At 40.6% G+C, this 72089-nt stretch overlaps 2 protein-coding genes across 6 annotated transcripts in view; both read right to left on the reverse strand.

Annotated features, from left to right (window-relative positions):
- The window catches only part of LOC114039775 (myelin-oligodendrocyte glycoprotein-like), a 12583-nt gene extending 9550 nt beyond the window's left edge, over positions 1 to 3033 (reverse strand). Inside the window, exons 1-3 of the mRNA XM_027857616.1 lie at positions 2975 to 3033; positions 2370 to 2456; positions 1693 to 2034 (exon numbers count right to left, since the gene is read on the reverse strand). Coding sequence (XP_027713417.1) covers positions 1693 to 2034; positions 2370 to 2454 — 427 coding nt within the window. The 5' untranslated portion in view covers positions 2455 to 2456; positions 2975 to 3033. The remainder of the gene's footprint in view (positions 1 to 1692; positions 2035 to 2369; positions 2457 to 2974) is intronic.
- Positions 3034 to 32748: 29715 nt separating this feature from the next.
- Positions 32749 to 50601, reverse strand: LOC114039905 (myelin-oligodendrocyte glycoprotein-like). Of its 5 annotated transcripts, none has more exons than XM_027857828.1 (7): positions 50472 to 50601; positions 41634 to 41720; positions 40881 to 41222; positions 38712 to 38825; positions 34950 to 35066; positions 34431 to 34455; positions 32814 to 33012 (listed from the first exon to the last, which is right to left on the reverse strand). In XM_027857828.1, the coding sequence occupies exons 1-7, from the start codon at positions 50521 to 50523 to the stop codon at positions 32907 to 32909; spliced, it is 843 nt and encodes a 280-aa protein (XP_027713629.1). In that variant the 5' UTR covers positions 50524 to 50601; the 3' UTR covers positions 32814 to 32906. The 5 variants fall into 5 exon arrangements, with proteins under 5 accessions (XP_027713628.1, XP_027713629.1, XP_027713624.1 ...); XM_027857823.1 differs by having other exon boundaries at positions 34431 to 34569; positions 50472 to 50600; XM_027857825.1 differs by lacking the exon at positions 50472 to 50601 and adding an exon at positions 49820 to 50207 and having other exon boundaries at positions 34431 to 34569.
- Positions 50602 to 72089: the final 21488 nt, after the last annotated feature.

The following is a 72089-nucleotide window of genomic DNA, read 5'->3' on the forward strand; positions in this document are numbered from 1 at the left end:
GGAGATTCTTTAAGATTTATCTATGAAGTTTTCGATGGGTTATACCATTTACATGGGTAGCTAGGTGGTGCAGTGGATAGAAAGCTGAGCCTGGAATCAGGAGGATCCAGGTTCGAATCCAGTCTCAGACACTGATTAGTTGTGAGAACCTGGGCAGGTCACTCAACGCTGTTTGCCTCAGTTTTCTCTTTTATAGAATGAGCTTGAGAAAGAAATGGTAAACCACTACAGTATCTTTGCCAAGAAAACTCCAAATGGGGAGTGAAGAGTCAGACACAAGTGAAAATGACTGAACAACAACATTCCCACTTTACAGTTGAGAAACCTTATGAAAGCAGAGGTTAAATGACTTTCCCAGCTTAGCACAGCTACTCAGTATCTGACAGCAGATTTGAATTCCAGTCTTTCTGACTAGAAGACTAGTGCTTTATCTACTACCCCACGAGCTGCTTCTGTGGTGAGGAAATTAATGGGTATGCTATATGGAAATCTGTTGAAGGAAAAAAAAAGAGATCTGGGTTGATGGGGAGACTTAATTCTTGCCAGGATAATGGGGAATGGAAGAAGGTAACACAGATTAGAAAGGGAAGGAAAAAGACAGTTGTACAATGACTGCTCAAATACAGATTTGAGGTTCTTCTCAGAACACACACACACACACACACACACACACACACACACACACACACACATCCAAGACAGAAGAGAACTTCCCTCAACTTATCAAAATGGATGGCAACTGTTCATTTCTTGTGACTTGTGAATTGAGCACAAATAACCCAACCATAAGGAACCTAAAAAGTACTGCCAACAATTATCATCTTGGACAACAAACTGAAGGCTTAAAAGTCATGGATTATGTTTCCCTTATAGCTGTCTATTAAAGGAAAGAGGGACAGGAGTGAAGTAAGGTGATGGTAAGAGACCACCTAGTACATTCAAGTCACTTGGCCCAAATGAACTACATCCTCATGTCCTGAAAGAATAGGCAGATGCAATTCATAAAAATTAATATCCAGTGACATTTGAAAGATCACAGGAAAAGTAAGAATGCACCACAAGATTAGAGATGGACAAGTGTTTGATTTTCAAAAAGGGGAAGAGTCTGAAAATAAAAGGCTAATGAACTTGATTTTGTTGAGAAAATTAAAAAAAATGAAAGAGATGGTTGGTGAGTATTTAGAAAAGGAAGAAATGATTACAAAGAGCTTCATTGAGAACATGACTTCATTGAGAACAAATAATGCCAACCTAACCTCATTTCCTTTGTTGATAGGATTACTAAACTAGTAGATGAGGGAAATGTGGTGGATATAGTTTACCTAAAATATTAGCAAAGCTTGTGACCAAGTATCTCATACCAGTATTGTGGAGAAGATGGAAAGGTAAGGGTTCTTCCTCTACATCCTCCTTCCCTGCTTTCTCTCTTTTGCCACCAATGTCCCCTCTCTCCTTCTCTTTCATTTTCCCCTGCTCATTTCCTTTCTCCTTTTTCTTTATCTCTGGCAACCAGTCTTGCAAGGCTGTTTTCAATTTCCTACCATGGTATCTGTGTTTCAGACTCCAAGTAGGGACTCCACTGCCTCCTCTGGCCACCAGCCCCAAGTTGTCATAACTCAGATGAGAAAAACACTCTCCCAATCCTTCATATAGGTGCTCCAAATTTCCAGAACTACACTCCTAGCTCCTCACCTGAGACACATAACTTCACATCAGCTTCTTCTTGATGAGAACCATTGTCAAAATGACATTTATACCATCCTTCATCTAGGGCTCTAATGTTCCATATCCTCAGGGTAACATTTCCACTAGTGATGCCATTTCTCACCAGCTCTGTCCTCCCTCGGTAATCAGGACTTTGATCTTTAAACTTATCCTCCCCATCTTCATAGTGATGCACGATTTGTAGTGATCGAGACCAGATCACTTTCATGTGCTGAGCACTCTCCTGGGGAGAAAGGTGACATGGTAGGGCTGCTTCTCCCCCTACCTGGGCCTGGATGGGTTCTGTAGGTCCAATCACTGAGAACTGCTCTGTTGAAGAAGAAAGGAAGAAGAGAGATGTGTTCAGAGAGGACAAATGCAGCAAGTGGGAGGAAGAGTGGGGAACCTATAATGGGAGAGAGGAAAGCATCTGGAGACGTGAAGGGACAAAGCCCATGGAGGGAATCAAGGAAGAAGGGACAGGATGATGATGATATTGAGAAGACTTCAGGAAGGAGGGAAGAGAAACTGGAAGGGTTGGTGGTTAATGAGGGAATGACTTGGAAAGTAGTGGGGGTGAGATGGGAGGGCAAAATCTCTCTAGGTTTATCCTTCAGAACCAACCTGATAAATCTATAGAGCCAGACAGAAGTAAATACCTCTACCTGATGCCAATGTGTAAGTCTCAAGGAAGAGGAAGATGAGCAAGCTGGAGAGAAAGGAGCCTGAAGGATTGACAGTCTCCATCATACCTAAGGGAAAAAATACAACAGAGACAGGGTATTTATGTCAGGGAGGGAGTATGTCAGTGCATCAGAGTCCTAAGATGTCCTAGCCAGGCAGGCCCATGATAATGGGAGAAGGACTTAGAAAGTAAAGCCTCTGATTCATCTACCTTCCATTCCACCCAGGCTAGTCCTCCCATCCTCTTCTTCTGGGTTCATTTCCACCCACTTTTGTACCCCTGCTCCTACTCTTTCCTCAGCCTTAAATGCCCTGGACTCACCCTTTCCATCCTTTCAGCTCTTTCTCTCTCTCCAAGCCTTGGCTCTCCATGAAGCGTGTTCTGTCTCCCTTAGCCCAAAGGAATCTCTCAACTAAGCATGAATACTGCACAGAGATTCACCACTTGTTTTTTATGTGGGGACCAGAGAGGCTTAGGTATCTGGGACTAAGGGGACATTGATTTCTCCGAAGAAGGAGAGAGCCTGGCTGGACTCAGGGCAAAATAAGGAGTACCAGGAGAGCTAAGAAGAGAAGCTAGACTTACCTCATAGGTTGCAATGAGCTGTGCTGTGTAACTGCTGTATCTCTATAACTTGTCTTGTGCAGAGCTATGCACTGTGTCCTCACACTTCAGGAAATCCACTCCTATCTTGGGACTGGTGGCAGAAAGTGGCTCTGGGGGTACCACTGGGCCTAGAAGTTGGTTCTACAGCCACAGTTATAGTTTCTGTTCTCCTCTGGAGCTTGTATCCCCACCCCTGAAACCCCACCCCTCTTCCTGGGGCTGTGTTCTTCTGATAAGCTTAACCCAATGGTATGAGCAGAGAGACATAATCCAGAGACCAGTAGCAAGAATGACTTTGATATTGAATTAACCTCTTCTGTGGAAAGCCACTCTCTATGCTGCCAGTCAGACCAAGAGCTGAAGTTTAGGACTGAGTCCACTGGATCAGGATGATGGCATAGCTTATGGGAGGTGTGTAGTGAGGGACTTGGGAGTGAGAATGTGCATGTTATGGGTTAAGGAGATGGTGTTGGGGATGGACAAAGATACATATAAAAGACAATGGGAGGACAGAATGGACAGAATATTCTCTGAGAACTTTAGAACATTCCCATGTTGAAAGGCACCCCAGAGATCTCCTGAGCCAACCAATCCATACCTGAAGAGGAATTCTTCTGCCACATTCCTGACCAGTCATCACTGAGATACCACTTGAAGATCCTCAGTGATGGGAAACATTCCATTTTGGACAGCTCCAATTATGAGGAAATTCTTCCCAATATTGAGCCAAAATCTACCTCTTGGCAACTTTCATTCCTTGTTCCTAGTCCTGCTCTTCAGGGACAAGCAGAAGCCTAATCCCTCTCCCACATGACAACTCTATCCCATGTCCCCATAAGTCTTCTCTGGGCTAAAGATTTCCTAGTTACTTCAACTGATCTTTGTATGGCATGCTCTTGAGAACCCTCAACAACCTGGTCATGCTTGTTGAGTTAATGTCCTTCCTAAAAAGAAGGTCAGCATTTAACACTATGTTTCAGAAGTGATCAGACAGAGTAGAAACAGAGGAAATGGAATTTCTCTCATTCTACACCCTGGGTTTCTATTAATACAGTCTTAAGAGTTAACTTTTTTGGTTGTCTCATCACATTGCTGACTGCTGTTGAGTTTGCAGTCACTATAACAACCTTCTTTTCTCTGCTAATGAGCCCACCTTGACTCCTCCCTTTCCTTCATCTCTTATAGCCAATGTCACCAAGTAATGACAAAGAATTCAATCTGGTCTAATCCAATCCAATCTAATTAAATTTGTTTAGATTTGATAAGTAGAAGCACATACTATGTGCCAGGCATTGTGCTAAGTTCTGGGTATATGAAGGCAAAAATGACATAGTTCCTGTCCTTAAGTCCCTTAGGTCTATGTACAGAAATTATGAATATAAAACATGTACAAACAAATACAAAGTACTTTCCAGGTGGTGGTGGTGTGGAGAGTGTTAACAACTGGAAATACGGGGGCATCATGAAAGGCTTCCTTAAAGAGGTGTTCAAATCTATGCAAAGATCCAGAGGTGGAACATGGAATATTATATGCAAGGGAATAGCAAGGGGGCCACTTTGGTTGGAATGTCAATTGTACGAGAAATAGTAATGTGAAGTCAGCCTAGAAAGATAGGTTGGAGCCAGAATGTCAATCAAGATAAACTGCTTCAATCAAATCCCAGAAATGGGTACCAGGGTCTTGTTGGCCAACACAGTATATAGACACTAGCTATTTTCCAGGCAACCTTCCCTTGAAGAAATTATGGGATAGTTTGCATGCCTGGGAAAAGGAACAAAAGTTAAGAGTAGCTTTTGTGCTGCTTATGAGGTTATGAGGGAGTAAGAGGAGAGTTTTGAGGAGAGGATTTGGAAGGACTATGTCATGGTGGGAAGGAGAGAGAGATTATAAATGATCTTACCAGATCTCTCTTCAGGGAGGTAAATTGCCTAGTGCTGTGTGTCCACCTTCCTTCAGCCAATTTGGATCCATAAAGCTTTATGAGAAGCACAATTAAATGTCTTTGTCTTACTCTGTGAGCTCAATCCTGTCCAGGAAGTAATAGATGGAGGCTGTGATAGAGGAAACCTGGGTTCTGGGATTAACATCTTGGCACAGCTAGGATTGGACCAGGCCAGACCAGAGTAAATGCACAGGCCCTAAATTTTCCAGGAATGGATCCCAATCAATGCTTTTGTTTCAGACTACAAGGCGGATAATTTTATTAAAAATTGGGCATGGATGGGGGATGGCAACTTGGAAGGAACTGAAATACTTTTGGGATTATTTAATGGTTTAGATAGGCTACATTTGTGATATGAAGTCCAAAGACTCAGATTCATGAGGAGGCAACAGTTTCTCCCCAGACTTGACTGGTATACCAGCATGGCCAACACAGAGGAAGGCTCAACTGAATCAAGGCCCTATCCTTGCTAAATATCCTTTCCTTACTATTGCTTAATCAGGCTCCTTTTGTCAATCATTAGGAGGTCTATGAGTTTCTCATTTTTTTCCCAGCCTGAATCATGCGTAGCCTACAATACGACACTTCCACCTTACATGATCTAATGTAAGAGGAAACCCTGTGAGCTTAAGCTTTGGGTTAAAACATGCCGTATAGTTTTAAAAATGTACACATGAGAACAAAGATTGTTTGGAGGGAGACACAGACAAGCTGACAACTTTGAAACCACCAGGTTGAATTTATTATGTAAAGAATAGACAGGTCCCAATTAATGCTGTGCCTTCTGACTCAGCCTTAATCATCCAATCCCTAAAAAAAAAAAAATCCCAGGGACAGAAAAAAGCAGAAAAAATTAAACCTAGCCTCAATGTGGTTCATACGTTGCTGAAGAAATGAGGCACCAATCTATGGCAAGAGACCCAAAAACCATTAAAGAGACCCTTGGGACTGCTCAGTTTATGGATTACAACATCAATGACAGACATCCTCATGGTTTCATTGATAATATCAATAGTTGTGCTATGGAATGCCCAGCTAGTTAAGAACTACAAAGTAGATTATTTTAATAAATAAACCTTTAATAACAACCAAAAAAACTTTAGATGAGCTGGCCCAGTAGCTTCACATTTCAGTATTGACCATGGTCAGCAGGTCTTATTCAAATTCTCCCGTAATTTGTTAAATGCTTGTTAAGTAAATGAATGTGAAGTCCACTAAGGGACAGAGCAGACTGCATGTCAGGTCTTTTGCTCTGATTGTGGGCATAGGTCTGCTGCAGCCACTTTGTGGAGGTAACCCAAGATTTGTAAAAGATAGGTTTCAAACATTTATAAGGTTATGCATAATAAAAGTTAATAATTATATAGTGCCTTAACAAGCAGAAAACATTTTATGCAATTGATCCCATTTGATCCTTGCAATGAGTATGCAAGGTAAGTACTAGAAGTATTTTAATCTCCATTCTATAGATAAGGAAACTGAAGCTCAGAGAGGTTAAGTAAGTTGTCCATGGTCACCCAACTAGTAAGTTGCAGAAGTAGGATTTGAAGCCAGGCTTTTCTGATTTCTAGTCCAACACTATCCACTACACCTGCTCATCTCATACTTTAATGAGAAAATGGAGACCATTCACCAGGTTCTCTCTCTCCTTTCTTTCTCTGCATCTCAAAACTCATTGACATCCCCGCCATCTTTTCTGTTCTCTTTTCCTTTATTCCAGCCTCTGATGAATAGGTTACTCTTTTCATCAAGGTAACCTTTCTACACACACCTTGATCTAATCTCCTCCCATCTTCTCCAATAGATCACTCTTGCAGTTATCCTTATCACTAATCTTTAGTCTCTTCCACTCTATGAGTTACTTCCCTGCTATTTAAAAAGAACAAAGCAACATTATACACAGTTCAGCAATGAGCTGAATCAATCTGGCTGAATGTGTGATTACTTTTCCTGTAATATTACAATTTAGCCTAGTTATAGATTTTTTGGCTAATTTTTTGTGACCCACTGATCTTTCTACGTCTGAATATAAACTTTCTCATATCGCTAGTTATTATTATTATTTACATGTTATTGTCAGTATAGGACATCAGTATTTCTAAATTTTATGGCTTTTATCTTTTCCCTAGAGTTTGCTATAAATGAAATTTTAGGCAGAAATGGTGCAACCTCTGGGCTCATCCCTTTCTTTTTGTCTAAACCGATGTTCTCAGTCCTTGGTAAAGTTATTTGGATTCTTTATACAGTGCCTATTTTAATCAAATCACATGCCTTCCAGGACATCTCAACATTGAGAAACAAGTTTGCTTTACCATTCTCCAGAGGCTGTTTCAATGTATCAGTTTTCTTTTGAACATTTTTTAACAGTTCTTTTGTATCAAGGTTAGGGTAGTTTTCATTTCTAGTTGTTTCTGTACATTTATAATATGAACATCTTGATTTCTTGGGTGTACCTTTGTTTTACCTCACTAGTCAATTTCCTTTTCTGTTGAGATCTCTCAATTTAAATGTTTCTATCTACTTCTCAAGGGTTCTTGGTTTCTGTTTCAAATCTCTTTAATTTTCTCTGAACACTAATGTTTTCCAGCTAACCTCCGTCCTTTCCTTATATTTTTTGATTTAAAAAGCTCAAACCTTTCTAAAGCTAGTTCCTTGGGCATCAGCTTCCTGCAAACCAAGAGACACTTCTCTGCTTGAGTGTACTAGTTGTGTTCATGACTATCTAGCTCACATTTGTAGTAGAAAAAAGTTCTGCTCATGTGATTTGATGGTTGTATTTTTGCATCAAATCATGATTTAATTGAAGATGACATCAATCTTACTGTTTGGGGGGGGGAGTCTAGAATGACCTCTGCCTCTGCGCCATCTTCATTGCCTGATGCTAATTCCTTTGAATTTATCCTCACACACACGGACTCTACCTTCTCCTTTTGGATATTTTCATTACTCAAGCATCCTCAAGGCCACAGCTATTACAGAAGATAATTCCCACTTCTTTTCTGGGGCAGTTGCTCATATTAGTCTTGCATCAGATGCTTATGATCTCTGTCTTTCTGGTCTTTATTTTCCCAACTAGGACAATTTTTTTCCACAGTTCCATTGTTCAACAGATTTTCCATGAACTTTTGATTTCTTTAAGGACTTGAATCAATGCAATGATCAGTCTTGACTTGAATCCTGGGTTGTCATGAAGATCAAACTAGATATTTGTAAAAAGCATCTAGCACAGTGGCTGGCACATAGTAGGTCCTTCTTTCCTTCCTTCCTTCCTTCCTTCCTTCCTTCCTTCCTTCCTTCCTTCCTTCCTTCCTTCCTTCCTTCCTTCCTTCCTTCCTTCCTTCTTTTCTGCATTTATTAAGCACCTACAATGTACCAGGCAATTTACAATGATGAGCCCAATGAGGAAGTCTGACACCAGAGCCTTCCAAACCTCAACCTCCTCACCTGAAATGCAGAGCTGCAGCACCTTCTAGGATCCTCTGATGCATACAGCCCACTCTGACCCAGATGTAGGCCTTGGTGGAAATTACTGGGGCTGAGTGGTGATATCCCTGCTGACACAAGCCCTGCTCTGAGAGGGTTTAGGAAGCTCCTTGAAGGGAGGAACTATTTGGGGTTTTGTCTTTGTATTTCTAGTACCTCACAAAGTGCTTGGCACACAGAGGGAACTTAATAAGTCAATTCAAGTCAACAAGCATTTGTTAAATGCCTACCATGTTCCAGGCATGGTGCTAAGTGCTGTTGATTGCATTGGATTAACCTAAGAGGAAGACAAAACCAGGGCCAAAGCTGGTGATTATATCTGCACAACTTACTTCATAGGCTTTGTATGAGGAAAGCAATTGGCAAACCTTAAGCTTCCAAGGAAATAGAAGTGGGGATTTGTTACATCTTGCAGTATCAACCTCAGAATGGCCTAGCACTGCGTCTTACACATAGCAGGTACTCAGTAATGAGTGATCAGTCAGTCAGTGCCCCAAAACCATTTATTGAATGCTTACTATGTACCAGACACTGTGCTAGGGATACAAAAAAATAAAGGCAAAAATAGACCCCACCCCCAAGGAACTTGCATTCTACTGGAGGAAACAACATGCAAATACCAGGAACTTATGAGATAGATCCAGAGTGTATGGAAAGTAATTTCAGAGGGGAAGGCATTAGCAGCAGGGGGAAAGGAGACAAGGAAAGGCCTCCTAGAGAAAGTGGGAGTTGAGCTGAGTCTTAAAGGAAGCTGGGGAAAGTAAGAGGTAGCAGTGAGGGATAGAGCTTTCCAGGTTTGGGGGACAGCCTATGCAGAGGCAAGAATGAGAGATGGAGGGTCATGTTCAAGGAAATGCAAGTAAGCCAGTGTGACTGGATCATAAAGTGAATAGATAAGAGTAAAGTACAAGAGGCCTGGAAAGGTAACAAAGGTGCCAGGTTATGATCTTTAAATGCCAAGAAGAGGAATTTGTAGTTGATCCTGGAGGTAAAGGCAATGTGGTGACACAGTCAGACTTAAGCTTTTTAAAATATCACATTGGCAGGCAAGTGGAGGGCCAGAGTTGCTGGAGGGAAAGGAGGGGGTGGAATCAGAAATAGTAATATTATTGCTGAGATGGAACCAGAATGTGAAGGGCTTTAAATGCCAAACAGTGGAACCTGGCTTTCATCCAAGCATGGAACATTTTATGTGCTGCTGTGTATGCAGGAAACATATCTCTGGCTTGGTGGAGAGAATGCTGAATGTGACATAACCTCAGAAAGAAAGCTATGGAAACTAGAGACCTCCCAAACCTTCCCCTCTTCTAAGCTCTCTATTCCTGTTGAGGGCACCACCATCTTCCCAGTCACAAAGTTCAGCACTCAGGTGTCATCCTTGACTCTCATTCCCATTCCCCATATCAAATCAGTGGTGAATTTCTATTGATTCTACCTTCTCTTGTACATACTCCCTTCTATCCTCTGACACGGGCCCTCCAATCTTGGACTATTCCAACATTCTGCTGCTTGGTCTCCCTGCTCCAAATCTCTTCTCTCTCCTGTCCATTCTTCACTCATCTATCAAATTGATCCTCCTAAATGCAGGAATCCACTATTCCTTAAACTACTGTAGTTGCCTATTACCTTCAGGATCAAATAAAAGATCCTCTCTTGGGGGCAGCTAGATGGAGCAGTGGATACTGCGGATACTCCTCTGGCTCTGGAGTCAGGAGTACCTGAGTTCAAATCCAGCCTCAGACACATAACACTCACTAGCTGTGTGACTCTGGGCAAGTCACTTAACCCCAATTGCCTCAGCAAAAAAAAAAAATCCTCTTTTAAAGTCCTCCACAACCTGGTTTGACCTGATCTTTCCAGTCTTCTTACACCTTACACCCCTACCATGGGAGCTCCAATGATGCCCCCTTGCTATTCCTTAATCATAACACACCATCTCCCAATCCCAACTGACTGTCCCTCTTGCCTGGAATGTTTTCCCTCCCTATCTGTTCTTCCTGGCTTTCCTCAAGGCTTAGCTAACATCCCATCTTCAGCCTCCTTAGTCTTAGTGCCTTTCCTTTGAGACTGCCTCAAATTTATCCTGTGCACATCTGATTTGTCCATAGTTTTTTGCATGTTGTTTCCCCTATTAGCCTAAGAGAGCAGGGACTGTTTTTTTTTTTGTTTACTTGTTTTGTTTGTTTTTCTTTCTATCCCTAGTCCTTAGCACAGTGCCTGGTACATAGTAGGAGCTTAATAAATGTTCATTCACATGACTAATTGCCTTGCTGAAGTCAGGAAGAAATTAAGGCCCCATAAAGGGGAGAAGAGGAAATGAGGAGAAACCTAGGAAAGGGATGAGAGAAGTACATAGGTCACTGGGAGATGGAGGAAATTTCCATAGGCTCATTCTTCAGTTTTTAGGATGTGCCCATGACTTTCTGAGAGCCAGATGAAAAAGCAAAACATTCATACCCAAGGCCAAAGTAGGCTTTGGAAAGAGGTGGAAGAAGGGGTTTAGGAAAGAGGAGAGAAAGGAACCTGCAGGACTGATGATCTCCATTATACTTGAAAGGGTCACATGAACAGGAGAAGGGAGCATCAATAATTGTGACAGGGACACAGGAGATCAGGGTCTGGGACATGGATGGGGTGTCAAGGATTGTGACAAGGACAAGCCAGGGTGGTGGCCATGGTGTCATGGACAGCGGAAAGGATAAAGGATATGTTAGAGAAAGGTCTTTCTCATGTGAAGCAGAAAGAGATTGAGACAGAAAGAAATACTTGATTCCTACCCTGTGTGATAGTTTGTTTTCTCAGGGGCCTATCACTATCAGCTCTGTACACCTGGGTTTCCTTTAAAGAGGAGAGTGGGTGGAGGAGTCCCCAGAGCTAAGGGAGGAAGAGGCCAGGTTGTGTTGACTTTGAAGAGCTAAGAAGACACAGAAAACTCAGAGAAACACTCAAGTGCTCATATACCAATACCTCTTGTACAGCTGAATATGATGAACTGTTCGGCCCTGGAGATGGTTCTTGGTCCTAGGGACCCCAACCCCACTTTGCTCCTTTCCATCAGCCTCAGGCCTTGGCCCACTTCTTCTTTTGGTCCACTTGGTTTCTCCCATCTTTCCTCCCAGAGAGTGCTCCCCTCACTCCCTTCACCACATTGTCCAAAGGCTTTACTTTCCTGTAATTGCAAAGTGAAGATGGATTTTCAGTGACAGCCTGGGTGGGTCACATAGATGAACTTGATAGTTGACATACAAGATGTCTGCCACCTCCCCAATCCCAGAACCTCAGCCTCCCCAATCCTTTCAATACCCCTAACCTCTTTAATCCCATCAGTGTTTTAGGTGATTAGATCACCCAGTCCCTAGCCCTTTAGCAATGAATTAATAAGCACCTTCTGCAGGACCTGAGCATACAAAGACACAAGTTTTGAAATAATCACTTTCCTCAAACTTCCATTCTATCAGGAAGCAACCTATACTTATACTAGCATATCCAAAATAGTGGTTTCTGATCAAAGCTTAGAATTGTGCCTAGATGACCAGCCAGAAAAATCCTTGCTCTACCAGGCCCGGGAGCGTGAGAGGAGGGCAGAGAGAAACACTCAGAAATGGAGACAAATGGATAGCTGAGAATAGAAACCAGACTTACCTTCTAAACCTTGCTGAATTATGTGAACCTTATTGAACATAGGTCTTGTGTAACTATGATTTATTTGCTGACCCAGCAGTCTGTCCACTGACTGTTCTCACTATGCAGGACAGCCACCGTGGGTGCTATGGTGGCAGCTCAGTGTAGACGTGGGGAGGACGACTACTGCCATTGTGTGAGCCTAGGCAGATTATGTAACCTTATTCAACCTTAGTTTCCTCTTCTGTGTAATGGGAATAATATCAGCAGTACCATCTTCACAGAGTTCTCTTGAGGCTTACACAGGATGATGTATAAAAAGTGTTTTGCAAAAAATAAAGCACTATTCATATAACTATCAGATGTTGTGGAGCTGGGATCTTAGCCACCTGACCTGTCAGTCTCTGGAGACCAGTGGGTCCTTCGGGGTTGTAGGTCATACTAATCTTTCTGTCCAAGGACCTCTTTACAGACCAGGGGAATAGCTGATCCTCCAGCGTAGTCTTTTACACATAGTAGATGCATAAAAATTGTTTGTTGAATATGTTTCATGAATGCCCATCAATTATCTGATACCTTTGCCCCCTAGCTCCTTACCAAAATGCAGAGGCTTCTCTCTGCATTTCAAAACCCCAGAGTCCATAAAAACAAACAAACAAAAAATAACAATTGCTAAAACTTATGGGAAGGGCTGTAATCACAGTGTACCTAGCTGCCACATAAGCGCTGCCATGTCCATTCCTAATGTTTCACTTGGCATAGAGGGCTCAGCTTCAGAAGTAAGGGGAATAAAAATGATCTCAGACTTTATGGCAACATTGCCACTAGGTGTCGCTCTCATCACACTTAATTGACAGTATGCGCTTTGTCATTTAAGATCATAAAGTAAGAGGTGACTTGTGGGAACTCTGGAGGCATCTAGTCCAACCCCCTCATTTTGCAAATAAGGAGACTGAGGCTGAGAGAAGTTAAGAGACTTGACTAAGATTTTGGTTTTGGAACTCCAACTTCTAACCCCAAATCTTGCACTCTTTCCACAGCACTGCTTCTCTTTCACTTAAGATTAGGACGGGTCTCACCCCAATGCCACCAGTTTCCGTGGCCTCAAAGAAATTTTCTCTTTAATTTGGGACTGTAATCCTGGGAGGTCCGATCACTCATCTTTTAATGCCAGGCCAGTTCCAGAAAAGCCTGTAGCTGCTTTTTGGAGTTACAAATAGATGAATGATAAAACATTTATTAAGCCCTTACAATGTTCCAGGCACTGTGATACAAATAAAAATGGATAAGACAGTTTCTGCCTTCAAGGAGCATGCATTCCAATGGGGGACAAAACTACATAATATGGTGTTATAATAGAGTGAGGAGTATAGGGGAAAAGTCAGTGCACAGTCTGCTGGGTCAGCAAATAAACCATAGTTACACAAGACCTAGGTTCAGTAAGGCATTATTTGAAAATGACCAGAAAGTAGTGTGGAGGCTTGGTTTCAGGCAAGATAAGAAAACTGAGGTCCCATTTGTCCTGAGTTTCAAGGACTTGCTGAAGTTCATACAATCAACCAATCAAAAAAGCATTAATTAAGCCCTTGTTATGTGACAGACACTGTGCTTCATGCTGGGGATACAAAGACAAAAAAAAAAAAAGCCACAACCCCTGGCTCTCAAGGAGATTATATTCCAATGGGAGAGACAATATGTACAAATTTAAGTATATTCTAGTGCAACAGGCCTTTGCTTTGTGTATGCCAAGATCAGCAAACATGGAAACACCCATGTGGGAGACACCAGGGACTAGCTTCAAGAAGATATTCTTCATTTCCTTACAACTAGAATGCAACAATGCAACAGTCTCTCTCTCTCTCTCTCCCTCTCCCTCCCCCACTCTCTCACTCCCTCTTATTCTTTCCCCCCTTACTCTCTCCCTTCTTCTTTCCATCCCCTCTCTCTTGTTCACTTGCTTGTTTACTTGATCTCTCACTCTTTCCATCTGTGTCCAGAGGGGTGAAGGTCCCAAGCAATCATAACATAGGCACCACGAACTGAGTTTGGTGTGGGGAAGGTGGTCCTTCCCTTTTTATGCCCTGTAGGCCAGAGAAATGGGTTTGAGGTTTTGGTTTGGTCTGATCAGTTTCCTTTATCCTTTTCAGTTTTAGGTACAGTTCTAGACACTAGGTAGTGGAGTCCCTGGACCAAGAGCTGAACCTTGGAGGTAACCTTGGAGGCAGAACTGAAGTCTGGATTTTGCCACTAGTTCAGCAGGGAAGCCCTGAGAAGTTAGGATGCCTGGGACTTAAGTCCAAGGAGAGTTTTGAGTTGGAATTTGGTGGGACTATGCTATATAGGAACTGAATTAAGCTGTGAACAAAATCCCCATTTCCTCCTCAGAGACTGAAGTAATACAAGTAGAGATTTTGCTTTCTCCAGGCATTGGGAGCAGTGATGCTTATGTGTTTATCCTTACTATAGCTTTGAGGCAAATATTCCTTTGTAAAAGTTAATCTGACTGAAATATGTTTAAAACTTCCTCAGCACAATGTTCTGGATCGACTATTTTAAGTGAGACTCATTTGCAAAAATTCTTGATGTGAAGAGTTGAAGGTACCATGGAAGGGAGGTGCCAGATGGTGGCAAAGAAGTTTGTAATTAGTTAGAGCTGTGATTAGAGTTAGAAGGAGCCAGAAAGTAACTTATAGTGTTGGAGGATGAGGTTGTTTGGTAGTGGAAATTGGGGATGGGGAAAACTTGGCAGGTAGAGAACAAGCAGAAACTTGCCATATTGGCTTGACAGAGATATCTCTGCGCCTCCCTTTAATGAGGTAGCAAGCCATGGGTTCAATATACAACAGATTCCTACATAGTCCTTTTATAAGGGCCTAGGCAGGCAACTGTCAATTAGCCCTCACTGTTCCCCCACTGGTCACTTTTGACAATCTAAATTTGTTACCCATTGGCTCAGCCCCACCTATTAGTCATTCTTATTCTTTCTAGATCCATCAGCCACTCAAGCATGAAAGTTATAGTTGAATAGTTGAATTAAGTTAGTAAAAACATGATAAAAATAAGGAAAACTATTCATTTGTACTGCAAATACGACATTTCAAATACTTCTTGCTCCAGTCTTCAAAGTAAACCCTACATCTCAGATTATTAGAATCTCTTTCCACTTTCTTCATGCTCCCAAACTGTATGTGCATGTGTGTGTGTGTGTGTGTGTGTGTGAGAGAGAGAGAGAGACAGACAGACAGACAAATGGATGGACAGAGAGAATCAGAGAGAGAAACAGGGACAAATAGAGAGAGACAAAGACACAGAGAAACAAAAGAGAGGGAGAGAGAAGAGGACGAGATGAGAGGAAGAGGGAGAAGGGAGGGAGGGAGGGAGATAGAAAGAGAGAAATAAAAGGGAGAGAGAAGAGAGAAGGGGGAGGGAGAGGAAGGAGAAGAAGGGGAGAAGGGGGGAGAGAGACATATCATTTATTAAAAAAAAAACAACCAATCAAACTATTATAAGTACAAGATTCCATTGCCTTTCAAAGAAATAGTTACATAGTCCACTGTGTCTCTGGGAGTGGTTACGGAAGGTGAGGTTACACTCATATATCAACACGTGGTAAGAGGAGAGGACTAAGTCGTCAGTTGTGCCTGTTAATTCATGAACAGGTGCTATATCATGAAGCTCTCTTTTGTTCTCACCGAGTCTGCCGACTCACTGAGTCTCTTGCCAAGAACCACAAGCCACATCCATCCAAGCTGCTTCTTCTCTACCAACTTTCACCTCTAAGTTGTGGTCTGACAGATTATAGTATGCCTTCTGATGTAACCCCATTGCCAGGATCCCACTCACTTTTGTGAATCTCTTCAATGTAGAAGAGAAGAGAACTTTGAAACCCTCCCAAAAGCTTCCTATAGCTAGTGAAGCAGATGAATATCTCAGGCATGACCCCCCTGAGAAGTCAGTTTCAGGATGCACATCCTCTTCCCCAAGTCCTGATGGGAGATGTGCAAAGGGAGAAGAGTTACCTCCCTAGTTGTTGGGCTGCCACGGTGTCATCTGGAAATGCTAGTCTTTTATAAACAGCATGGAGACTTCTTCCTTTGTTGAATTTGGATTCAGAGGACTTAGTTTTAAATTCAACGTAATCCCTGGGCAAATCACTTTTCTACTCTGGGCATCACTTTCCTCATGTTAAATGAGGAGGTTGAACCAGACGACCCTTGAGGTCCCTTTTGACTAGATCTATGATCATAGGGTTGTAATTTTTCTTGAAAAGGTTCGTGGCTGTTATCTAAGGTCTAAGAACTCTTTAGAGAACATGAAGGTTTCTTTAGACAAGGACAGAAGGAAGGCCGAAGGAGTCATAGTTCACATAAAAAAAAAAGATTTGAGGGTTTTGGTGGTGCAGAAGTTCAAGATGGGTTAGCAGTAGGAAGCTGCATCCAAAAATGTTAGCAGAGGCAAGTATCCAGGACCTGAGAGGTGATGATTCTGCTATACTCTGCCTTGGTCAGATTACATGTGATTCTTCATGCTCACTTGAAGGTTCCACATTTTAGGAAAGATAGTGACAACCTGGAGCATGAACAGAAGGGAAAGGCCAGGATGGTGAGGGCACTAGTGACCTGGAGTGCAAGGACTAGTTGAAAGACTCATGAAAGTACCATTGTAAAAGTTATCTCCGGGGCAGCTAGGTGGCACAGTGGACGGAGCACTAGCCCTGGATTCAGCAGGACCCGAGTTCAAATCTGACCTCAGACACATAACACTTACTAGCTGTGTGACCCTGGGCAAGTCACTTAACCCCATTGCCCAACCAAAAACAACAACAACAACAACAACAAAAAAAGTTATCTCCTTCCCTTTTCCTCTGATATTGGTCAGAGAAGGAAGAAATCTCAGAAGCCAACTAGCCCAAGTCTCTCGTTTTACAGGTGAGCAAATTGAAACCAGGAAAGTTCAGTGACCTGCCCACGGTCCCATGGGACCTCTGTGATCCTATGTAGTTTCCTAGCCTTGAGCTAGAAGTGGGAGATTTGGTGATCATGTCATATAAAGCAATGGCTGTGATAAAATTGATTGAAATAAAAATGAAACCGAGGACAAAGTTACTGAGCCATCTATGACATAATTTGCAGAGCTAGCACTTGCACATTAAACCAGGTCACCTGATTCCTCAGAGGTCAGAGACAAGAAGTGATTTACAGAGCTGGTTTTTATGACAAAAAAGAGGAATTGGAAAAATTGTAGAAATCTGTTTTGAACATAATTCAATTGGACAAGGCAGATCAGCTTACTAGTTAGCTTCTCCTAAACTTTCTTAATCCTATGCCAGAAGTCCTTTCCTCTGGGTGCTAGCTTTTGTAACCAGAAAGCAGATGGAAAGAGAACTTGTGGTCAGTGGCTAGCAGTCACCCACCACTCCCATTTTCCTTAGAATAGTTGATTACTCAACTCACACCCTAGCTCAAGAAAAAAAAATGAAACCATCCAGTTAAATCCTACCCCAGAAAGGGGAACTTAGCCTCTGGTCAACCCTATTTTCTTCTAGAATGGGAAATTTAGCCTTTAGAAAAACCTTATAATCTTATGATTATTTGATTCTTCTAAATTGTCTGCTACTAAATGATAAAAAACTCTTCTTCTATTCATTGAATCTACAGGAAATCTAGACTTAAGAGATGATCTATGTTAGTCTGGTTTAACTGTTAGGGCTAGCTTTTCCTAAAGAAGGGAGCCTAATTCTATAATCAAACTAAAAGTAAATCAAATTAATCGATAATAGCTGGTTTCCTTTGTCAGCTGGCAGAGCACCACAAAGCATGGCGATAGTGGGCTAATGGAGATGAAGAACTCTGGATGTGCACAAGTCTCAGCTCTCTGTGGCAAAGCTTCAGTTATTCCGCCTTCATTATGGGGCCAGCCCTATGTATGCTGGCAAGCCCTCCCTATTCCTTTCTCCTCCAAAACACATTCCTAAGCTTGTCCCTGGCTCCTTGGATTTTCCCTGGTATCTCTCAAACTAGTGAGGAACCAAAACACTTCCCTTCCATCCTTCACCCATGCAAGGCCTCATTATGAAATTGAGAAAACAGGATACTAGCAAAAATTTGGTTTAGACTATCAACTCAGATCACATAACATGGTAGCTTCAAAAAGAAACCATGACCTAAATATAGCAGGTCATATCTTTAAAATGTAAGAGGACAAGAAAAGGAGGTAATGTTCTTATCAGTGACCTTAACCAACCAGGGATAGAGGTGATCACAGAAGACAAAGTAGATAATTTTGATCATTCAAAACTGAAAAGTATTTATGCAAGCACTTAGCATGGTACCTGGTGCTAAGTAGGTGCTTAAAAATATTTATTGATTGACTGATAAGCAAAATCAGTGCAGTTGGAATTAGAACAGAATGAACTAACTAGGAAAAATATGTGGGAGAAATTATTCTGATAAGATCTTCTAATCAAATATAATAACAAGACTGACCAATGACAAATTTTCATATTCTTTTTTTAATATAAAATTTTGCATTCCAAATTTTCTCCCTCCCTCCTGTCCCCTCTCTCTAAGACAGTAAGCAATTTGATATTGGATATATATGTGCAATCATGTAAAACATATTTCCATATTAGTCATGTTGTGAAAGAAAAAATAGAACAAGAGGAAAAAAACATGAAAAAAAAGTGAAACTATTGTGCTTCAATCTGTGTTCAGATTCTTTCAGTTCTTTCTCTGGATGTGAATAGCATTTTCCATCATGAGTCTTTTGAACTTGTCTTTAACCCACTCATTTAACAGATGACGACAACTGAGACCCAGAGATGGTAAGTGACTTGCCTAAGGTCACACAGGTAGCAGAACCAGGGCTTGAACAGAGGTTACCTGTTGCCAGATGATCTCAGGGGGTTAGCTTACCTGTCAATAACATTTACTCAGATTTAAGGGTAAAATAACTTTGAACAGAGCCTAGAGTATCTCTAAGAGGTCATCTGTTTAGCCTCCTATACTTCTCATATATTGGGCAGAGAGATAATGTCGTATAGTGGTAAGAGCACTGCCTTTAGAATCAGAAGACTTAGATTCAAATCTTGCTTTTGTTACTTGCTACCCATATGACCTTAGACAAGTCACTTAACCTCTCTAGGCCTCAGTTTCTTTACCTGGAAAATGAGGGCATTGGACTAGATATCCTCTAAAGTCTCTAAAGCCTCTGAATCTGTGATCTTCACTTCTTCCTCATGGGGAGAAATTCTATGGGAAAATCCCCAGGGACTGTTGGAGAAGGGAATTTCTTCTAAGTCCCACATCTCCTTCTCTACTGTTTTAAAGATCCTTTGCATAAGAAGGGGAAAAGTATCAATTGAAGGGTAAGCCTCCATGTCTATGTCATGTATGACAAGCTTAGAGCTCTAGAATTTCTCCTGAAATACAGTTTCAAATTCCCTTAGTATGTCACTGTTTTCAGTATCACTAGTTGGAGTCAGTCTCCTGAGCCTGATCGCTAAGCTAATGAGTGGGGGAAACCATGGTGACATGCTACCAAGTGAGTTCCTCCACCCCTCCCCCCACAATATGACTTTTGTTTTTTCTTTTTAAAATATACTTTATTTTAACATCCTTTAAAAATTTTTTTTGAGTTCCAACTTCTTTCCTTCCCTCCAGCCCCTTCCCCACTCATTGAGAAGGCAAGTAATATGATTTTAGGGGTGTAAGGTGTGTTCAGGGAAGACTAGTACCTCTGGTGTGAGGACTGCTGAGCCCTTTTCAAGGCTGCTCTCCATCTTTGGTGTCCACCTGATCCACCCAACTCTCACCTGTGGCACCAAGAAGCTGTAGCATGCACAGTGGCCACACCATTTCAGCAGATGGGCTAAACTGGGTTGAGGGTGACCAAGGGGTCTGAAACCTTTCAGTAAATTAGGAAAATGTCTACCACAAGCATAACAAGACTTCCCCCAGTGGGGTGAGCATATAAGAACAATTTGTTCCAATGGCCATAAGCAGGCACTGCTGAGTGCTTAGAACTTGGTTGGATATTAAAGATGCCAAGGTCATCTATTGTATCCTGAGCCGTCACCAGTCCTCTTGATTCTGTCTTGCCACTGGACTTTGATGACAGTGGAAGACAGTGAGGCCATGACTTCAGCAATCCTGCCTCTCTTAAATCCAATTTATATGTGAATTGAAAAACATTTCCCATACCATTTTACCCTATCTGTTTTTTTCTTTTTTGGCTAGGCAATGGGGTTAAGTGACTTGCCCAGAGTCACACAGCTAGTAAGTGTTATATGTCTGAGGCTCTATTTGAACTCAGGTCCTCCTGAATCCAGGGCCGGTGCTCTATCCACTGCACAACCTAGCTGCCCCCATTTCCCCCATCTCAAAGTCTTGTGGTAACAGGTAAGTGATGAAGCAGCAGGTGTGAATACACTGGGAGCTATAGTCATAACCCTTACACAGGTGAACCAGACCATAGGCCATCTTCTCACTGGAAGCAGCAGTGGCCCCCTGGGTGTCTGAGCAGCTTTTTAAAAACTGCTCACTTCCTGGGGTGAGGAAGGGGCTAGAAAAATTGTCTGCTTTACCCAACCCTGGTTTGCTTACCACGGCAGGTGGGGATCCCACCCTGTGGTCAAAACACGCACAAAAAAATGAGCAAAAACTCCTGCAAAGATGATTCCTCTCACCACTTTTACATGGAATATGTGCATGCTTATGGACAATGTGAAATCCAATAGACCTGAAAGACGAGCAGCTATTCTTGTAGGAGAACTCAGTAGGTATCACATCCAAATAGCAGCCATGAATGAAACAAGACTGGTAAATGAAGGCCAGTTTACCAAACTTGGAGCTGGATACACATTTTTCTGGAGTGGCCATAGTGAAGGGGAATGCCAAGCTTGTGTAGGTTTTGTCATCAAAACTAATCTAGTCAACAGGCTTGTATGCCTCCCAAAAGGAGTGAATGACAAGCTTATGACAATATGATTGCCACTTGCACGAAAGTCCCATGTCCCATCATTGTGAACCCTGGTGAAGTCAAAGAAAAAATTTATAAGACTTGGAGACCATCATAATCAATATGCCAAAAGAGGACAAGCTTATAACTCTGAATGTCTTTAATGCAAGAGTAGGCACAGACTACAAGACATGGCAGGGACTCCTTCGGAGTAAAAGAGTTGGAAAGAGCACTAGCAACTGCCATTTACTACTGAAGAATTGTGTGTCTTATGACCTTCTTATCACCAATACTATCTTCCATTTATCTAAACCCAACAAAACTTTGTGGATGCACCCTTGCACAAACATTGGAATTTAATATACTACGTGATAGTAAGGAGAAGAGAGACAGGATGTGAGAGTGTTGAAGGCAATGTATGGTGCAGAGTCCTGGGCTGATCATAGACTTATCCTTTCTAAGCTAAATATTCAAATTCAATAAAAGCAGATGTCCCAAGGCAATATGACTACCAGAAGACTTAATGTCAACAGATTAGGGCACTTCATTGAGTGGGAACAGTTCATTACTAACTGGGAAAAGCTGAGCCAACACATGGTTGGCAGAAAAGGAGCTGGCAGTTTTCAGATATTTGGTATACAGCCCTGCATATAGCTGGGTCAGAACACTCACAAACATCAAGACTGGTTTGATAAAAATGATGGGGAAATTCAGAAGCTATAGAACTCACAGGGTTTACCAGCAGGATAGTTCATCCATCTCTAAAAGGCATCATTTAACTTCATCAAAAGTAAAGTGCAAGCAAAGCTTAGAGAGATGTAGGATTCTTGGCTAGTAAGAAGACAGAAGAAATTCAGTTTTACTCTGATAGTAACAATCCAAAGCACTTTTATGATGCCTTGAATGCTATTTCAAAGCACCTATGGTGCTTCTCAACTTCTCAGTGCTGATGGAGCCACATGGATTAAGGATAAGGATGCAATCCTGGAGAGATGGACTGAACACTTCCATAGTGTTCTCAACAGACTGTCATCAATCAACGCTGAAGTCATCGACTCTATATCTCACTTTGAAGTCAATCCCTCTCTAGTCAAATTTCCAACTTTGGAAGAGTTTTTAAATGTTATTCAGTTCCTCTCATGTGGCAAAGCATTGGGTGCTAATTCTATTCCCAATGATATTTGCAAGGTGGGGTGTCTACTGCTCATACAAAAGCTGACTGAAATTTCCCAGGTTATATGGCAAGAGGAGATTATCCCCCAGGAGTTCAAGGATGCCTCCATTGTCCATCTCTTTAAAGTTAAAGGAAATAGATTGTCCTGTGACAATCATGGAGGGGAGCAATCATTGCTGACAAGATTCTTGCCAAAGTTCTACTAAATAGGTTGATCCTTCACTTGGTAGACGATCATCTGCCTGAGAGCTAGTGTGGCTTTGGAAATGGCTAAGGAAAAGTCGACATGGTGTTTGCTGCCTGACACCCAGGAGAAATGCCAGGAGCAGAGCAGAGGTCTGTGTACAATGTTTGTAGATCTGACTAAGGCATTTGATACAGTTAGTTGTGAGGGCTTATGGAAAATTATTTCAAAATTTGGTTGCCTGAAGAAGTTCATCAGTATTATGTATCAATTTTATGACAGCATGCTTGAATGGGTTTTGGATACTGAGTGACGCTCTTGTGCTTTCCCAGTCAACAATGAAGTGAAGCAAGGCTCTGTGCTTGCTCCCATGCTTTTTAGCAGGATGTTTTCAGCAATGTTGTCAGACGCTGTCAGTGAGGATGAACCCAGCATCAAGGTCAGCTACTGCACTATTGGTAAATTATTTAACTTGAAAAGACTACAAGCAAGACTAAAGTGGAGGGAGAGTTGGTACACAGTTTTTTTTTTGTTCACAGATGATTGTACACTCAATGCAACCCCTGAAGCTGAGATACAACAAAGTATGGATCAGTTCTCTGCTGCTTATACTAATTTTGGCCTAACAATTAACACCAAGAAAATACAGATTCTCTACCAGCCAGCACCACACCATCATACCTGGAATCATTGGTTATTGCAAATGGAGAAATTTTGAATGCTGTGGCTAAGTTCACTTACTTTGGTAATATACTCTCCGGGGATGTCCATATAGGTGCAGTAGAACTAAGGGTTGAAGGAGACTTTGTTCTGTTTAGGTTTAGGGGTGCTGGTGATGAGGTTTAGGGGTTCAGGGGTGCCGGGACCCAAAAATCACAAAACCTGGGTCCCATCTGAAAGAATTTAACCCAAGCCTTCTTTCAGCCAAAGACAAGGTTTATTAAAGATCCGCCATATTAGCCATACTCTTAAGGAATCTGAACACCTGTGAGCTATTGGCTAGATTGTAAAAATCTGAGCAGTGGCTAGATTATAAGAATCTGAGCATCTTAATGGAGATAAGATGAACCTTATATACAGAAAGGCTATGGGAGGGATCTAGGAGTGGCCAAGTAGTCTATGAAGTAATAGAACTCCAGGAACCTGGACCAAGTGGCCAAGGGAGAATAGAGCCTAGATAGGATTAAGGATGAGAAGTGACCTGGGGCCATAGGGAGGTAAAATAAGAGACTAGGTTAAGGGTAACAGAATTGGGAGATTGGGTGTAGCCACAATGAAAGGCCAGTTGACAGGATTATAGCCTCAGGGGAACACCTGTGGGGAAAGTCCAGGGTTTTTCCTTTCTGGGTCCAGAACCCAACCCCATCAGTTCCAGCAAGTAAAGCTTCCTCCCCTCTCTCAATCTGATTCAGGTTTGACCTGCTGCAGATTAGAGCCTTTTGCTTGACCCTTTCCTTAGCTATAAGAGTAAAATTCTGGCAGCAGAGGTTGCATGACCTTCCCAGAGATATAGGATCAGGGGAGTCATTGGGAAATGGTGCAACCAGTGTTACCTGTAGCAGGTTCCCACCCCTGATGGCCCTGCTTCTCTTAGCTTTCATAGCCCTTCCTGGTTAACTCTCATCAGTGCAAATAACCATGTGCTAAGATTAGAGTTAAAGGGAAAAGGAGGGTGGGAGCTAATGCTGCAGCTGAGCTGTGGGAAGAGGGTGGGGTGCTCTGTCAGTGGATAAGTTTCTGTGATGCTGACTAGGCTTCAGTAATAAGCGGATAGCTAGAACAAGATAGTATTCCCCTGTTTATGTTGCAGATTCTGGGTAAGATGGAGGAGCCGATGAATACATAGGATGGGGCAGATGAAGCACTTACCTTGGATTCCATAGTTTCATAGGGCAGAATGAATAAAATTGAGGTCATTCTGAGTAATTGATATTATTCTAGGATTGTCTCAGGATTACTTAATTTACATGTAAGCAAAACTAATGACTCCTCTGCCTTCTGTTGTCTAGATTTATGAAGTATTATACAATATTTCTAATGACTGAAAAAAAAAAACCCAAATGTACAACCATAGTCCCAAAGATGCGCTGAAGAACTTTAGGGATGTTTGCCTCCAATGTAGTTAAGACTGATTGACTGTTCAGTTTTTTTTTTTTTTGGCTAGGCAATGGGGTTAAGTGACTTGCCCAAGGTCACACAGCTAGTAAGTGTTATGTGTCTGAAGCCAGATTTGAACTCAGGTCCTCTTGACTCCAGGGCCAGTGCTCTATCCACTGTGCCACCTAGCTTCCCCGACTGTTTAGTTTTTAAATCCCAAGTCAAGTGCTAACATAAACAAAGAAACAGATAAATAAATAAATGAATGAATGAAGTTATGCCAATCTCATTTCTTCTTTGGGAGCAATTATCATGCCACACCTTTTGATGAAAAACAACAACAACAACAACCCACTACCACCAAAAGACACAAAGAGTTCATTTAGAAGCATTAGACAGTGGAGGCTCCATATTCCTGTGTAATCTTGAGGAAGTCACATAAGCACTCTGACCTTCAGTTCCTCAGCTGTAAAATGCAGGGTTGGACTTTGCTTCATTATATGACTGGGAGAAAGATCTGAAGTAAAGGAGGGGAGATTTGACCCTTGTAAGAAGTTAGAGGCTGGAAGAATGTTGCAAAGAGGAGCAAGGGAAGGAAAAGGAACAGCTCTACACTTAGAGCTAAGCAGCAAATTTGAATCTGCTGGAGGGGGAGGGAGCTGAATGTTTTCATGAGGAAGCACCTGCTTGTCTTCCAAAGAATACCATAGAGGAAACACAAAAGCTATCAGGTGAGTGGATCACCCAACAGGAGCAAAGAGTAATTGTGGGTGGAGATTCCTAGCTCTGAGATACTGAGGCAGCTATTTAGGGATCTGATAAAAAAAAAAAACCCAAAACAAAACACCAAAGAGGTGTGTTGTCTTTCTGGAAATGTAACTAAGACAAAATGGAATCTCCTAAGCCTTATCAAAACAGATGACTTGTTCTGGTGTTTCACAAGGGAACAAATGATGGCATCAGAAGAAACTCAAAGACTGCCAAGGTTTGGGCATCAAATTAAAAAAGATAAGGACACAGGGTGGGTTTTCTTCACTGTTGCCATTGATGGCAAGTAATGTAAAAGGAAAAAAAATTCATTTGAGAAGTGAACACCTGGCCAAAAAGGTGATATTTGGGAGGTGGATTTAGATTTCTCAACCACAATTTACAATAGAATGATGATAGATTTTTGACTAGGGATGGAATACATCTAAAGACTGGAAAGAATGTATTAGCTTGTGTCTTGTAAATCTAATCAAGAAGGTTTCAAAATATTAATTGTCTTAGTCTGAACTTATCAAACGCTAAATATAATGGCTTTTCTATGTACATAGTAGAATAAAAAAAGGAGAATTGTACATAAAACTGTGGATCTCCATTATGTACATCTTGCTTTTCTTTTAGGTTATAAAGTAACAACAAACTGTAGTTTTCAAAGCTGTCCTGCTTGTTTGTGATTCTTTCAGGCTTTCTGTTCTCCTTTGTGCATTTTTTTTAATGAAGCCTCTGTGACCCTCTTGTTTCTTTCTCTCCTTGGTCATCTTTGCCAACTTGATGAGTGTGAGGTGTTCTGGAAAACAGAAGGCTGAGGGAATATATGAGAGCTGTGTTCAAATATTTAAAAGGCTTTCATGGTTCCAAATATCACCTCCATGCAGATTACTGAAAGATGTGCTTATCTCACTCTAATCCCTCTCAGTCTCCAGTCTTCCATTTTTAACTACATATTAGACCCCTCAAGCTGGATAACTCATAGACATCTTAAGCTTAAGGAGATCAAAAGTGGACTCATTATCATTCCCCCCAAACCTTCCCCTCTTCCTAACTTCTCTGATTGTTGAGTATAACACATCTTCATAGTCACCCAGGCTCACAACCTTGGTGTCATCCTTTACTCCTCATTCTCTCACCCTATATATCCAATTAGTTACCAAGTCCTATTGTTTTTACCTTTATGGCATTTCTCTTGTAAGCCCCTTTCTCTCTTCTGACATTGTCCCCACCCTCATCACCTTGTCCCTGGACTATTGCAATAGCTGGTTTCTCACTCTAGTCTATCTTCCACTTATATGTCAAATTGATCTTCCTATAGCACAGGACTGACCATGTTCCCTTTCCCCAACCATTCAAAAAACTCCAGTGGCTCCCTATTAATGCCAGAATCAAATATAAAAACCCCTATTTGGCTTTTGAGGTTCTTCATATTGCCTCCTTCCCTTCTTTCCATTTTTCTTATACCTTACTCCTCTTACATACTCGGTAATCAAGTGAGACCCAGTCTCCTTCCCATTCCTCAAACAAGACACTCCATATCCTGATTATGAGCATTTTCTCTGGTTGTACTCCCATGTCTGAAAAACTCCCCCTCCTTGTCTCTGCTTCCTAGCTTTTCTGGCTTCCTTCTAATCTTAGCTAAAGTCTCACCATCTGTAAGAATCCCCTCCAGTCCTTCTTAATCTCCTTCTGAGACTATCCTCAATTTATCCTGCATATATCTTGCTTGTATGCAGATATTTACAAGTTGTCTTTTCCATTCATCTGTGAACTTCTTGAAAGAAGAGAATATATATTTTTTGCCATTGTTTGTGACCTCACTCTTTAGAACAGTGTCTGCATACAGCAGGTACTTAACAAATGCTAGCTGACTTGACTTGACTTGACATTTTTTATTTGGCACCAAAAGGCAGAATTAGGAGCACTGGGTAGAAATATTAAGGAAGAAAATTTAAGTTTGATGTCAAGAAAAACTGTCTAAAAATGAAAACTGTCCTAACTTGAAAGAGGCAGATTGGAGAGAGGTAGTGAAGTACCCCTCTTTGGTGTTCTTTTTGACAACTTGTAAAGTATATGATGATGGGGATTCCTTTTGAGTATGGCTTATTACTAGGTGGCCACTGAGATCTTTTCCAAACCTCAAATTCTGTGATTCCTTGACCAGATGACATCTAAAGTCCTTTCTAGTTATAAATGGATGATCCTGTGATGATACTATACCTTCATCAAAGTCATTGCCAAAAATGTTGAACAGAATTCTACTGTTCATAGACTCCCATTTCACAGACTCCCATTTCCTATATATATGTATATATATAAAATTTAATAATATTTTACTTTTAAGTTACATGTGAGAACAATTTTTAGCATTCTTTTTTTTTGTTTTTTACAGTTTTGAGTTCCAAATTCTATCTCTCCCCCCCTCCTTGAGACAGTAAGCAATCTGATATGGATTATATATGTGCAATCATGTAAAACTCTTTCATATTTGTCCTTTTGTACAAGAAGATTTTGGTAAGCTGGACTTCATTTTCCAGCCTTGTTTTACTCAGGACTGCTATTTGAATGTGACAATTTCTGAATTCTCTTGCAACAAGAGCTGTCTTTCAGGTCTACTGGATTTCATGTTATCCATAAGGATATATATATTCATGTATCAATGGTGAGTGGAATCATCACTGCAAAAATTTTGTATGTGTTTTTGTGATTCAACTGCAGGGTAGGATCTCTCCCTGCTGTGGTAAGCAGGCCAGGGTGTGGTGAATTGGACAATTTTTAGAGCACCTTTTCTAGCCCTTCCTCAATCCAGGAGATGAGCAGTGTGATCTTTAAAAAAGGCTGCTAAGACACTCTTGGGCTGCTGAATCCCACTGCTGCTTCAGTCCAGTGAGAAGATGACCCTATGGCCTGGACAGCTTTGTGACTATAGTTCCCAGTGTATCTGCATCTGCTACTTTGTCACTAGCCCATTGCCACAGGACTTTGAGGTATGTAAAATAGTAAGAGAGTGAAATAGTAACATGATAAAAAATAGTAAAATGGTTGAATAGTAAAATAATAAAATGATAAAATTATAAGATTATTGAAAAGTAAAATAATAAAATAATGAAATAGTAAAATGCTATGGGTGATGACTGGAATATTGTAATGGTTGACAACTCTGATCCAAGCAATGACCAATTGTTACTTGAAAGCAGAAGTATCAATGTAGCAACCAGAAGAGTTCAGTGAAACTCCCTTTATCCAAACCAGATTAAAAATGTATTTGGGAAATATTTAACAAAAGAAATAAAAAATACAATGCAACATAGATAATGCTAATGTGTGGTTTTCTAAGTCAATATGTGGCCGCAGGTTTCTATTTGAGTTTTGATACCACTGTTTTCAAAGATTGTTGATGAAGCCTGCCCACCACTTCTTGGCACAGAGGTGATGGCCTGTACCTATATATGCATAAACTGCTTCTGCAAGATAGAATAGAAGCTCCTCATGGCTGAAGACTGCTTTCTTTTTGTATTTGGATCCCTGGCGCCTAGCACAGGTAGGCACTTGATAAGTACTTGTGGATTAATTAATAGTTTCAGACTGTCCAAGGTGCTGATTTGCTTTGTTGACTGTCCTTTATGCTACAAGCAAGGGCTGAGGAGAGAACGGGTTATGGTGCAGTGATAAAGACCTTGTTGTTGTTCAGTTGTTTCAGTCCTGTCCAACTCTTTGTGATCCCATTTAGGGTTTTCTTGGCAGAGATACTGGAGTGGTTTGCCATTTCCCTCTGCAGCTCATTTTGCAGATGAGAAAACTGAGGGAAACAAGGTTAAGTGACTCACACAGTTAGTAAGTGTCTGAGGCCAGATTTGAACTCACAAAGATAAGTGTTCCTGACTCCAGGCCTGACATTCTATCCACTGTGCCACCTACCTGCCCTGGTGATAGAGACACAAAGGAAATGAAAGAGCACCAAAACATGAACAAAATACAGAGAATAAAACAAAGAGAAATTCAGAAGGGGAGCAAACAGGGAAATCTTGCTATTACCTTGTTAAATTTAACACACATAGGAAAACAAATTGTGAATCACAGAAGCTCATGATTTTATATACAATCTTTTTTATAGTTCTTTTTTGAAATGTTTGTTGATGAATGCTAATTTCATAATTTAAAAAACTCATAGGATTTAAAATCCATCCAGAACTTTTCTCAATAATTAAGAAAAGTAACCCCAGATACACTTTGCCCAGAGCTTGGAAAAAGTTTACCAAAAAAAAAAAATTGGCAGTATCTCTGCCAAGAAAGCCCCACCCCCCAAAAAACCCCAGAAAATTGTTAGTTCCAAACCCCTACCAATAATAGCAGCTGACATTTACATAGTTTTGCAAAGCACTTCACGTGTGTTTAGTCATTTGTTCTACTCTTGTCTCTCTTGGTAGGCTCTATCCCTTCTTTTACTGTTTTGCAGTGCTCCACCTCCCCCCCCCCCCCCCATCTCCATTTCCAATCTAGGATGCCAGTTGTCTTTACTTATGTTTTGCCACTGGACTCTGATGACTCTGGAGGAGATAGTAAGGCTGATGCCTTTGCACAGCTCTGCCTCACTTAAATCCAATTCACTAGAAAACCCTCTTACGTCATTGCTCCTCTTCAAGAACCAAGGATGAACAACATCAGGAAGGTAGTAGGCTGATTTGGATTTTCTCTTCCTCTCTCTGTATTCAAAGGTGGGAATGGGGTACGAGGGAGAGGGATTTTTCTAGCTCTTCACCTCATTATCTGGAGAATTCACTTCTAGTCACCCAAATGGACACTTGGGAGCTTTATGTGAATGGTCCAAAAGTCAGAGTTGAAGTTAAACCATTTTAGAGAGCAATCTAGAATTATGCCCAAAGAGGTATTAAACTACCTATACTAGAGATGAGGATCCTGTGGCCTCGAGGCCACATATGACCCTCTAGGTCCTCAAGTGTGGCCCTCTGACTGAATCCAAACTTCACAAAATAAATCCCTTTAATAAAAGAATTTGTTCTGTAAAACTTAGATTTGGTCAAAAAGCTGTATCCAAGGACCTAGAAGGCCACATGTGGCCTCAAGGCCAAAGATTCCCCACACCTGGTCTATACCCTTTGACCAGCAATACTACACTACTTGGAAAGCTCACTATTTGAGTTGGATGGTCACCCATGCATATGTCATCCAAATAAAATGTGACCCATTTTTTCATCCTTCTCCATGGGTGATAGCCTAGTCTTTGCACAGAAGCAGTGGCATTTTTTAGTCCACAGGAAGGAACAGTACCTCATGCTGGCCTGAGAGGATGGTCAATGGAGCCAAAGAAAGGACTTTATGTATTATCTGAGCAAACCCACTCATTTAACAGGTGAGGAAAACTGAGACCCAGAGATGATAAGTAACTTATCTAAGGTCACACAGGTAGCAAAACCAGGGTTTGAACTCAGGTTTCCTGGTGCCAGGTGATCTCAGGGGGTTAGCTCAACTGCCAATAACATTTACTTAGATTTAAAGGTGAAATATCTTTACACAGAGCCTAGAGTGTCTCTAAGAGGTCATCTTTTGGGCATATGGCATAGTGAGGGCATTTACCCTCCTATAGATCTCATATACTTGAGCAGAGAGGCAATGCCATATGGTGGTAAGAGCGCTACCTTTGGAATCAGAAGACTTGGATTCAAATCTTGCCTTTGTCACTTACTACCTATATGATCGTAGACAAGTCACTTCTCTAGGCCTCAGTTTCTTTACCTGGGAAACAAGGGCATTGGACTAGATATTCTCTAAAGTCTTTAAAGCCTCTGAATCTGTGATCTTCCCTTCTTTCACATGGAGAGAAATACAAGCACTTTTGGAGAAGGTAATTCCTTCCAAGTCCCACATTTCCTTCTCTACTGTTTTTAGGATCCTTTGTGTAAAAAGGGGGTGAGCTTCCATCTCTATGTCATGCATGACAGGATTTCTCCTGAAATACAGGTTCAAATTCTCTTAGCAAGCCACTGCTTTCAGTGTTACTAGTTGGAATCAGCCCCCTGAGCTTGATCCCTAATCTAGTGAGTTGGAGAAACCAGGATAGGATGCTGCCAGGTGGGTGCTTCTACCTCCTCCCTCATAACAGGAACTTTGATTTCTTTCTTTTTTAAAATATACTTTAACATTCATTTAAAAAAAAATTTGAGTTCTAAATTTTTTCCCTCCCAGAACCCCTCCCCCACTCATTGAGAAGGCAAGAAATACGATTCAATTCCACATGTGAAATCATAAAAAATGTTTCCACATTAGCCTTGTTGCAAAAAAAGCAAGAAAAATAAAGAAGGTGGGGAAAAAAGTGCTTTAATTTGCACACAAAGTTCATAAATTCTCTCTCTTAATGTAGATAGCATTTTTCATCCTGAGTCCTTGAATCGTTGCCTTGATCACAGTAAGTCTCTCAGAGGTGATCATTGTTGTAATATTAATGTTACTATGTACAATGTTCTCCTATTTCTGCTCATTTCACTTTATATCAGTTCACTAAGTCTTTCCAGGTTTTTCTGAAACCATCCTGCTTATCATTTCTTACATCACAATAGTATTCCATCACAATCACATACCACAACTTGTTTATCCATTCCCTAATTGATGGGCACTTCCTTAATTTCCAATTCTTTGCTACCACTAAAAGAGCTGTTATAAATATTTTTGTGCATAGAGGTCCTTTTCCTTTTTCTACGTTCTCTTTGGGATACAGCTCTGGTAGTGCTATTGGCTGGGTCAAAAGATGTGCACAGTTTTTAAAAATGTAAATAACATTTAATTTTTTCAAATTACATGTAAAGACAATTTTAAACATTCATTTTTATAGTATTTTGAGTTCCAATTTGTCCCCCTTCCCCAAGATGGCAGGCAATATGATATATATTATATGTGTGCATTCATGTAAAAGCATTTCCACATTAGTCATGTTGTGAAAGAAGAAACAGAACAAAAGGAAAAAAAAACCATGAAAAAAACCCCCAAAGAAAGTTAAAATAGTATGCTTTGATTTGCATTCAGATTCCATCAGTTCTTACTCTGAATGTGGATAACATTTTCCATCATAAGTCTTTTGGAATTCTCTTGGATCATTGTATTACTGAGAAGAACTAAGCCATTCACAATTGATGAATGTACAACATTTCTGTTACTGCACAATATTCTCTTGGTTCTTTGGATCAGTTTATGTAAGTCTTTCCAGGTTTCTCTAAAACTATCCTACTTATCATTTCTTACATCACAATAGTATTTCATCACTATCATATCCATTGTTTATCCATTCCCCAATTGATGGACATCTCCCCAATTTCCAATTCTTTGCCATTGCTAAAAAAGCTGCTACAAATATTTTTATATATATAGGTCCTTTCCCTGTTCTTTGATCTCTTTGGGATACAAACTTGGTAGTGGTTTGGCTGGGTCAAAGGATATACACAGTTTTATAGCTCTTTAGGCATAGTTCTAAATTGCTCTCTAGAGTGTTTGGACCAGTTCACAGCTCCATCAACAATGCATTACTATCCCTATTTTTCCACATTCCCTCCAGCATTTGTCATTTTCCTTTTCTGTCATATTGGCCAATCTGATAGGTGTGGTGGTACCTCCGAATTGTTTTGTTAACTGGCTACCATGGCACCAGGAAAGCACATAGGGAAGGGTTTTCCAGTCTCTTCAGGGTCAGAGACCATCTTCCAAGGCCACCTGTGTGATCCCACAACCAGCCATTGGATCCACAGAGCTTTGGGGACTAGGCCTGGGTCTTCTCTCAGATCCCAGCAGCAACCTGTGGAGACAAAGTTTCTTGAGATAAGGTTGGTAGCTGAGTGTAGGGATTGCTGGCTTTGTGGTTTGTGCTCCTAAGCTTCCTGAAGACCTTCAGGTAACTGACTGACATGTTAAACCTCACTTTCAGTTCTTCTGGGACCCCTTTGTTGGGGTCCTGTGCTGGGTGGCCTGAAACTTAAGTGACAACCCTAGGGAAGGTCTGTTAGTGGCCTTACATGGCACCACTGTCTGCCCACCTGGCAGCAGCACCCCCACAGGGCAGGCCCAGAGGCCAGGTTGATCTCACTAACCCCTGAATCATTGGTTCTTCAATTGGGGTCCATGAACCCTCAAGGGCTCTGTGGAGGGTTTTCAGAGGACAACATGAACTTGGATGGGAAAAAATTAATTCTTTATTTTCACTAACCAGTAACTGAAATTTAGGTAAGGGCAGGTAGAGAGGAGGAGGGGCTGGAGAGAACAGCAGGGAAGGGCAAGACTGGAGTAGTGACCAAGAAAAGGAGCATTATGATCTTTCACCTTTGTACCCCTCCTTGGAACTAAAAACAAGGGAGGGAAGAAAGTCTATCTTGAATCAGAGTTGCTCACCTCAATGAGGCATCAGGTTTCTGTCTGAGAAAGTACAGAATGAAAGATGGGGGATGCATGAGTGGGGAGGGGTGAAGGAAGACAGAGAAGGAAAATGAGAGTTGAAAAAGAGAAGGAAATGGGAAGGAGGGAAAGAGACAGAGGGAATGGGTAGAGAGGCTCAAGGGAAGGAAAAAGGAAGGGAAGGAAAGATCAAGGAGTAGAAGGACTGAAGAGGGAGTGAAAGAAGGAGAAAAAGATAGAGAGACCCAGAGACAAATGGACAGAGACAGAAAGACAGAGCTCTGGATTTTTTCTGTCTTCCCACACCTAGCCAAGTTCTAGATTCTTAGTTTCTCAAGGGCTCCATCCAACTCACTATGTTCCTAGTGATTTTACTCCCAAGAGTCCCTCCCTTCCCCTAATATAATTAGGGCAACTGTCCCTTTGTTCCTTGTACCTGAATGGGAAATTTATTGGTACCAGCAGCACATTTCTGGGGGAGGTTGACCTTCATCCTACTACAAGACTCATCTTCTTCCTCTACATGTTCATCTAGGAATGTCCCTGGGTGAATTTTGTACCCACTTTGTATTCTGACCCCAGGAGAGCCTCGTCTCTCTCTCCTTGCAAAGTCAGATCCTCACCAACCTTACACCTTGCCCCAAGTGTAAATGAATATTGCCAATTACAGCTCTCATTGCTTCCCTTCCTTGCTCTCCTCACCCTCTCCCCTCCCCCTTCCCCCACCCCCTACTCAAAGTGAACTCCAGGACTCCAGTCCCTCCACAGCTTTCTGTGGATCACAGGCAGGCCAGTCCCTGTATGAACGACTGTATCTGGAATTACCTTTGATTTTGGCAGCAGCACAGTCCTTTGAACAGGGTAAAAAGTGTTGTGGTCATTCTCCAGGGCAGGAAAAGTGAGATCAGAAAGGTCACCCAGTCCATCCAGTCTAGCTTGTCAGACTCTTCCTTGTGAGAATACCCTGAATAACACCTGGGACTCATCAGCTGCAGCTTGGTCAGGGTAAGCCCTTGGCCTTTCCTGTCCAGCAGCCCTAAAACTAGGTGGGCTGGGGCTATAGATTTCTTCCCCCCCCCACCAGTGACCTGAGGTCTCCCAGGCCCCCAGCCAGCTTCCCCTCTGGGGCTCTGGCACTGCCTGACACCCTGTACTCTCTAAGAGCCCAGCCATACTCATCCCTTTTGATCCCATCTCTAAGGAAGACTTCAGACAAGTGGTGGGCCCACAATGGAGGACTGGAGAGACCAGGGCTTCAGGGGAACTCAGGGGCTAGGGGGCAAGGGACTAAGCTTTAATATCATTTTATAATTTAAACCCATTCCTGCACCCATCTTTTCTTACCTTGGCATCGTAGCAGGATCCACAGGAAATACATGGCAATTTCAATTTCAAATGCCCAAGACACAACCAGGATACCATTTATTTCCCACAGCCAGGGACTGGTCCGTGTAAGACATTCTGAAAGAATTCCCCCCCCCCCACAAGTGTCAGCACACAGTCCCTCAACTACTAGGAAATACTGGGACATTCCTAGATGAAGAAAGGTGATCCTGAAGTGGAAATGAGTTCCATGATGTCCTTCTGATGTGTAAGGGAATCTTCACTAAGTCTCTGATCCCCTAAATAGTTACCCTAGGTTCCTGTGTGCATCAGAGTCTTTCTTACTAAAGAAGCAAGAAGGATGAGAGAATTCCAAGATAAGGAGTTTCTGGAGCACTAGCAGTAGGGCATAATGGAAGGCTTGAGACTGCACAAGTCGGGCCCTGAGGACAAAATGCCCTTGTGAGGAAGCCAGGTAAATAGGAGGGTGCAAGTTGAGAGTCCCTTGTAGTCTACTCTGCTGGAGAGATTCTGTGAGACCTAGGGCATAGCTGTGACTTTTCCACTTGTAAGTGGTCTTCCCAATGTAAGAGAAGGATTAATCGATAACAGTGCCCAACCAATCAATTCAATGAAACTACATTAGATTGTGAAAGTCTGGGAAAGATACCTGATAAAGTAAAATAACACTAGACAGGCATTCTATTCCCATTGAATAAAGGATTTCATCATGTCCCCTGGGTACTGTGTAAAAGTTAGCTGGAATCAGGGAATTGCAGACATTGGAGCAAATATGGATTTCCAGTAAAAGCCCTGAAGAGGAACCACCTATGAGGAAGGGGACATCTTATCCTCAGTCATGGCCAGGTCTCTTTCACACACCATGTCTTACTCTTCCCTTTGGTCAGAGGAGGTTCTTGGGATCTTCAAAGAGGATTTGAAGGCTTTGGAGGATTTGGGGCTTCTCATTTTATTATCAGTACCGTAGCATCCTCCTCCAGGGCCAGCAATGGCTGACAGCAGTGACTGTCAAAGAGCCAATAATAAATTAGACACAGATGCACCAAGCTAATGGCGCCCTTCTAAGTAACCTTGAAATGGAAGAAAAGGAATTCCAGTATTCTGGAACTGTAAATTATATCTTAGTCTCCCATGTTCTCTAAACTTGAGCCCACTTTCTCCTAGATTCTGTATAATATGTCACAAACTTTTGAGGGGGATGTTTTGTATCAATTGTTTGTACCACCTAAGTAAACACTCCTTTCTAAAAGCTATTTAAGGCTGGTTGACTTCACTTATTCTAAACTGATCATCTTGAGGGAGAAGCACACCAGTAGGGGCTTGAGCCAATGACATTAGACAGTAACTCTCAGTTCTTAGTGGTACCCCTAAAGTCCTAAGGAGGAGATGTAGCCTTGCTGCAAGACTGGAGACCCATTAGTGAGAATGAGAGTTGGGATGAGGATGCTTAGAGTTTTTATGGGTTATGCTAAAGTCTCCAAAAAGGGAAACACTATTGAATTTGTGTTCTGACCAGGGCAAAAGATAGCAGGACTATCTTTCTGCCCCCTCGTTTTGGCTGGTATGCTTCTAAGATACAGTTAGTTCTCACTCTGGGTCTGTAACATGTTTCATTTCTTTAGAAGCCAGAGGGGATCGAGGGCCTACCACAGGGGAGACTGAGTCAGGAGGACATTGAAAACAAGATTGCTTCAACACAAATTTCAGACAGAGATTGAAAAATTGGAAGACAGGGTGAAATTTTTCATGACTCTTGCCCCTTTGGGGAGACTACTGGCCTGACATTCCATTTCTATTTCTTCTAAGTGGCTGGGAACAGAAGGGGCCACTACTGCTATCACTGAGCTCCTTGAATAGTTAAGACACCTGGGACAGATCTTAGAGAGCTGCAGTGGCTGATGTAGAGATCCTGGGATGCAGATAGGACCAAGGCATTAGGCTGAAAATATCGACCAGAGAAAGATGGAGATGGATCAGACTACTGGCAGTTGCTGTGAAATCTCACTTGCCATTGACTTTAGGTCAGGACACTCATCCCAACTCACTGGCATTTCTTCCTTGTTTTCTCTGATTGTCATTTTGAAATTACTGGGGTTTATGCCAGGCCACAATTGTTTCCTTCTGCTTCTTGTTTAGGTGCCACAAGAAAGAAAGTGAGTGGTACATAGCTGGCTCCAGATTAGTGGTAATAATGAATACCTTTAAGTAGTAGCATGATTCAAATCTACATTGGACATTTCCATTGGGCTAGAACCAATAACATATTTTACAGAACTATGACTTCAGATAGCACAAATTTGAATGCACAGGACCACTTCAGAGGAGGCATTATTTGCACTAATTGAGACCCAGCTGGAGTTGGATGATTCAGCTGTTTTGAAGGGCCAGACCAGAAAGGGGTTAATGTGGGCATTGAAACATGAGGCCTTAGCCTTCTCTGTGGCAACATCCTAGAGAGGGGACACATTCAAGGGCCTAGATGAGCCACCAGGCTAGGGATGCACTGTAGTGTCAATCATATTGGAGACACTAATGAGGTCTGATGGAGCCCAGCTGGAGAAGGTGCAGATATCCTGGTAGGGTACTGAGCACAGAATCTAAGAGTGGGACTGGGAATGTGGAATGGCTGTCCTTGGGTGAAGACAGAGATGTTACTCAGGTTTCAAGGGCATACTTAGCTGCTGATTGAGGAGTAGACTGGGGAGGTTCTTCAGATCTTTACCAGGGTCATGGAGTGGTTTGAAGTAGAGTACTATGTTTTTGTGATTCCAATTTCATACAGTAAATGCATTTTAACCTATAAGGTGAATGTTTTCCTTTTTGGTCACAATAATTTATAAAGTAAATAAAAATCATAATGCAAAATGGGGACAAACTCTGCTTGGACATTTTCCTTGAACTTAAACTTGGGGTTGGGGTGGTGGAAATGAATCAATTTGGGATTAAATAAATGAAATATGATACAAAATTACTTTGCATTTTAAATCCTAGATAGATATGAAAAGAACGTAAGTCAAAATTGGTGGCAGCTGCTTCTGCTTATGGCAACTAGATAACACAGTGGATAGAGTCCTGGGCTTGGAATCAGGAAGATTCATCTTCATGAATTCAAATCCAGCCCAGACACTTACAAGCTGTGTGACTCTGGGCAAGTCACTTAACCTTGCTTGCCTTGGATTCCTCATCTGTAAAATGAACTGGAGAAGGATATGGCAAACCACTCTAGTAACTTTGCCAAGAAGACCCCAAATGGGGTCATGAGGAGTTGAACATAACTAACACAACTGAACAACAACAACAACAACAGCTTCTGCATATAGAAAAACATCCTGGATCACCATCATTGATGATAAGAACTTACATGTGGAAGACATCTTCACTACAACAGAAGAATCCCCGCAAGACCTTGTATTGATTCTTGGGTAGGAGGAGTTCTACAACCAATTACTTAGGGGACCCAGGAGGAGAGAGCATAGGAATAAATGGAGTCTTCCTTCCATCTGACCAGAGTATGTGATGTCATGAGGCTATAAGTTTGTACAGAAGAAGCAAGGGTACCCAACAATGGGCATTTTGAGAATTACCCTTTTTAAGGTTTTGGCCACAGGAATACTGAGGGCAGTGTATTGGAGTAAGTGACAGATCCTAGCAAAGGTCAGGCTCCCAGGATTCTCAGAGTTCTAGAAGACTTGTACTGTCTTTGCCCAGAACAGTATGATGGGTCAGAAAAATGCTCTTACCCCAGTTTCTCTTCATAATTACCTTGGTATCGCAGGATGAACCACATGAAAAAGCCAAATGTCAGCACCCAGAAGGCAGCTATGTATGCAATGAAGAGGACCATCCAGAAAACCAACACTGGCTTAACTTCTTCACCTAAAATACAACCCCCACCAAAGCACATCAGTGCCCTCAATCCCCTCTGGCCCAGAACTAGGGTTTGGGATGAGGAACCCTGCAGCCTCTTCACTCTCCCACATGCCACTACTTTTTTTTCAGAAAGCACATGATTCCCTTGGCTTAGGAACACCTTTGATGAAGTCAGTTTTATTTAGGGAGAAGTATTTATATCTGGCCAAGTGTAAAGGAAGAGCAGGTTTATATCATGATAGGCTCATGAGTAACTGTAGCTAGCATATCTCGGAAGTCAAAGAACATTCCATAAGGGACTGCATTAATTTCTTTTCAATGAATATTTCTGAATTTATATATTTCCTTTTCTTTTCTCAGCAATACTAGAAGATCCACTCATAATATGAAGAGTGAGCAGAAAATATATAGGAAGGAAATAGGAGGATTATAGCAGACAAAGGCATCTAGTTATGAGTTCTGGCAGCAGTGGCCAAAGAAGGGATATGGTGAGGTTGATCTCAGGATCCAGAGCATCAAGGATTGGGGCCATTTACATGCAGGAACCTTGGTACCTTGGATTGTGATTAAGGTATCAAGGAAGGTGAACAAAGCAGTGAAAGGTGAAATCTCTAGGGCCCAACGCCAAGGTCTCCTGGATCAGTCCCAAGAAGGAGCTAGCCTATCATTCATCCCACATTTCTCCATCTTATCCCTGGGGACATCCTGAGAAACCTTGCCAACTACTTTGATTAAATCTGGATATATTCTATTTCTGGCTATTTCTCAAACTATTTTCTTTGAAAATACTTTAGTTATAGTTATTCTTAGTAATACAATGATCCAAGACAACTCTGAAGGACTTATGATGAAAAATGCTATCTATCTCCAGAGAAAGAACTGACAAGATCTGAATACAGATTGAAGCATACTTTTAAAAAACTTTCTTTATATTTCTTGGGTTTTTATTTTGGTCTATGTTTTCTTTTATAACATGACTGATATGAAAATACATTTTGCACACATATAACCTATATCAAATTGCTTGCCTTCTCAATAAGGGGGCTAGGGAGAGAGGGAGAGAATTTGGAACTCAATTTTAAAAATGAATTTTGTAAATTGTTTTTACATGTAATTGGGGAAAAATAAAATACCAAATTAAAAAAAGAAAACACTTTAGTGACCTGTAGGTCTGATCACTTTAGTTAGTAAATACTTAATAATAAATTAATTCCAGAAAATTACTTCAATGTAATCAATCTTTCCCCTTTAATTATTAACTATGAAATAATGCATAAGTTACATGCTTAATATGTAAGAAAAAAATCTCAGTTTACAAACTGGATTAATTTCTCTTAATTTTACTAACCCATGCCCCAAATAGTCCAGTATCAGCATTTCTGGCTTCAGTCCAATACTTTAAAAGTACTTTAAAGCCTAACATGTTCCTTGTTCAGAAAAGTTTGGGAAGTACTGGTTTCTTATGCCCCTTACGTGCTGTTAGCTATGAATGAAACTATGCTGGCCTTCTGTGGCCTGGGGAAGAGGGTGATAAGGGGAATATAGGTAGGAAATTGGCCAGGAAAAAGTGATGTTCAACCTTTTACAACTCTTCCTTTTCCCTTCACCTGCTTGTCCTCTAATTCTTTTCATTTTCTTGATTCTTACTCTTTTCTCCCAGGAACCTACACTCTGGAGACTATTACTTCTCCTGATTTCTGTGGTTTCAGGCCCTCAACAATGACTTTTTTTCCACCATAGTCCCATGGGGGTTACCTTCACTCCCCCTCTTCCACATTCATTTTTCTTTATGTGTTGTCTTCCTTTATTAGAGTGTAAGCTCTTTGAGGGCAGGGGCTCTTTCTTTTTACTACTATTTGTAATCTCAGTTCTTAGCACAAGGCTTAGCATAGTAAGGATTTAATAAATTTTTGTTGACTTATAGACTTGACTTTCCTTCCATCATCCATCCCTTCACAAATTAATTCTCAAATGGATTCCTCTTTGGCAGGAGAATAAGCATCTAGTTGGGAAGAGAGGATACTGTACCCTATCATCCCCATCCAGGCTCCAGATCCTCACCTGAGACTTTTAGCATTACATCAGCTTCCTCTTGATCAAAACCATTTTCGAAATGACATATGTATCTTCCTTCATCCAAGAGTCTCACGTCCCATATCTTCAGAGTGACATTCCCACTAGAGATAGAATCTCTCACTAGCTCTGTCCTCCCTTGGTAATTAGGGTCCTGGTTTCCAAATTGATCTTCCCCATCTTGATAGAGATGTACCACCCGAGTGGATTGGAACCAGACCACCTCCATGTGCTCTGCACTTTGTGCTGGGGAGAGGTAACATGGCAACTCTGCAACTTCTCCCACTGAGGCCTGGATGGGTCCGGTAGGTCCAATCACTGAGAACTTCCCTGTTCAATCATTTGGGAAGAAGATAGCAGAGCTAGGAGAAGAGTACAATGGAAACAAGAAACCAGCCTTTATGCTATAGATGAGGGAGAAGGATGGTGTTCCCAAGTGGAATGGGAAACAGAGAAAATGAGGAAGGAGGGGGTAGAGGGAGAATGAAAGAAATTGCCATAGAAGGATGAAAGAAGGGAAGTAAAAATGGTGAAGATATTGAGAAGTCCCCAGAAGGGAGAGAAAGAGAAACTAGTGAAAACCCCAGGAAATTATGTGAGAAGAGAGAGGTTGAGGTGTCAGGCAATGAGGAAATGGCTTAATAGAGAATGATGGAGGCAAGGACAGAATCTCTTCAGCCTCAATTCACTCCTCAATCCATGGAATCACATTACAAGACATTGGGAAACAAACATTCATACCTGAGGCCAATGTGGGTATCTCAAGGAAGAGAATGGGGACAAGAAAACCGATTAAGTGGCATGAGAGACTGATTAACTCCATCACACCTAGGAGAGAAAAATAGAAGGAAGTATGAGGAGGGGTCAATGACTAGAATGGGAACAAAGGGTAGGAGGTCACAGTGGCATTGGTCATGGTTTCAGGAGCTTATAGGATTTTCAGAAACAAAACCCCATTGAGTATCAGTGGTGGGCAGGTGTTCAGAGGTCATCTACTTCAACATTTATGCCAATAAGAATCTCCTCTATTAAATGCCCTACAGGCAGTTATTCAACTTTCGTGTGAAGTAAAATTCAGTTAGCCATGTGCTATAGCAGGGCATGTCAGTTTGAGGCAGCTCTACCCTGAAGAGGTTTGACTTAGGTAACAGAAGTGGCACGTGCTCAGAGCATCTTTGAGGCTACTCTACATGTAATAGGCTGAAGAACATGCCATTAGGAAAGTTGTGATGATCTGTGATGAGGAAATGCATTGGAGAAACTTGAGAACATGTGTATCTGGTTCTGGCCTGATTGACTCATGGTGGGCAGTAGCCCCTTTGAATGGCTGTGGCTGCTGAACCAGAACTGGAGGTGCCTTCAAAAGACTTTGGCCCTTGCTGATATTAGATCTCCAACCCAGCTACTTGACAGGGACTCCAGTCTACTGGAGGTCTTCTCAGGGATAAGTCTACTCTTGGATCCTCCAGACCCAAATCAGGGTCAGGAGCTTGCAAACCTCAGATCAGGAGGGTAGCAATCAGACTTTATCTTAGATAAGATCACTTTGAGCTCACTGAAAGTTTGCTGATCACCAACCTGAGTATCTCCTGAGATCCTTGAAGACCATTGAATTCAGTATTCAGAGAAAGCAGTATCAGGAACACAGAAAATATAAACTATGATCAAATAAATCCCTCACTCCCCAGAAATGAGCAGAGCCTTGGGCTAGCACAAATGATTAAGTGAGGGAAAAAAGCTTGAAGAATGAGTAGACAAGATTCCCACCAAGATGAGTTTTTGTGGAGAGAGGGATGATCAAGATACAAAATCAAAATAGGATGCCTCCAAAACATCCATAAGCAAATCCTCAAAGAAAAACACAACTTCAAAATAAAGTCAACCAGAATTCCTGGAAGAAATGGAAAAACAGTTTTTGAAAAGAATTAAAATTATTTTATAAACAAAATGAGGTTTCTAGAGCAAAGAGTTGTAAAAGAAATTTGAGCTTTGGAGCAAAGACTTATAAGGAAAACTAACAATTTAGTACAATAGTTGTAGAATCTTAACCAAGTAATGATGGGGTGCTTGTGCTTGTACTTGGACCCCAATTTCTCCCTAGCCTCAGAAACACTGTCTCTGACAACCACTCCCTAGCCCAAGGACACAGTGCCTAGCAGTTATCCATGTGTGAGCCCCAGCACGACCCTTATCTCCCTGGTGCAGCTACACAAAGCTGGGTGAGAGAGTGCTGGGCTGCTCAGGCCCCAGCCCTCAGATCGTGTCTTTGGAAGCCTCCCAATTTCTTAGTAAGTTCCTGTCTTGTGAGAAAGCTTTCCCTTGTTGCTGAGCATTCTCTCATCAAGACAGAGGGAGAGGGGTGTCTTGCCCAGCCCAAGGAGTTTTGTCCTTGGCTAGCCCAAGGACTCTTCCTCCTGCCAGACTCCAAAGATCCATACCTCTGTCATCTCCCTCCCTGTCCGGTATACTCCCTGTACTTTCTCATCCATAGCTCCCAAAGACACTTGGAACTTTCGATTACCTCATCAGTGTCCCTGGCATTCCTTTCCCATGCCCTTTTCCATATAAACCCTAGCTCTATCCTCAGTCTCTTGCAGGTTCCTTAAGAATCCTTGCCTGCTGAAAAGCGTAATAATACACTTTTTGCAACTTGACTTAAAGATTGCTTGAATTTGTGAATTCATTCCAGAAGACCCGGTCTTGTACTTCTTTGAGGGGTCTCAACCTCTCAAACCTCAACAGTAACAGACTCCTTGAAAATTTGGATGAATCGAACAGAACTTAATGACTACTTGAGATAACATGAAGTATTCAAAACACTGAAAAAAGAAGAAAATATAGTGTATCTCACATTAAAAAAAAACTGACCTGGAAAATGCAGCAATGAGAAATAATTTAAGAATCATTGGAATACTTGAAAGCTATGACCAGGAAAAGAGTCAGACATCACATTTTAAGAAGTTATGAAAAGAAAACGGCCCAGATTCATTAGATCAAAAGGGTAAGAGGAGAATAGAAAAAAAAATCTAGTGGTTGTCTCTTGAACGAAAGCCCAAAATGAAAACTCCCAGAGTCATCATAGCCAAATCCATATAATTCTAAGATATTATTAAGAAAATTCCTCTCTTGGTGTTTAAAATCTTGGTGAATTAAAATCATAGATAAATTGCATGCGTAGATTCTGAAAGAGCTAGTTGATGTGGCTGCTAAGCCACTCTCAGTGACATCTGAAAGAACATGGTAAATGGAAGTGTGACCTCTGGCTTGGAAAATTGCAGATGTGTTCCCCTGCCTCCCCCCTCCCCTTTTTAAAAAGAGGATGGCTCTTTAGACTATAGGCCAATTATCTTGCTTTCAGTTCCTAGGAAAACACTAGAATCCTAGAATATTGAAGAGATGGTTAGTGAGTGTTTACAATAAAATAAGGAGGTATGGTTAGATGGCATGAGTGACAATTGGATCTGGCAAGGGGAAAGAGTGAGTGTTCACAATGACTGTTTGATCCTTGCCATGTAGCTTAAGGGCTCTTAGTCCTCACTCCCCTAGTCTAGGGATCTTTCTGCATACCCTCAGTATCCTTAATCTGGAGTTGTAGGCCTGATAGGCCTCCTTTGGCCCCTCATTCTCTTAAATCCCTTCTTTCTCCTGAGTCTTTCAGGTACTTGGTCATTTTAGTGTGTTGAATTCCCTTACTTTCTAAGTCCTTAAATCCCATAATCGTTTCAGTCTCCTAGCCCTGGTCCTAGGGTCCCAAGCATGTCCTGGTGGGGCTCCAGTCTTCTTAGGGCAGGGTTTGTAGACTTGTTTCATTCTATGAGAATCTGAGTCCCAAGTTTCATTTTGAGTCTCACTATAAAAAAAGGATTTGACAGTTGGGCTTCTTCTTTTCCTGTTATGCCTTGTCTTTCCTTTTGTCTCCCACCAACCCCAACACCTAGGTCCCATGGAGAGCTTAGCATAGACCCTGGCACATAGTAGGTGCTTCAAAAATGCTTCTTTCTTTCTTGTCATGGGAAGTCCTAGACAAGGGCCTCAGAGGCTCTGGTTGCCTCTCTCTGGTTTTGTTTGTGGAACATTCATAGAACAGTGGAGTCTTAGAGCTTGAAGTCTCTTTGGAGATCATGTAGTCCAATCACTCAATCCTCTATTGGACCCCCATAGCTGTCACACAAATTTTTCCAAGAGGGAATTTGAGGTCCAAAGAAAAAAAGTTACTTACTGGAGGTACTTCATCCAGGCAAGGGCACCTTTGTGACTGGAAGTCATGGGTGTCTTGAGTCCCAGTACTGGGCTGCTTGCTCCCCACTACACAAATGCCTGACTTGGAGACTGGGGAAGCCATACAGAGTAGGCCAAATTCCTTTGTGCTCCACACTAACATGAACTCTGTGTGTGTGTGTGTGTGTGTGTGTGTGTGTGTATGTATGTATGTGTGTTGTGCGTATGTGAGAGGAAATCACATATAAAAGAGGCCAGGGAGGTAGCTTGAGAAACACAGGTGCCTATTGTATAGGGAGAAGAACAGGAGGCAGACAGGAGAAGCCTATGTGAGCAAGTCTGGGGAAGGATCCCTGAGCCTGGGAAATGTGTCAGGAAGGATGTGGCTGACATTGTCAGCGGCCCAGATTCAACATGTGTGAAGGAGGAAGTCCAAGACCCTTCTTTCCCTCCACCATCTTGGCTCCACCCCCCAAGACCTTCTGAAAGGAGAAGTGAGATAGGGGAGTACTAGAACAGTTCCCATGCAAATCAGCATTGGATGCAGTCTCTTAGAGATGGTTTTTGGTATATTGGGTTCCTTTTCTAATATGAGATGAATTGCTGGGCTGCATCCGTGGGAGTAGTTTTCAAACTACAAATTTCCTAAAGCTATGCAACAAGCAACAACAAAAGGTTTTCTGAGAGGCAGTTATGAATTAGTGACTAAGGGATAAAGAACCTGCCTTGGATTCAGAAAGACAAGAATTGAAGTCCTATCTCTGAACCATACTAGGTGTGTGACAATTAGCAAGATATTCTCTTTGTGCCCAAGTAAACTCACTCAGATTAAATGGCTAACCTGCATAGGCAGAGAGAATTTTCACACAAGAGGTTTCCTATGCTGTTTGGCTTATAGGTCAGGATATGTTCTACCACCCCAAAGTTCTACCTAGCAAAGCACAAGGAGGCCATGGTCTCTGGGCAAGTGGTCTCCCTCAGAGTTGTCATTGTTCATATCCCTCTGAGTTTAAGGCAGTGAACAACCTGGAATCCAGACAATATGGTTCCCCAGAGTAACAGTCTGTGACAAAGGGACTCCTAGGATCAGCTGCTTATTGCAGCATCCAAGTTCAAGTCACCAAACGTACACTGAATGCCAACTACATAAAAGGCCTTATACTCAGCAACAGGGGAGATAGAAAAGAAGACACCTCCCAGTGCCTACCTCTGCTTTTCAATATTATTTATAAAGGCAGTTTGTGACACAGTGGCTATAGTGTTGGGCCAGCAATTAAGAAGGAAGACTTGAGGGTTTTTTATTTTTTGTTTTTTATTTTTTGCTTTTTGGTGAGGCAATGGGAGTTAAGTGCCCATGGTCACACAAATAGTAAGTGTCAAGTGTCTGAGGCTGGATTTGAACTCAGGTCCTCCTGACTCCAAGGTCAGAGCTCTATCTACTGCACCACCTAGCTGCCCCCAAGACTTGAGTTTGAATCTTGCCTCAGACATTAGTTGGGTGACCCTAGGAAAGTCACTTAACCTCTCTCAGCCTCAGTTTCCTTATCTATAAAATGGCCATAAATAATGGCACCTACTTCATAGGGTCCTTTTGAGAATCAAATGGGATAGTAGACGTAAAGTTCTTTGGAAACCTTAAATGCTATATGAATGCTAGCCATTATTTTTGTTATTGTTATTATCTGAGCCACTGCTGTGAAATGAGGCTGAAATGATGGTAGTTTGGGAAAGGGTAGGGTGCAGAGTGCAGGGGAGACATTATATTCTTGATATCTTTGTGGAAGAATTTATATTTTATATTATAGTCCAATGAGAAGTCAATGAATGTTGTTGAGGAGAAGCCTAGTCTGATCAGAGCTATGTTTTTAGAACATTAATCTAGCAGCATGAATAACAGAGAGGAATAAGGATCCCATCCATTCCAGAAGCCTATGCCCTGATTCCCAGGACCATGGTCTGAGTGGGTCAGATCCACACCTGCCTGCTGAGTCATTTGGGAAGCTTGGGTGCTGGTATCTAATTCCTGATGGGGAGAGTAGACATAGCTCATTAGAGCAATACTTCTCTCAGCTTCCACGGAAGGGGAGAGGTTAAAACAAATAGCAGGGGACAGAGAGAAGAAAGAAGATGGTAAGACTGATAGGACAACTGGTAGGACAGGAGGGACCTGGGGCTCTCAAGGAGCAGATAGGGCCCCACCAGCTCTATCAAAGCAATCAATCAGCAAGCATTCATTAAAAGCCCACTGTGAACTGTGATAATGTAAAAAAAAAAACAAAAACAGAAGACATCAATAAAATGTATTTTTAAAAAGCCTACTGAATGCCAGGCACTGGAGATGAAAAAAGCAATAAACAAACAAAATAGGAAACAATCCCTAATCTTGGGGAGCTTATATTCTAAGAGGAAAGACGCAGGCACAGGCTGAGGGGAGGCTAGAAAAGACTGTCTTGCTTGGCAAGCAGCAGCATTTGAGTGATCCTAGTTAAGGTGGCACCTTTGCCCATTGTGAACAGTGCATTTAACTCTCTTGATCCATTCTACCATGTTGATCCAGACTACTGCATCACTCCAGCCTACCTCACTCATTCTATCAAATTTACTCCATGCTACCCACTATGCTCTGCACCCTCCACCTAATTTATTCCACCCTGTCTCCTCCACAGGTACTCCATCTCAAGCAGTCCACCCTGCCTACTGTACCTTACACAATCTGAGAATGTCAAAGTACTTTGAGGTCATGTAGTCTAACCTGCCCCATGACAGAAGTCCTCTCTGTAACATTCTGGAGAGGTAGACATCCAGCTCTTCAATGAAGACCCTTGAGGAGGAAATGGCCACTTTTCAAGTCAGTCCATTGTACACTGGGGCAGCTCTAACTGTTAGGAAGTTGTTTTTCTCATATCAGATCTAAATTGGCCGTTTGCAACCTCTTCCCATAGCTTCCAGCTCTGTCCACGTGCAGAGCAGCTTGCAGGGGGATAAGATATGACACAGAGGGAGTACAACACCCCATGTCACATGATTAGTGTATTAGAGGGTTTTAAGACAATGCTTCTTTAAGAAGTTTGGTGGAGGAAGGCTGCTGTTAATTGGGGGAAATGCTGCTGCTGCTGTTAAGAAGAGGTGACTTGGCAGAGTTAGAGGCAGTTATTATATTTCCATCACCCAAATATCTCTTCTTGAGGCTAAATTTCCATAGTTCCTTCAGTCACCTCAAACTCAGCATGTCCAATACAGAATTTGTGGTCTTCTCCTTCTCTTTTCTGTAGGTCCCCCAGGTCCAGTTACTGAGAAGTGTCCTATTCAATCAGGCGGAAGAGGGGATGGGATCAGAGAGGAGCCCAACAGAGGGGGGGAGGGCCCTGATTTCACAATCCAGCCTCACAGAACAGGATAGTTGGAAGAGACTTTGGTGGCTGTCTAGTCCAACCCATTCTGGAAAAAGAATGCTTTAACACACCTAACAAATGAACATTCTCATTCTGATTGAAAGCCTTCCAGGAGGCAAAATCTACCATCTGCTGAGGGAGCCCATTTCACTTTGGGTCAGCCCTAATTGGGAGGAAGGTTTTCCTGACCTTAAGCGTAACCTTGCCTCTTGGCAAATTCTAGCTATTGCTCTTGGCAAATTCTAGCTATTGCTCTTGGCTTATACCTCTAAAACAGTTGGTGAATTAGTTGCTGTGAATCAAGGCAACTATGAATTAGTCTCTTTGGACAAACCTCATTTTCTCTTCTCCTTAGAATTTTTTCCTGCTGTGTCTTCAAACTATTCCTGGATTTCCTTTCTTCTATGAGAAATAGTGAGAAGGAGTGGTACTACCCTTCAAAGTTTCTATTATTTCTACCCCAGAAAGCTTTTCTTTCCTATGAATGAGAATCTGATGTGGCAGAGACTTCCCTTTGGTTTTTCCACCTTTTGAAGAGTAAACTTCTCATTTAGGCAAGTCAGGAACTTATTAGCTACTCTGCTCTTAGGTAGAGATGGAGAGGAAGGCAGAACACTGAAATGGTAGGGGGAGGGGAGAAGAAGAGAAGATGATAAGGCAGAGCGGAGAGGAGGAAAGGGAAATGGGAAGGGAAAGAATTAGGAGAGATCATGAGTCAAAGTAAAATAGGGGACAAGAAGAGGACATTGAAGGAAGAGCTTAGGAGAATATTACAGAATGGTTTGGAGTAAAATGAAGAGTCGAGAAATAGAGCATTTCTGTAACTTCACTCTTTAGCCTTCAGGATCCCTTTGCGACATGGCTAAAAGCAAACTCTGACACCTATAGTTAATGTGGTATCTCAAGGAGTGGGGAAGTAATGAGGGCACTGAAGAGAAAAGAGCCCAAGGGACTATCTCTATCACTCTTAGGAGAGGACACAAAGGAGGAGTAGAAAGAACGGTATTAATATGTGGAGGAGGAGAAAGAGGAGGAGGAGGAGGAGGAGGAAGAAAAGGAGCAAAAGGAGAGGAAGGAAAAGGAGTAGGAGGGGAAGGAGCATTGAGTAGGAAGATTAAGGCTGTGTCAGGGACAAAAGCATGGGAAAATAAATGACTGTGACATGAGGAAATAGGCAATGTTAAGGTCTGACAGGGACACAAGAGGTCAGTGACTATATAGGGATACAAAGCTAATGACTGTGACAAAGATCAGGGTGTGTCTGACTGAGAAGGTCTATGAGGAACTGACCCCTATGAGTATGGGGTCATTACTTACCCTGTGATGATTCCAAAGGCAACCTCTGCACTGGAAGGAGTGGTCCGGGGCCAGGTTAGGGGTGCCTTCCCCAAATGCAGAGAGGCTCAGCAATGCCAGGACACATTTTGTGTGGATGGTTGGGGCTTCTGCTTTCTGGGGCAGATTTCTGTATCACTTGTTCTGTCTGTTGGTCCCCATGATACCTCGGGGGTGGGGTGAGGGGAGGAAGATGCCCTCTGTGGGGATATCTCCTTGTCAGAGAAGGAGAGGGGAAGGCTCTGTTGCCTTAGCTTTCCTTTGTGACTGAGTCTGCAGGGCACATCATGAGGGATATCTCAGACCCAGAAATAGAAAGGAAAAGTGAGACAAGGAAAGGGGGAGGATCCTTCATTGGTGTCTGCTCTGAACTCTGGGGCTACAGTCTATCCCCACTCACTCCAGTCCACCTAACCTCCCTTTCTCTTTCCCCCTTCAAGCCTTTATTTTTTTGGCCCCTCAGAGCTCTCCAGTGTCTCTGGATAGGAACAGAACCTGCCTAAGGTGCCACTTCCCTCTAATAGTCTCTGTGGGACTGAGGGTGAGGCTTTGGGTGAGGCAACCTTGCTTTCTAGCTATGGAGCTGTGTAGCTGCTTCCTGCCCCAACTCCTTTGGACCGTATTTTGGCCTTACCTTTTCCCTTTCTCCCAGCCACCAGCTGATCTGGATTCTGCTGCAGTCCCATCTTCAAATCTAGACTCAAACCCACATCCAAGCTCAACCCAGGTCCAGGTTCCAGTTTCCCCCTCCAGCCCTAGATCCAGCTCCAGTTCTTATTTTGATTCCCCTCCAGACCTTGTTCCTTAGGAAAGGGGAAGTGCTGTAAACTTTGTTCTTAATAGGAGGTCATTGTAGAGCAGGGAGAGACATTTGTCTCTGACATTTCTTTCTGTCTTTCTTCTTTGGGCATGGGATAGGTGGGAGAGACAATGAGCTAGCTTATATTTATTTGTGTATGTTTATTGTGGGGGGTGGGGGTGGGGAGGTACTGCAGTAAGGGGTGGGGGTGGGGAGGTACTGCAGTAAATCACGGGACTCATCCACTCACTTAATCATGGCTTTGACTGGAAGGATCAGTCTGATAGAATATTGATAGGGTGGGGTTTTATGCAAAAGTGCCTAGGGCCAGGAGGGATGTGAATAGATTCTTGTCCATTGCCTGTAGAATCCAGATTAAAAACTACTTATTCTGGGTCAGGAAATTTTCTTTAATTCTACAATCTAATTTAAATTCTAATTTTTTGGGGAAATTTAACTTCAATATTTCTGCCTTTCTGGAGCTCCCAAGTGCCAGAAGATTCAGAGCTTGGGCCTAGCCAGGTAAATTCTGGGACATTATTATCATAAAGGACTGTCCTGGATGGTTGTATTAATCCCCTCTTCTTCCCTCCACCCCCCACACTACTTCCTAGAACTTTATTAAAGGAATGACAAGGTATACCTGGACCCCTAAAAGAAAAAGACCATGTCTTTGGGATCTGGACCCCAAAAAGGAAAAATCTCTGAACTTTCCCACATGGCCCAGGCCCTGTCATTCACCTGAGGCATTGGTTTATCCCAGAATAATCCTTTCAATTCTCCTTTCATCGTAGTTTTGACCTGAGATTTTCTGTTACCTCTAATTCAGCCCAGCCCTTCATTATCTGTTGCCTCCAGACCACCCTAGGCTATTTTCTACCTTTAATCCCATCTGGACCCCTTCTCTGCTCCCTCTGGGTCACCCCAGCCTACTGGCCACTCCTATCCCATCCAAATCTTCCCACAATCTTTTTTCCCATGTAAAAAAGGTCAGTCTCATCTACCAAATGCTCAGATTCTTAAAATCTGGCCCATTTGTCAATACAAGCATCACAAATGAGCATTTTCTTAAAATCCCACCTGCTTCTATTGGTTAAACAATAAACCTTGTCTCTGACTGAAAGAAGTCTTGAATGGTTGAATCCTTTTGAGGCAGGGCCCACGCCTTTTGCCCTTGAATTTCAGGACTCTCAGGACCCCTAGACTGCAATGGGATCATGGAGATTTTTTTTAAAGTAAATTTTATTTTTTTCAATCAATGAAAATTCTCCTATCACTTCCCACCTTTTCTTGTTCTCTCCATTAAGAAAGAAAGAAAAACAACCCCCTTGCTTGAAACATACATAGTCAAGCAAAACAAATTCCCTTATTGACCACATTAAAAAAGATTTTAATTTGCACCCTGAATCCGTCATCTCTCTTTCTGGAATTGTGGTTGATTATTGTCTTGATCAGAGATTCTATGTCTTTCAGACATTATGTCTTTCAGAGTTATTTGTTTTTATAATTTTGTTATTATATTAATTGTTCCTCTGGTACTTCTCACTTCACTCTGTATCAGTCCATATGAATCTTCCCAGGTTTCTCTGAAATCAACCCTTTCCTCATTTCTTATTGTGCAAGAATATTCTCTGACATTAAACTATAATTTGCATGTTCAATAATTCTCCAAATGGGTAATCTCATTGAATGAGATATAACCTGTGAAGACTTCTCATGGAAAGACTGTCTCAAAACTAGAGATAGGCTGTGAAAGAACTAACAGGCCATAAGTTTAAATTACCTAAACCTATAGGAATTCCGCCCTAAACTCCCCCTGATTGCCACTGCCATGTCAGTATTAGGTATACTAAATAAGGACATGTATGTTTGGATTGGCTATACCTTGTTTCCTTGTTCTTTGGGAATGGGAAAGATTTTCGCGACTAGAGTGTAAGCCTGCCTCCCAGCCAATGGGAGTAAGGGATAGTGGTGGGTAGGAATTTCTTGTTTGCGTTAAGATAAAAAACCTTGCTTTGTCCCTTGTGCCTCGCCTCTTTCCTGCTGGTAGTGTACTGGAGGAGTAGACACCACTTCTCGCGAGATTGTAATAAAGGGTAACTTTTTGTTTCCAACTTGAGAAGTCTCTGAATTCAATTGTGTTAGAGTCGCTGTACCACACATCATCGATTCTAATTTTTTGTCATCATAAAAGGAACGGTTATGAAAATTTTTGTACCTATGGTCTATTTTCACTGATCAGACCATTCTGAGCTCAGAAGGCTCTACTGCAAGTCAGGCACAAACAGTTCATATGACCGTTTGAAGTGGAGATGTCTCTAAATTTGTGCACCTCACATTTCTTTTGAGCTACCACAATTCTGCTTTGCTCATAGAGCACATAGAGCTTTACTTAAAACCATTCTGCTGAAAATGGAAGTCCATAGGCTCCACCAGATGACTCAAGGTGGAGTGCAGGACATCAAAAAAGAAGAAGAAACTTCAATCCAACTTCATGACACTATAGATGAGAAAACTGAGGGGTTAGTGAGGAGGTTGGATTAGATGACCTGTGTTGTCCCTTCCAGCTTTAGATCAATGATCCTTTGACCTTTCCCTGGACTTATAACCACCAGCTATCCCTTCCAGCCTAAGAAGAATGATCATGGGCCTGGGAGTAAGAAGACCTTCTCAGTATATACAAGCTTTTCAGAAGTAAAAAACAGAGACAACGCCCTGCTTCCCACAAATCTAGCCATTCTAGCTGAAAGAGGCATTGTCACTGACTTTCTCTGTCTTTCTTCCTCCCCTACTCCCACCAGTTTTTCAGTACTAGGGAATTCCCACTCACTCCAAAAGCAAAGAACTGTATGTAAATAATATCCATGGCCATATGGGAAAAAATAGGTGGGAGATAGCAATTTTTCATCTTTAGGGAGAGACCATGGGATGTAGGGTGGGGTACTCCTGACATTACTTCCCAGGTGCTTATATCCAGATAGATCACCCACAGGATGGATAAGTGCAGCTAGGTGAGTGGATCTCTGTGCTGTGGACTGAATCAGAGGTGACTTTCTTCTCTTCTTGAGCAGAGAGGTAGGCTGCTGATAAACTTCCCCATCTCTGGTGTCAAAGCAGGAAGCCCCATCTTGCCCCTTGCAATCAGAAAGTCATCCATTTCTTTGCTGATCATTTCCTTCCCCCACTGAGTGTTCTTTTCTCTCTGTACTTTGTGTTCTAATTCATTCTTCCTGATACATAAAAGTAGTTTAGCCTTGGTTATGTGATGACTTAAGCCAGGGGTCCTGGAGAGGTTGGGAGCTAGAGCTCATCTGTAATAAATGCAAGACATCTTCCACATGCAGGTGGCAGTTAGAGCTAGCACTCAACCCCATAATATATGTGAGGCCAATTCCTGGGAACTGATTCCCCCTCCTCCCTTTTTTCTCAGATTGAGTCTCTTACTATATTTAGCCTTGGAATTTTGTTGGTGATTTTGAATCGAGATTGGTCCCTGCATCAGGATTTTCTGCCTTTGCTGTAAGATTGGCTGGATTTTTTTTTAGTTGATTTTATGAAATCTGGTTTGTTTGGGTGATTTTACACCAGTATAATTGTAATTGGCTTTCCCCCTCAATCCCCACTCCCAACAGGATTATTAATGAATTCTACTACTGTTTTTGGTGCTTCTTAGTTTTATATATTTTACTTTTGTTATTTTGAATCCAAAGGACATATTACCTCCCACTGTGAAAATAATTTTTGTTTGCTTTTCTGGCAGACTTTTTTTTGAGGTCCAGATAATTTCATTTCATTTCCTATTTGCACATTGGAATTGTTCTTCCTGTGATTATTCCAGGAAAGCCTTGTTTATTCCTATTTTAAAAAATTAAAGTAGAACTGTCTATAAATTTTTTTCCATACTAGTTTAGTCTCCTGTATGTATGTGTATATCTATAATTGATATTCTAAGAAAATATTTACATGTGATATGTCTAATGCTGAATTGTATTGATACACTGCTATGTGTTTATAAATAAGTTTTGAAGGTCTGCTGTATGCCAAATTATTTGTTATGTTACTTCATGAAAAAGTTACTGATATAGTTTCCATGCTTTTGAATCCATGCCTGTTGCTTTGATATTATTTATGTAGAGTGTTATTGTTTCTGTAAAGTAAATTAATTGCATAGAACTTTGCTTGCTGTAATAGCGTAAATTTCATTTCTTAGATTAATATTTTGGGTATAGGTATATAAAGGATATGAGAGTTGAAACAGTTGTGTGTTTGGTCCCAGGAAATCATAAAGCTCTTCTAATATTAGGCTTAGACCTAAATTATAAGAAAAAAGTCATTGCTCCTTTTGAGCTTCACATCTTCCTCATTTTTTCCACCTTCTTCTTCTCAGAATGCCCCACAAAACAATCCACTCATTTATGTACTCAGGCTCCCATAGTTTCCCTCCAAAACATCCACTGCTGGAAATTCTGGGAATTCTTGCTCTTGCAAAGGAGGGCTAGTTTTGTGATTCTTGAATCTCCTCTTAGACTGGACACTCTTAGAGAGATGGAATCAGGTCTGATCTATTTCTTACTCTTTCCCTTCTCCCCTCAGATTCTTGTAGGGAACCTTCATAGAGAAGAACATAGGAGGTTCCGCATAACGACTTGCTGGTGAGTTGGTTATTCTATCTGTGTGAGTGAGCAACCATATATAGTCTTATGCCCTGATCATTCCTCACGCTGAGAGGAGTTCTGGAATCCCCAGTTTAATGGGCCTGAGAGAATGTTGCTTTTGGTGACTTGTTGTTAGGAAAGGATGGCTCCTGGAAAAGAGAGGGCCCAACCCAAGAAAAGGTCTTAAGACTCTGCCTGGTTTTAGTAGACAGAAAATGAGAGCAGTGTGACTGTCTCTAGAAGAACTGAGCCTAGCCCATCCTTCTCTGCTCTTTCCAGACTTCTCTATTTCTGTTGCTCCCAGACACCCAGACTCACAATCTCAGTCATCCTTGATTCTTCTTTTTTTATTCTCTCTCTTTCCCCACCTCTGTCTCTGTTTCTCTCTGTCTCTCCATATCTTTTTGTGTTTCTCTCTCTATGTCTCTTTGTATCTGTGTCTATCTCTCTCTGTCTCAGCTTGTGTCCATGTCTCTTTTTCTCTGTCTCTCTGTGTATCTATATATCTGTCTCTCTGTGTATCTATGTATCTGTCTGTGTCTCTCTCTAATCAGTAAAAAATCACATTGATTCAGCCTCCACAACATGTCTAACATTTCCTCTTTCCCTCCACTTACATAACCACCACTCTCCTTCTGGACCTCATGCTCTCTCACCTAGACTGTTGGGATCTCCCTGCTTTTCTTGACTCTGCTTCAAAGCATCCTTTGTGCAACTGCTAATATAACCTTACTAAGGCATATCCCTGATTGTGGTACCCTTTTTCTTAAGAACTATTGCATTTAGCATAAAATAGAAAGTCCTCCATTGGTACCCACCTCATTCTCTGAGAGTTGAGAATTATAGTTGAGAACTATAATTTGATCTGGTAGGTGCTCTGGCTGGGCCTGATTCAAGTCAGTCCCCTGGTAATTTAAGTTCAATAATGAAAAAATGAGACACCTGCAGGTCCTTCAACAGTTGACAGAAAAGAGATTTGCTTAGCTATAGCAGGAGAAAGATATTTGACAAGGATAAGTATTGAGGATGTCTCAAACAGATTCAGCTGAGCTAAGCTGCCTTTCTTGAGTTGCCTATTAGTCAAGGATCAGAGCATCCTTGGAAATCCTCCTGGCTGGTTTGTATTTAGGTAACCAGAAAGTGACATAAACTTGCTGAGTCTTTAGAACCCTGAGCTAATCAAGTTATGAGAAATGTCTCAATATCTTTTCAGGAAAAAATAAGCCTAACATATTGTGGGAGGGGTTAGGGTCTTGCTCCTACAACAGCAGGATTTGCCTAGTGTAGAAATTCCCTCTGCCAGTGCAGTATACATCAGTCTAGTTACCTGAAACATTGAGATTTTAAGTGATTTGACCATGGTCATACTAGTATGTGTCAGGCACAGGACTTGAAACCAGCTATACCACACGACCTCTTAGTTCTTTTATTATTGCATATTAAGTCTCACAAAGGGAGGATCAAGGACTAAAATAAAACACACAGGGCAGGAGTGTGAGGGAGCAGGGACAGCCAGATAAGGATGCAATGAAAGCTATCACTGATTCTGGGTGTGCTGGCCTTCAGGCCCCCATAGGAGAAGGAAAAGTCGGTAGGTAGGAGGGGCCAGCAATGATTCTTTGGAGAGGTACACCCAGCTTTGATGAATTCTCTTAATCCCTTTGAGTCAGTGGGTCCCAGTCACGTTTATGTCATAGCAAACCACTTTCCAAGGCAGCAGAAGAATGTGAGTTTTATAGTAATGTTCTCTGCAAGCTGAATTGGGGTGGTTTCCAATCTCTGATATCATAGACAGAAAGAAAGAGGCTGAGTATTGGCTGTTGTAGGGGAGCCAACTAAAACAAATATGAATCACAAGATTGGGTCAGAAAAGTTTCCAAAAAAGAATAGGACAAAGAGGTCCTAGGTAGGAAAAAATGTACAAAGTAGACCAATGTACATTTGTATCAATGTACAATGAGCAATGTACAAAGTAGGGGCAGCCTGCTGGTAAGTGAACCTTAAAGGCCTTACAGGACTCTAGATTTGGGGAGTTTTCATCTCTTTGTAACTACTTTACATTCCAGTCAAATTGGACTACTAATTTTTTAAAAATTTATTTGATACAGCTCTTTTTTTGAATAATATTTTATTTTCCCCCAATTACATGTAAAAACAATTTTTAACATTTTTTAAAAAAATTTTGAGTTTCAAGTTCTCTCCCTCTTTCTCTTACTTCCCTCTTCCCTGAGAGGGTAAGCAATTTGATGTACATTGTACATGTGCAATCATGCAAAACATATTTCCATATTAGTTATGTTGTAAAAGAAAACACAGATTTCACTCCCCCCAAAAAAACCACTATGAAAAAAATAAAGTGAGAAATAGTATGCTTCAATCTGCATGCAAATTCCATCAGTTCTTTCTCTGGAGGTGAATAGCATTTTTCATCATGAGTCTTTTGGAATTGTCTTAAATCATTATATTGGTGAGACTAGCTAAATTATTCACAGTTGATCATCATACCATATTGGTGTTACTGTGTGAAATGTTCTGGTTCTGCTCACTTCATTTTGCATCGATTCATGTAAGTCTTCCCAGTTTTTTTTTTCTGGTTATTCTGCTCATCATTTCTTTTAGAACAATAGAATGGACTACTAGTTATTCCTTGAACTTGACACTCCATTTCCCTACCTCCAAAACTTTGTACAAGCTTTCCCCATGCCTATAGTGCACCCTGTCTTCATCTCAACTTCAGAATCTTTGTCTTTCCTTCAAGGCTTAAATCAAGGCTTAAATGAGATTCTCTCACTCCCCCAGTGATCAGAGCTCTCAAATATCCTTTTATCCATATAGTAGCAGGGTGGGGGACACTGTATTCTATCTTTCTTGACATGAATAAAGCCACCTTAGAATAAACCTCCACTTCAGTGTAAATGAACAGTTACATGTAACCCGTTGGTTTTTCCTTCCTTTACTCCAGAACTTGGACAATGCTAACCAAAAATCAAACAGAATCTAATGTTTTTCAGACCACTGAAGACAATGACAAATTAGCATATTAGAAAGTCTCTGTCCCCACTCTTGAAACCCAAAAAATTGACTCTAAGGTCAGTGGTTGATCAGTCATGAACCCAGCATGATTATAAAACTTCTGACAACTATAAGTATCTGTGGGGAAATAACTCATATTGAAAAGACTGTTTGCCCCATAGAGACCTTTCATCTCTGTGGGCCAGCTAATGCTTCTCCTGCTTTGGCTTATAGCAATGGATGTAAAGCCTTTTATTTATGCTACAAATTGTAAATAGTATATTTTCTCTCCATTACATTTGTATATATTCTGTGTCTTGCCTGGTATAACATAAACTCCTAGAGGGGTAGAGTGAAAGAAGAGAAAGGAGATTTGTATGGAGGACAAAATGACATGCCACCCACCTCTTGCCATCCATTTCTGTCATAGACCAGTTAAATTTTGCTTGAATGCAATGAATAACTTCTTTAGTTGAGTCAAACATGTAATGAAGGCTGAAATTTTATTGCTATCCTATTCTGATGGCCCATTGTGGTGTAGAGGTGATGGTAAGCCCTCAAAACCTATGCCCATAGGAAGGAGAGTCTGACAGATTGTGCCATGTTGAAAAGGTTTTGAAAACAGACCTGATGCCTGGACTGTGTCTGTGCCAAGTGTCATCCTTAACTCAACAATGCTTCATCACCAGGTAATGGATTTTTTTGGCCATGAGGAACAGTGACTATTTTTCTACTAAGGTGCAGAAGGATGGCAAAGTATGACAGTGGATCCATACAAAAACAGATCTTTGACATATTCAACTAATGGTTATGTAAGCCAGAGGTGTCAAACTCCAAGCTCCACAAAACTCCCTAGTGCTTTCCCAACCAGATTAAAATGTAATGGAAAAATGTTTAACCAAAAAATAAATGAAAATATAACACAACATAATGTTAATTTGTGGTTTTCTATGTCAATATACAGCAACAGGGATAGTTTCTTTTTTTAAAAATATTTTATTTTTTTCCCCAATTACATGTATTGTCAATTTTTAACATTCATTTTTAAAAAAAATTTGAGTTCTGAATTCTTTCCGTTTCTCCCTCCCTTCCCCTCCCTGAAACACTAAGGAATCTGATATAGGTTATACAAATGCAATCATGCAAAACATTTCCATATTATTTACATTGTGAAAAAAGACATAGGAAAAAACATGAAAAAATAAAGTGAAAAATAGTATGCTTCAATCTGTTGTTACTGTGTGCAGTGTTCTCCTGGTTCTACTCACTTCACTTTGCTTCAGTTCATGTAAGTCAGGTTTTTCTGAACTCATTCTGCTCATCATTTCTTATAGCACAAACAGTATTCCATTACAATCATTTACCATAAGTCGTTCAGTCTTTCCCCAGTTGATGGAAATCCAACAGGGATCATTTTTATTTGAGTTTGACACTACTGATATAAGTTTCTATCCTAAAAATTTTCTTTTAAAAATTATTTATTTATTTTTTGTTTTCAACATTTACTTCTATAAGATTTTGAGTTTCAAATTTTGTCCACATCCCTCCCCTCTCCCCACTCCAAGACAGCATGCAATTTGATACAGGCTTTACATATACATTCCTATTAAACCTATTTTCACATTAGTCATGTTGTAAAGAAGCATTAGAACCAATGTGAAAAACCACGAGTAAGAAGAAACAAAAACAAAAAAAAAAGAGCAAGCAAATAATATGAGAAGAATGCCTTAAAAAGCAGAATTGGCCAAATGGAAAAGAAGGTATGAAAGCTCGCTGATAAAAATTTCCTTAAATATTAGAACTGAGCGTATGGAAATTAATGACTCCATGAGACATCAAGAATCAATAAAACAAAATCAAAAGAATGAAAAAAAGAAGGAAATGTGAAATATCTCACTGGAAAAATAATTGACCTGGAAAACAGATCTAGGAAACATAATTTAAGAATTGTTGGGCTACCTGAAAGTCATGATAAAAGAAGAGCCTACACATCATCTTTCAAGAAATTATCAAGGAAAACTGTCCTAATATTCTGGAACCAGAGGGTAAAATAGAAATTGAAAGAATCCACCAATCACCTCCTGAAAGAGATCCCAAAATGAAAACTCTCAGGAATATTATAGCCAAAGTCCAGAGCACCCAGGTCAAGGAGAAAATATTGCAAGCAGTTGGAAATAAACAATTCAAATGTCATAGAGCTACAGTCAAGATAACACAAGATTTAGCAGCTTTTATAGTAAAGGATTGGGAGCTTGGAATTTGATATTCTCGAGGGCAAAAGAGCAAGGATTATAACCAAGAATCACCTGCGCAGAAAAACTGAGCATAATCCTTCTGGGAAAACAATGGACATTCAGTGAAACAGAGGACTTTCAAGCATTCCTGATGAAAAGACCAGAGACAAATAGAACATTTGTCTTTCAAATAAAAAACTGAAGAGAAGCATAAAAATGCAAACAAGAAAATTCAATAAGGTTAAACTATTTACATTCCTACATGGGAAAATGATATTTGTAACTCCTAAAAATTTTATCATTGTTAGGGCAATTAAAAGGAGTATACATAGAGGTCATGAGTATGAGTTGACTGTGATGGGATTATTATCTAAAAAATAAGATTAAGGGGTGAGGAAGAAGAATGCACTGGGAGAAGGGGAAAGGGATAGAGGTACAATGGGGTAAATTATCTGACATAAAAGGGGCACAAAAGAGCTTTTACAGTGGAGAGGAAGATGGGGTATCTAAGAAGGAGCACGTGAACCTTACTCTCATTGAAAATGACTCAACTAGAGAATGACATATACACTCAGTTGGGTATGGAAATCTATCCTACCCAACAGGAAAGTGGGAGGGGAAGGGGATAAGAGAAAGGGGGGGCACTAATAGAAGAAAGGGCAGATTGGGGGAGGTAAGAGTAGGAAGCAAAAAAGTTACAATTTTTAAAAAAGAGTCTTGATATAATATTATAAGAAATTATTAAGGAGAATTGCCCTGTAGTTCTAGAAAAAGAAGGTAAGATAGAAATAGAAAAAAAAAATCCACCAATCACCACCTGAAAGAAATCCCAGGAGGAAAACTTACAGGAATATCATATCCAAGTTCCAAAGCTCCCAGGTTAAGGAGAAAATATTGCAAACAACAAGAAAAAAAACAATTTAAATATTGCAGAGCTACAGTCAGAATAACACAAGACCTAGAGGCTACTACATTGAAGGACCATACATCTTGGAACACACTATATTTCATAGAGCAAAAGAATAGGGGTTATGACCAAGGGTAGCTTTCCAAGCCAAGTTAAGTATAATCCTCAGTGAAAAAATGGATATTTAATGAATTGAAAAACTTTCAGGTATCTGTGACTAAAAGAGCAGAATGTAATGGAAAATTTGACACATAAAATCCAGGAGAAATGTAAGGTAAACATTAAGGACCAATTATAAGGAACTCGATAAGGTCAAACTATTTACTTCTTATATGTGAAACTGTTATCAGTACTCTTATGATTGTCATCATTATTTGGGTAATTTGAAAGAAAGTCTTGGGCTGATCTGTGTATGATCGGGTGATTCTTAAAAAACCCTCCATAATGTAAGATAATAAGGAGTAGTTATCTCATACAAATAAGATATGAAAAGAAGAATTGATATAGAATAAGCAAGTTGTGGGGGGAGGGCTGATAGTGCTGGAACCTTACTTTTATCAGCAGAGAACAAAAGAAAACATAGAAGGAAACTCAGAAAAGTCAGGTTGCTTTGAAAACATGTATAGGATTTATTACATAGATTTTTGTGAAATGAAAATTTATTGTTTTATATTGAATCCTTTCTTTATGTTCTGCTGTGTACATCGAAATATTATTTTTACCCCTAATTTTGTATTCAAATTTAAAGTGAATAAACATTTTTTAAAAAAGAGAATGGATGGGGTGAAAGGAAAAAGAGTAGGATAAACAAGGGGAAAAACAGGATGGAGGAAAATACATAATAATCATAACTGTGAAAATTTTTTTACAGCAAATTTCTCTGATAAAGACTTTATTTCTCAAATACATAGGGAATTTAGCCAAATTTATAGAAATAAGAGCCATTCCTTAATTGATAAAAATTCAAAGGATATGAACAAGCAGTTTTCAGATAAAGTAATCAAAGCTATCTGTAGTCATATGAAAGAAGTGACAAATATTGGTGGGAATATAGGGAAGTTGAGACACTAACGCATTGTTGGTGGAGTTGTGAACAGAATCAACCATTCTGGAGAGTAATTTGGAACTATGCCCAAAGGGCTATAAAACCATGCATACCCTTTGACCCAGCAACACCACTACTGGATATGTATCCCAAAGAGATGAAAAAGTACAAAAATATTTATAGCATCTCTTTTAGTGGTGGCAAAGGATTGGAAATTGAGGGGATGCCCATCATTTGGGGAATGGCTGACCAAGTTATAGTACGTGATTATGAAAAACCTGGGAAGACTTACATGAACTGATGTGAAGTGAAGTGAGTAGAATTAGAACATTGTATACAGTTAACAGCGATGATCAATTGTGAATGACTTAGTTATTCTCAGCAAGACAATGATCCAAGACAGTTTTGAGGGACTTTTGATGAAAAATACCAGTCATCTTCAAAGAAAGAACTGATGGAGTGTGAATGCAGATCAAAAAAAATGCTTTTTCTTTACTTTCTTTATTTTTCTTGTTTTTTGTTTTGTCTCTTCTTTAACAACATGAGTAATATGGAAATGTTTTGCATGATTGCACATGTATAACCTATATCAAATTGCTTGCATTTTCACTGGAGGTGGAGAGATGTGAGGAGAAAGGGAGAGAAAGAATTTGGAACTTAAATTTTTAAAAAACAAATGTTGAAATTGTTTTTACATGTAATTGGGGAAAAATAAAATATTAAATTAAAAAAATAGTATTATTCGCTGAGCGAATCACTGTAATATCATTGCTAAGGAAACCTCATGGACAGTAGAGTCCAAGGAGTCATGAAGAATTAGACATAACTAAACAATAACAAATGTTCCACCTAAATTTGTTTTGCTGCATTAAAGGAACATGTGATTTTTCTATGCATTCAACTGAATTGTGGTTACCTGACAGGGAGTGGGTTTTGTTTCAAATTTCAAATCCATGATTTTGTTTAAGCGACTTCTCTTATAAAATCTGGATGTTGTTAGATTATGAATTGAACTGTTAAAAGAAGGTGGTAAAAATGTTTGAAACTGTTATGTTATTTTATAAGCCCTGCTGAAAGAAACTTCCGGATTTGCCTATGGTACAGAGGAAGTTTTAGCTAAAATTATTAGGCTACCATGAAAATTAAGAAATGGTTAATTATTAGGGGTTATTGTCATGATGTTAAAACCTATCAAGTATTTACATGGGTATATTTTTAAAGGGAAAATTGATCACTGTGTGGGAAAAGGTATAAAGAAAAGACTTTGTAAAATCTCCTTACCTGTAAACTTAAAAGGTTTATTGGGACCATCTGGTCATTACCTCTTATCTTATTCCTTGTGCAAGAGCTTGATAGGTTGTGGCATTCCTACTGAGTAAATGGGATAGAACCACTCCTTACACAAATAAAAGTGAAATTTTCCAAACTTGCTTATAATATAGGGTGAATTTCATGTAAGGTTATTTGTCTGTCTGTCACTTACGGAGCTTATGCACTGTATTTTATATTTTGAACCAACTTAGTCTTACTAGACCCCAGTCTTAGAGATTTTATTTTGTTGTAGGGGTTAATATACAATAAGAGATGATCATCTGTTAGTCCACAAATAACTGTCAGTTTCTTCTGAGAGATTCTATTTGGATAAACTATCCAATGAACACATTGTCTATGTGAAATTAGGGATTTTAATTATTTAATTGGTTGCTTTTATACCAGGAAGAGCTTAAACTAGAAAAATAGAATAAGCTGCAGAAAAAGATGCTGTATGATTTTTGGAAGGCTAGGCACTCTTTCCTTGCACTTATTTAATACAACAACATGAGAGTAATTTATGCTTGATTTAATTTAAGCATGATTAATGAAACTTGCTGTTTAAGGTTAAATCTTAAAGGACTGTAATTGATATTATTCTGAGTCTGATTCCAGATATAATTGTCAAGAAAATGTTATTAAGCCAATAATCCATAAATGCCAGCAGTCCTATGGGGATGACATCTGTGAATTGCAGTTGGAATTTTGTCTCAGAGAAAGCTGGGAGAGTGATTTTTGGCATGAGCTGAGTCCTAACTTGATTTCTCCATTAAGACTTTTGAATGGAAAATTTTTCCCACTTGGCTGCTGGTAAGCCTGTCTATGACATCCTTTCAATACATCGGCAACCTGTATGACTCATGCCTAGAATTTACAGGGTTAAGCGAACATTTTTCTCTTACTATAGTTATATCCCTCTTCCTTTTATAGCAAATTTCTGTAATCATGGCTGGCGGTCACTAAAAGACATGAACACAATGTTAAATCTTTGTTTCATAGACTAAGGCTAGAACATATCTAGGCTAAGATGCAAGTATATAAGATCCTAGTTATTCAACTTGAAATTATAGTCCTTTCCATGCCAAAACCACTAAGTAGATGAGTATTTGGGTTTATCATCTGTCTACTAGTGGTTCTGTATTCCCATATAAGTTTTGAAATATTTAAAAATATATGAAGATAATTAGACAATGATGCGCAAACCAGGATATACTTCTGCTATCTAGTAAAGTTAATCAGAAACATTCTTTTGTTCTGTACCAAAGAAAAGAACTTCAGCACAATCATTCTGCTTAGAGGAGAGTAGCTTATGGACTACCTTGTGTTACCCTGACAGGAAATCCAATTTTATTTAGGTATTATTTAATGTGGGGCTAATACTTGTTCAGGGAACAAGTCCTGAAGTACAGGTATTTTACTATAAGATAACTATGTACACTGTTCTTTATACACAATTTACTTAGCATAATTTACCTACGTCTCTTGTCATCATTGGTATCAGCTTTGAAGTAAATTCATTTTTGTATTAGAGGTCAACTCCTTATGAAAAGTGTTGTTACCTATGTTTTCCTGTAAGGATTAGTATCAATAAGGACTATATCAATCTTTACTATTCCTGAAGGGAGGAATTTATTGGTCAGAATTAATTAATTTAATGTAATTGTAATTGGGGAAAACTGGAGTTCTAAATAATTGTAAAGTAGAAAACTGAGTAAAATTTTGAGAAAAACAAGGTCAAATGAACATATATATATATATACATACATACATACATATACATATATATGTGATTTAAAAGGTTTTCAGAAATTTGAAAGGTTTTAAGAATTCTACCTTCTGTGGTATTTGAAATATTTAGATTTTGATTTATGTTTGTATTTGAATTTTTAAAATATATCAATGTAACAGTTTTCTAACTTACATCATAGCAAGTGAAATAATAACAGAGTCAATGCTAATTTAGAAAAGTACTCAGTCCTAGCTTAAATGTCTGTTTTGGTAAATATTAAATCTTTAACCAGAAGGACCACTTTTCAATTCAGATTCTCATAGATTTTTAAAAGATTCTTCAGCCTGTTGATGGCAATGTTTATATTAGGTACAGAATATAGATAAAGATAGAAATAAGAAGGGGTTATTTAAGAACTGAAATTCTCTAAAGTTGCAAGTGAACTATGGGTTCTTAATTTATTGTTTTTCATATGGCCCTATGGATAACAATGTCAAGAACATAAAGCTTTGATCTGAGTTTAACTAATGTTTAAGAGATTGCGCTAAAGTGTATAGAAATTGATTTTGTAAAAGATTTCTAACAGAAAGATCTAAGAATTTCTACAGGAAGCAGATCTGCTAAAGAGGAATCTTCCTCAGAGATTCCCTGAGAGAAGATGTTCCCAGAGACCAGACAACCACAAGAGACATCTGAGATCCCAAGATGAAATACGCTGATTAAATGGACATTGGAGGTGGGTCACTTTCAACCCTAACCCTTTGGTGGAGGGATCCGGCTTTTGGCATTCTTGGCTCAGAGGTTTCTTTCCATGGCAAGGTTGAGTTTTATACCTCTCCTACCTTGGTAGATTTTTTTTTTTTATTTGGCTTCCTTTTGGTCTTGAAGATGTTGTGTGCCATTTTTTTCAGAGACAACTCACTCTTCTTGCTGTACCTTGATCTTTTTATGGCAATTAAGTATTGCCTATGTGTCCTTTCTCGTATTGGGGTATGCGTTACTGACACTGTCACGCTCCAGCAATGCAATGAACTCCTCAAACCTCCTATTGTTTTCCACGGCCAGTTAGAAATTACAAAACAAAACAAAACAAAACATTTCTACTGAGTTGGATCTGAGATAGTAAATTGACAAGAGTGAGAGTCCTGTCCAAAGGTAGCCTGTCTATGATATCCTTTCAATACATTGGCAACCTCTATGACTCATGCCTAGAATTTATAGGGTTAAGGGAACATTTTTCTCTTACTATAGTTATATCCCTCTTCCTTGTGTAGCAAATTTCTGTAATCATGGTGGGCGGTCAATAAAGGACATGAACACAATGTTAAATCTTTATTTCATAGACTAAGGCTGGAACATATCTGGGCTAAGATGCAAGTATATAAGATCCTAGCTTGAAATTATATTCCTTGAAATTATAGTACTTTCCATACTAAAACCACTAAATAGATGAGTATTTGGGTTTGTCATCTGCCTGCTAGTGGTTGTGTATTCCCATATAAGTTTCTAGACATACAAGCGTGAGGAAGATGAATAAAAAGAGAGTGACAGTCCTGCCCAAACCAGCAGAGCTTCCACTTGGTTCACACCAACACATCACTACTATACTTTGCATTCACTACAAGATTAATCTGCCTTCATTTCAGTCGTAAATGTTTCTTTGCATGACATCTTTTACATAACTTCTACATAATTCCTCATTTTAAATGTGCTGCTCACATCCCTACCCATTTGTGCCTTTCCATTAACCTTTGTATAATGCTCAATTTCAGTGCTTCAGACACTTACTCCATGATTTGTAGTCAAACAATATCACCAAAGGAATATTATTATTTAAAAAGAAAATTGGGCCTTTATATAGGGGAGAAGCTTGGGATCATTGGAATATAAGCTCCTTGAGGGCACAGACTGTTTCCTTTCCTAAGAAGAATAGGATAAATTTTGGAGAGGCTGGGGGAAAAGACTGATATACTCTGAAGGAACTGTAAAATGATCTAACCATTCTGGAAAGCAATTTGGAGCTCTGCTCAGAAAGTCACTAAACTCTGAGTAGCCTTTGACACAGTAATGCTGCTACTAGGCATATGCCTCCAAGATATCAAGGAGAGCAAAAAGACCCATGTACAAAACATTTCTATCAAATCTTTTCATAATGGCAAAAAACTGGAAACAGAGGTTGCCCACATATTAGAGAATGGCAAAACAAATTATGGCATGAATGTAATGGAATATTTTTGCACCATAGGAAATGGTTAAATGAACAACTTCAGAGGAAACTGGGTGGAAATCTATGAACTGAGGATCTATGATCAGAATGAGGAGAATTTGTAGAGATAGCAACATCAGGTGTACAACCTTGACTCAAAGAGTCAGAGTTGTATGGGACTCTCTTTTTGTTGGTGGAGGTCAACGTCCTGCACCTGAGTGAGGAGTGGGCTGGAGTTGGTCAAAGCTAGTGAGAGAAGAAGTCTCCTTTCCTGTCTGTTTCTTCTAGCTTTCCAGCAAGTACTTCTGTCTTCTAACTTCAAAAGAGAAGATGGGTAATGTCAACCTCTCTTTAGGTTGGTGAAGGGAGAGAAAGACTCTAGAAGAAGCCAACATAAGAGGAGCTGGTAGTCTCTATCATGTCCCTATCCCCAGCTTGCTATACTACAGACTTTGGGGAATTTTCTCTTTCAGTGAGATCTCTCTCTCTCTCTCTCTCTCTCTCCTCCCCCCCTCTATTTCCAATTGGAAAGTTTCTTCAATCTATATTGTCTGATATATATATTCTCATATAGATACCTTCTCTGATTCCTGTTTTGCCATCAACTTTGATAAATGAGTTTCTTCATCATTTGTTACGTGTATTCATTGCGCAATTCACATTTGGTGGGAAGAAGAATCAAATCTTGGATGGAAAACCTGGGGCTCTCCTTTCCCCCTTAAGAAATAGTGATCAGGAACTGTAGCTCAAATATAGAAATTATATCCCCAGACCAATAATTAAGGAAGCAGAAAGATATAATTCTAGTCCAGGTACCCTCTTTCTCTTTCTGAGAAGATCAGAGTGGCCAGCATTTGGCCCCAGTCTCTTGGTTCACCTCCTGGCCCGAATGAAAGTCTCTCTTGGAGAAGAGTAGGGGGAGGAGACACTATAAATGCCTATTATTGCCTTCCTGCAAGTCACACACACATTCACACAGATGATAGATCCATGTGGACAGAGACATGACCTGCATGGGTCAGACATTACAGCACTACATGTTGCATAAAGAAAAAAAAACCAGTTTTGACAGGTTTTGGAACTCTGATCAATGTAATGACAAGGCACAAATTCAGTAGAGTGATAATGAACATTATCCATCTCCTGACAGTGAGGTGTAAATTCAAAATGCAGATTGAAGTGTATATTTCTGGACATGACCAATGAGGAAACTTACTTTGCTTGACTAAGCATATTTGAATGAAGGTTTGGTTTTTCTTTTTCTTTTTGTTGTTGTTTTTCAATGGGGAGGGAGGGAAGTGAGGAGAGAAAAATAAATCCTTGTTAACAGGAAAAAATACTAAAATTTAGTAATAAAAATCTTTTTTCCTTTCCTGGAGATAATTTGGGAGTGGGAAATTGAGGGTAGGAAATTGAGGCTTATCTGTTCTATTTAAGAGTCTGTTTACCTTTCTGTGTAACTCCCTCTAGGAGGTCCCTTCCCTTGAGATACTTTCAGTTTTTGTTAAAAGTACATGAACTTCTCCCTCTTCAGAGCATGCTTAGATGTCATCTGATGTCTGCCTATCAACCATGATAATTCAGGGGTTTGTGTTTTTTAATGAAAGAACATCTTTTAATTGGTTGTTGAGCTGGAAAAGCTGTGGCCATGGGATGCCACACTGGGTACAAGAATAGATGGTTTGCATCTATTCAGTCTCTCAGATGCAACTCTCAAGAAGACAAGATGTAATTCATATTGGCTGTGGGCATGGGGAGAGAAGAGGAGAAAGGGGAAGAAAGGAAGGAAGGGTATTTCCCCACACTGGCATGATGGAAGTATCACAGGATCCTCCAGGTCCCCAGTCCCCATATGGAGCATAAACTTCAATAGTTAGTCTTGCACTGGAGGCCTCTGGCTGCCTTGCCTCTTATTCTGTTTCCTTTCCTCTAGCACTGATATTGAAAGTGAACATTAAAAAGTCCTAGAAGGCCTATGAATGCTGATGGCAAGGATAGGATCTATAAGCATGGTTGCAGATAAGGCAGTAATAGCATGATTGGGCTTGTCACAAGGAAAGTAATGACATTAAAGAGAGAGGGCCCTGGAAAGACTATGTCATTTATATTTGGCCTGTGCTCAATGGAGGTGAAATGTGAATTGGCTAATTAATAAACTCATTTTTATGGGGGAATAAATAACCTTTTTTGATATCTAACTCCTTTTTGTACATATTGAGGAAACTCAAGACTTTGAGACATAATCATTTTTATGATTAGTTAATTCTAGAATTAGAGAGCCTATTTCCCCTATTGAAAAATCAGAGAAAAGAGCCCAGGGCAAATTGCTATGGCGCATAAGGAATAGGGATTGGCTCAGGTCTCTAGAATCTATGTTCTCATCTAATAGAGCCCAGCTAGTCACTGGGCTGGCTGTGCTATTTACTTTGTCTCAGGTGGACAATTGTGATAAAATGTGCTTAACCATTGCATTGTTGATTGCTCAAATACAGAGGAGAAAGTCAACCAGTTAGTGTCCAGGGAAAGGTGGGGGAGGGAGGGAGGAAAGAAGGGAAGGGACACACATGGAGAGATGGGGAGAAAGGGAGAGATAGATGACAGAGGCAGATTTAAGACTATGTTGTTCTTCTTTTTCTTTCCCCAATGATGAACTGGCTGGTGATTCAAAGCTGAAAATGAGAATGGCTGATACCATCATCATTGTCATCATCATCATCATTATTTTTAGCATGTATGTAGTGCTTTAAGGTTTGCAAAACACTTTACAAGTATCTCATTTTCTCCCTACAACAACCTTGGAGAGGAGATACTATTATTATCTTCTTTTTGCAGGTGAGGAGATTGACATAGACTGAAGTTAACTGACTTGCTCAGGTTCATACAGGTAGGAAGGTCTTGGGGTCAAATCTGAACTCAAGTCTTCCTGACTTCCAGACTAACTTCTGTCCACCTCACTGTTTCTGATCCATTTTGTATAGCTTCCCAATGCGTAGAAAGGAGACATGCATGAATTATTCTAGATGAGTGAGTCAGAAGTAGTAGATAGGGTCCCCCACCAATTAGCTGCAAATGGGACTCTCATCAGTTTCTTTCCCATTGTTTTCCATGGCCAGTTAGAAATAAAAAACCATTCTTAGTGAGTTGGGAGGATCTGAGATAGTATATTGACAAGAATTAGAACCCAACGGTAGGAGTAGTTCCACCCATACAAGGGTAGAGAGGGTGGGCAAAAGAGAGTGATAATCCTGCCCAAACCAGCAGAGCCTCCACTTGGACTACACCACTGCTATACTTTGCAGTCACTGTAAGATCAGTCTGCCTTCTTTTCAGTCATAAATGTTTTGCATGCCCTCATTTACATCGCTTCTACATAATTCCTCATTCTTCATGTGTTGCTTACATCCCTACCCATGTGCCTCTCCATTTATCTTTGGGTAATACTCAACTTCAGTGCTTCAAACACTTATTCTATGACAACTTTACCAAGGAATATTACTGCTTAAAAAGACAATTGAGCCTTTATTTATGGGAGAAGCTTGGGAATCACTGGAATGTAAGTTTCTTTTTTTTTTTTTTTTTTTGGCTAGGCAATGGGGTTAAGTGACTTGCCAAGGTCACACAGCTAGTAAGTGTTAAGTGTCTGAGGCCGCATTTGAACTCAGGTCCTCCTGATTCTAGGGCTGATGCTCTATCCACTGCACCCCCTGGCTGCCCCAGAATGTAAGCTTCTTGAGGGCACTTTTTTTTCTTTGTATCCCTAGCACCAAGTATAATGCTTGGCACAAAATAGGTGCTTAGTAAATTCTTATTGATTGATTAATTCAAACTACATAATTTCCCAGACACATTTCAGCTCACTCTTCTCTTGCAATTTTGGGTGCAGCTCATTGACTGTGTGTACTGGTATCTAAGATACATTGATGAACCATCTCTGTGGGTTTTCCATCCAACCCTAAATCATATTCTGGACAATATGCATTCTTTTAGTACTTTTTTGTATAGGTATTTATGTGAAAATTTTGAGCAATTATGGGTCTCCTTTACAAGACTTTACAATGTTCTTGGATTTGATGCAATCAGCTCAATGTCATCTATGAATAGGAGAATCAGGACAACCACATGACCTAAAGAAAATCCTTCTCTCATTTAGACAATCTTTATGACAATGTCAAACACTTTTGTTAGCTCATGTCTCTATTCTTTGCTTGAAATTAATAAACAGAGAGTTTAGAAATAACTTTGTTATCTCTTTCAAGGAGTCTTATATAATTATGTATAACACTTGCGTGGGAGATACCTTGGTGGGGGAGAGCCTTGAAAGCATCATTTTGCTCTACTAAGTCAAATGCTTCTT

Source organism: Vombatus ursinus, unplaced genomic scaffold (assembly GCF_900497805.2).
Source record: "Vombatus ursinus unplaced genomic scaffold, bare-nosed wombat genome assembly UNPS02012319.1, whole genome shotgun sequence".
Classification (NCBI taxonomy): Eukaryota; Metazoa; Chordata; class Mammalia; order Diprotodontia; family Vombatidae; genus Vombatus; species Vombatus ursinus.

Bases quoted from the DNA above. Each gene is read 5' to 3' on its own strand.
- LOC114039905 (XM_027857823.1), bottom strand. From the start codon at position 50,523: ATGGGACTGCAGCAGAATCCAGATCAGCTGGTGGCTGGGAGAAAGGGA. The intron at 38,826-40,880 runs GTGAGGATCTGG...GTTGTATTTTAG, and splicing joins TGTAATGCTAAAAGTCTCAG to GTGAAGAAGTTAAGCCAGTG. The intron at 35,067-38,711 runs GTAATTATGAAG...GAATTCTTTCAG, and splicing joins GTTCATCCTGCGATACCAAG to AATGTCTTACACGGACCAGT.